General features: G+C 40.3%; 1 protein-coding gene across 5 annotated transcripts; it reads right to left on the bottom strand.

Annotated features, from left to right (window-relative positions):
• Positions 1-37733: 37733 nt before the first annotated feature.
• GPBP1 (GC-rich promoter binding protein 1) lies at positions 37734-70277 on the bottom strand. Of its 5 annotated transcripts, XM_036403532.2 has the most exons (13): positions 70095-70277; positions 68616-69661; positions 67757-67823; positions 53408-53526; positions 49310-49433; positions 48606-48829; positions 47908-47974; positions 45697-45881; positions 44601-44741; positions 43993-44157; positions 40131-40315; positions 39570-39672; positions 37734-38652 (listed from the first exon to the last, which is right to left on the bottom strand). In XM_036403532.2, the coding sequence occupies exons 4-13, from the start codon at positions 53468-53470 to the stop codon at positions 38494-38496; spliced, it is 1416 nt and encodes a 471-aa protein (XP_036259425.1). In that variant the 5' UTR covers positions 53471-53526; positions 67757-67823; positions 68616-69661; positions 70095-70277; the 3' UTR covers positions 37734-38493. The 5 variants fall into 5 exon arrangements, with proteins under 5 accessions (XP_036259425.1, XP_036259428.1, XP_036259427.1 ...); XM_036403535.2 differs by lacking the exons at positions 67757-67823; positions 68616-69661; positions 70095-70277 and adding exons at positions 49536-49662; positions 55444-55524; XM_036403534.2 differs by lacking the exons at positions 67757-67823; positions 70095-70277 and having other exon boundaries at positions 68616-69811.
• Positions 70278-72089: the final 1812 nt, after the last annotated feature.

Genomic DNA, 72089 nt, shown 5'->3' with positions numbered 1-72089 from the left:
ATCCTTAATACCCCTGCCATGGTCCTTTTTCCATCAAGCTTTCTTCCCACTGGAAGAAAGGACCTTACCTAGGTTTCAGGACTGCCTCCAAAGTGGAATGCTTGCTCTCAGGTGCCACCCTAACAGTCCAGACCAGATTACCCTCCATTTAATTTTCTGGAGAGAAACACTCTGACAAAAGACTTTTACAAGCTGCCATCATTCATGTCTCTTCATTAATGGGATGAGAGAAACAAAATAAGACATTCAGACTTCACTCAGTCCTAAATTTTGGCAGGCCTGGTGAAAATAAGGCTTAGACATGCCCTATTTTTTTTTAGTAACAAAACTCATATTTCTGTTTTAATTTTTAGAATTGTGTTCCTATCTTTATCTTTTCTCTATTCTTTTTGAAAATATGTACTATAAGCCAGATCAGATTTTAATACATTAGTGGCTGCTGTTAAAAATATACAGGGTTTCCTCCTATTACTGTTATGATTTTTGTCAGAAATAAGTAGCCCCTTTGCGAAAAAAAATGTGCCAAATGCTGGCATGAGTACTAGGTCAAAGTAACAATTCACACTTTTTACTACCATATTTTGAGCAATATTAGTGACAGATGCTTAAAATACAAAGCAACTACAGAGTGATCTCTCCTGTTTTGGTCCAACCTGAAGCCTCTAAATACAGGACAAACCCTCCAGAGCTCATAATTGCCAGAAACACTTCTGCAAATCTGAATTTGTTAAATAAATAATTTAACAGATTCTGAGAATCTTGGGCACTCTGGGCAGTCTTTTGTGGATGCATTTTCTAGGTACCCCTACTGATTGTACCAAGCTAGGAAATTCAGGCACAGTGGTGTAGTAGGAACTGACATAGCTGGAGACCACTCTTACAAGGTGATGGGAGCCACTGAAAAGACACCACTTAAAGCTGAGCTCATTTATTAAAAAAAAAAAAAGCAAACAAAAAATTGACAAAACAAACAAATTTTTTTCAAGTTTTGGTAACTTACTATAGCTGGAAAACATTTGCCTTTTTTTTTCTCTGTTCCAAAATAATGTTCAGCTGTGGGGGGTAATGATTATATGTATCTTCATTTTCCAAAATAAGAATTTTTTTTCCTCACCACTATAAATTATACGTGCAAGACAGAGCAAATTATATGTCATTAACTCTCACAGCAAAAGCAAAGGCCTTTTCCACTTAAAGTAAAAGTTCAGGTGGAACAAAATTGAATTCAATAAAGAAATAACAGCATTAGAAAGTTATCTTTTTTCTTAAAACAAATCTCATAAAAAACCTGGTATTTAAAATACAGCATTGGAAGAAAAATAAGACAAGCAGAGGCTGAAGAGACAGGAAAAGAGCTATCAGGTTTCTGCAATATGTACTCTCATACTAAGGCATTTTTTAACAACCACTTTCCATTTTTGATTTGCATGTGAAAAATCTTAGAAACATAGAAGGGTTTTGTAGATCACTTCTGAATGGAGTATTGACCAATCTATAACCATAAGACTTCTAAGTTTGTTTATAAAATCAGCATGTCTGGTTACACTGGTTTCCAGGCTAAGGTCTTCCATACTGATTAGATCACCATGCCATGATGCAGTTTTCTTCATACCTGCATTCAGTAGCCAAAAATTTGTCCTTATTTGTACTCAGTTGGTTAAAGCCTGGTGCTAATAAGCCTGAAGTCTGCGGGTTCAATCCCTGTATAGGCTAATCCCTTAAATTGGACTTGGATGGTCCTTGTGGGTCTCTTTCAATGCAGAATATTCTGTGACTTATTTAGGTTAATCCTTGATGTTTTAAGATTGCAGCTATGTAATTTCCAGTATCAATTTGCTAAACTATGTATGCTACAGGCCTTCTAAGTCCTATACTTTTCATTCACTAAAACCACAATCTCTCTGACCAGAAGAGTATGGGTTCTTAAATTCCAAAACTACAGTTTTCAGGAGATGTTGTGAGGAAAGCACAAACAATTTTTCCCCTAATATTTATTCATGGAATTTGATAGCCACATCTTCACTCACAGTATATCATTGTGATTTAACAGTATTTTGCAATTAAAACATCCAGCAAGAAAATATTTCATCTTCTGAGTTTGAAAATGTTCTGCTTTAGTGGACAGTTTGTTTGCATTTTAAAGAGAAAAAATTGCTACAGTTTTAGTTCTCTCCTCTGAACTGGCTACTGTTTTGCAGGACGTGATCTGCTAGGCCCTAATTTGTTGTCCCATTTTCTTCAGAGAAATAAGGCCTGTTACTTGAGAGAGCTACCCAGGTTTGCTTCAGGGATTACCAGCTATCTGTAACCATTTTCGTTGGTAGTTTCACTATAAAGCATGAGTAACAATAAATTTAAAATACAAAGTTATAATTCACAGCTGGTATTGAGGTGCTAGAGATTCCCCAGACACCAAAGAAGGGCAGCCTGTGTCCTCAGCTCTTGGAGTAATCTGTGAGCTGGGGGACATGCCACCAGGCACCATTTTTATTGAGGTTACCAGAGTCTTAGATTTGCTTCTAGCTGGTTTGAGAAAGCAAATCTGTTCCCTGGATGAGATTTTTGGGAATGAACATTATGGGATAAAATCAGTGATATCACCTTCATGCACCCAGGGCAGTAGACACTGCCAAGCTCAGCAAGGGTGAGAGGTGTGGAGCTTCTCTGTGATGGGGGACATTCATTCTGCCTACAGCTACCTAAAACAAAATTGTCTAATCTTAACAGGCTTTCCAAGGTTTCCTCTGCATTTAGTGAAAAGGGATGTGAATCTCCAAAGGCCTGTTCAGTCTATGGATCTTAAGAGGAACTAATTAACTGCCCGAACTGGCTTTCTGTAGTGGCAGCAAAGGGAGTGCTCAGATGATCTGCATGGCTAAAAGCTTTACCTTCACCTGGTCTTGTTTAAGTGTCTTCATCCCTGTGAGACCCTTGCCACTTGCTTCCACCAGGATTAGAGGGAATGCACACCCTGGAATTTTTAAACTCTGCCAGGCACCAGTTTACGTGGTGGCAGTACACTCAGGCATGCTGTGCACATGACATGCATGCTGTACAAACATCTCCCAGCTCTGGAATCTGCACAGAATGGATTTCAGAAGCTTTGGGTCCTGTGCCACACATGCACAATGGAGAGACACCCACTGGCTTCATCCATTGGAGAACAAGCCCAGATGAGGAGGAAATCCTGAGGGTTATCCTGCACCCTAACAAAGGGGAACATCTGGGCTATAAAAGTATGCATTGCATTTTAATAACTGCTTCATCATTTTTTTAATTATTAGGATTATAAGGATACTTTAAAAAACTTTTGCACCTGCCCATCATAATCCTTCTAAATGTATTACTGCATGTTCCAGGGATTGGAGGAATTCGTATGATTTAGGGAAGCTTGAAAGTTTGAATAACTTCAAAGAGACAGAATCCTTTTGTTTTGCAGAGAAAAACTATTGATTCCGTAAGGGAGGAAAACATAAAATGTTAACACAAACAATCATGGTTTAAAAAATAAGTTCTCTTTTTAAAAGTTCAAAATGCAAATGTGATTATTCAATGTCACTTTTAAATGAGATCTTCATGTATCCCAAAACAGATGGTTCATGTTAATGTTTCCTGTACGTAAAATGATTTATTCAGTACCACAAAAACAACAGTTTTCAACAGATGCTGAAAATAAATAGTAATCATAGCAAGAAGACATAACCACTCACTATGCCCCAAAATTATTAATAAGTCAACATGCACTTTCAGAGACAACAGCAACAATAAATGGTATCCTGTTTTCTGTGTGTGTTTTTAACTAAACGGACTTTGCCATCTGTAGTTAATTATTCTGGGATCATTGCCATTATTTTATTCAAGATTTGCTATCCAGTTTTAATAAATTAATGAGGTGTTAGAAAAATCCTTATGTGAATGGAGAGAATGCATCATGACTCTTTATGTAGCAGTCCTAAAATCCCAATATCAGCTGCTGTTCCTCTCCTTAGAAGACATCATAAATGACTACTAGCACACCATGTGCTTAATTACCTTACTAGCCCTCCTCTAGGAAACAATGCCTGCTTATGCTCCCCATTTCAGCTTTCCCAGACAGACTGTTCCAACTTAAGTCCTCAACACTGGATATCTGTTCCAGTCTTTCTGGAATTTTTCAGCAAAACCAGCCATTTTTGTTTGAGAAGAGAGGTCAGGGTAAAAGAAATCACTAGAACTTGGTGAGTCATTCTTAGAAGACACCTAGGATGGCAGCCAATTATGAGAGAGAGATAAAGAAGAGAGGATGAACCTTGGTTATTTAGAATGCTTTTGCAGTTCATGTGGAAATCTGTCCAGACTGAAGCAGCTTACAGACCAGAGGCTTGCTGGTATGCTGTGGCTGCTCACAGCTCCAGCTGCTGCCCCAGGAACAGCTGCCCTCTCTGCTGCCTTCAACGAGGCTGGGTCAGGGTGCTCCCTGGTCTGGATGGGGAACTGGACTCTTGGGCATCAGGCAGAGGTGGCAGTCACCAGTGGAACACCTTGCTGATCCTCACATAAAGTGGAAGAAGCAAGGTTTGGACCAGCCAGCTGGAGAGGCCCCATCAGATGAAGGACAGGGGAACTGACCAGGACGTGTCTGGCCTGTTAGACATCCCCTAAAGCAATGTAAATAAGGCTCATGCTAGAAAAAGGAGCCTCATCTGGTCTTCATTTTCAGTGAGGATTCAGAGCAGCTGGGTTCTCCATACTAGAGAAGGCTGAGTGCCTGGGCCAAAGCAGGATATGTCTTCTTGTAATTAAAAATTAAATTTTACTGCATGTGCTAAATAAGGCTGCTCAAAATACTGCTCAGTTTGGTGTACTTTACATTGTAAATATTTAATCTTGCAACCTAGGTATTTCTTAATATCTCTTTTTTACTTTGTTTTTGTGTCAGTGCACTGTTACACGTGGAAAATACATCTATGTACTACTATCTAAGTACGAATAACTGAGGTCAGTGGCATCACCTGGGGAATGGAATACAGATAACAGAGTTGGTGACCCAAGGAGGAGATGGGAATTACTAGCAAAGCATGAGTTACCTTAGAAATACAGTGGAATGAGGTTACCATTTCTTTAGCAGGGATTGCTGTGAATTTTAACATTGGGGGTCTGGTTGTGATCTGTACAGCATGGACAGAGAAGAATGAGCCCTGCTCATAGGCTTGGTGCTATGAGAGCACAGAGGTCTCCCACTATTAGGCAAAAGCAGCAGAAGGAATTAGACTTTCTTGTTCAAAAATTATTAGCATGTCATTCAGTCAGATCACCCTTGAGCAGAACTGAACATCCCCACTGAAGCAGCAGTTTTTCTCAGGCTGCCTCAATTTTATGTAATCCCCTGAATCTATTCAATTAATACCAGCTGTCAGACATCTTTCAATGGGTTCTGCTCTCTACGTGCTCTTTTTATGCTTGAGCCTAAACAGTGTGCCAGCTAGGGTATTTCTTACATCAAATATTTTTGCTGTGTACCTTAAATTAATCTGAGGCAAATTATGTCAAACCAATACATTATTCCATTATTCCATCATGGGGTTGAGTTGTACAATCTGATGGGGAAGCCAATAGTCCTTTTTTTCAAGTTAGCAGTGGAGAGCAATTAACCCAAACTCTTGGACTGTCACAATGAATTGTTCTAACAGGAATAAATGCAATATACATTGATGAAGCCTTTTTGCCAAAGCACCAAAAACAGAGTGTTGTGCCCAGTTCTGGTCTCCACAGTTCAAGAAAGACAAGGGAATATAGGAGAGGGCCCAGAGAAGGGTACAAAAATGATGAGGTGTCTGGAGCATCTCTCTTATGAGAAGACACTGAGGGAGATGGGTCTGTTTGCTGTCGAGAAGACTGAGAGGGGATCTTGTTAACGCTCATAAATATATCAAAGGCAGGTGCAAAGGGGATGATGCCAGATTTTTTCCTTTTTTGATGGTGTCCAGAAACAGGACAAGAAGCAATGTCCATAAACTAAAACACATGGAAGACTTTTACATTGAGGGTGGCACCAGAGGAGGCTGCCCAGAGTGGTTGTGGAGTCTCCCTCTCTCTGGAGACACTCCGCACCCACCTGGATGTGTTCCTGTGTCACCTGCTCTGGGTGACCCCTCCTTGGCACAGGGGTTGCACAGCACGATGTCCTGACGTCCCTTCCAACTCTAACTGTTCTGCAATTCTGTAATTCTTTAAATCAAGACCACAGACACTTTACTGCAAGTATGACCATACTCAAATGGAAAAAAAAAATAGAATAACTTTTAGTTCACATCACATATGACTTAGAATGAAGTGAAAAACCATGTGTTTTCCATGTAATTTCGCCATCCTCCAGAGCAACTCAGAGTTAGAGTGAAGGGAAATATTTACATACTCCAAAGCCTAAGTAAGTGTATTACTCAAGACTGAACTTCTATAAATTAGCATGAAACATGAATAAATACTGAACTCTGAGAAATTATTAGTGGAGCAAGCTAATGCATAGTAAAGCAGTTTACTGGCAGGACTCAACACACACCCAAACATGCACTCACATGTACAAAGAAATGAGTTGGGTATCAATAATTTCATAGTTAGTCAAAGAAGCTGGCAAGAAAGAGAAAAGACTGAAGAGGAAACAATATTCTAGAAGTAAATATGCATGGTAACGATGTGAGAAGTTTTGAGTTTGTGTGTGACATTTGAACAGCAATTAAACTGGCTAGGTTCAGCTATATAAGTCAGAAAAGTTCTAATACTACAAGGATGAATAGATAGGACCTAAAACACATTGAAATCAGAAATAAAATATTGATTAAGGAAGATGCTAATATAGGCAGCAAAAAAGGTATGAACATTCAAATTACCTCAAATAAAGTGAAAGCACAACTAAAAGATTTTGTGCATGCTTGATTGAAGGAAATGATTGACTGAAGGAAACTGAATCTCAAAACTTTTGAAGGCTCTCCTCTATGGAATCTTGGCTTTGATAGTAAATATTTTCTACAACTTCTTGAGTCAGTGAAGGCACAATATGAGTGGATAATATGAAAAAATAGTCCGTGTTGAAAGAAGAGGGAGGTCTATTGAACTATGAAAAACAACCCATATTAGCCAAAGCTCAATGGTATTTAAGGTTTATAGAGCAAATTAGAAAAAGCCATCTAAGGAAGACAGAGTGAAAGAGAAACTGCAAACACAAATGTATCAAAGACAAACCCAGGCTGAAGTTTTCTTTTTCCTTAGGAAGAAAACTAAAAGCTTCTTAAAAAGCAAGGAAAGGAAACAAACTTTAATAAACACCAGCTAAAAGCATGTGGAAGACTACATGCTCAGTTAGAGGAGGGATAATTGCAAGAACTCTTAAAGTGTGCAGGCAGCTTCAGGAGAGCTGACTGTAAGCTGAGCTGTAAAGAGAACTGCCCCTCTGGAGGGACTGTCCCCTCACTTGTGTCTTAGGGCATCCATGTTGTTATTTCACAGTCTCCTTAATGACCTCGGGATAAATTATGCAGGTAGGACTCCACTGGTCAAACCAACACAAACCTGAGGAATAGGAGAAAAGCAACAGGATGCACTTCAAGCAGGGGGTCTCACAGCTTGAGTAACCAAAACTGACCCTTCCAGCTCAGCATTTCCTTGACCTCACAGTGTTGAGGATGCCTTCCTGTTTTGTGAAGCATGAATATATCCAGAATCAAGGACGATGGGTGTACACTAACCCAACATGAAAAGAGAGGAGATTATTTAAAAAACATCAGAACTGATTCACAAAAGCGCACCTTCCTCTACAAACCTCTCTGAGTTGTCTGGACAGATACACAATTGTGTGGAGGTCTATGTATGATTGTCAGAGGATGCATCTCAGCAAGGTCATCCACCAAGGATTTCTAGACAGGTGACAGGCAGCATTCTCCAAGGTTCTGCAGTGGGATTTGTGGCATAGAACAAATTTAGAATGATGTGGAAACACCAATGTGGTGATATTGCTGATGTTTATTTTTCAGGGTAGTTGAAAAGGGCAATCTTCAACAATTTCAAGAGAACCTCATGAAACTGAATGACTGGAGATAATAACAGCAGAAATTCAGGACACATAATAATAAAGTCAGTCTTAAAGGAAAAAAACGATATATCCTAATTTCCAATGTAAGATGATGTTTTGCAAGCTAACCATTACCACTCAAGCAAAATTTTGAGATTATGATAAATAGTTACATAAATACAATTCAGTGCTCAGTAGAAGTTGAAAGAGCAAACTGAATAATAAGAATTCTTGGAAAAGTAACAGAGACCAAAAGCAAGACCATTATGTCCCTATATAAATCCAGGTTTATCCATAAATTGAATACTGTATGCAATTCTATTACCCTCATCTTCAGCAGCCCATAATAAAATTGGGAAGGGTTCAGAGAAGAGGCACAATGTTCAAAGGTGTGGATTATTTCCAGCTAAGAAGGAAAAGTTTGGGGTTTTATGGTTTCAGAGTCCTGAGTCTGAAAAAGAAACAACTGAGGAAGACAAAGATAGAGGTCCACACAGAGATGACATCCCACAGGGACAGAAGCACTGCATCTGGCAGGCAGCTCAGAGAGGGCATTTGGGGCTGGCTGTCCTGGAAGAGCATTGCAGCATTAATCATAAAAGAAGCAATTTGGCTAACCAAAGTCTGCAGGGAGAGATAATGCCTCATTAAATCAAACACTATACTTGAGGAAGAGATGACAAATTTCTGGGTATGCCCATCCTTCAGGTTATTTGGCATCTACCACACTACACATCTGGCAAGAAAATGTCTCTTTCAAGGCCAGTATTGAAATGTCTTACACCTTTCCCTTTTTCCAATGACTTGGTTGTTATTTTCTTCACAGAGCACAGCACATATAGGTTGTTTTACTGTCCTCACAGAGTCCAGGTACTGCTGAAGCCCACATGATTTAGCTGAGGTGGGAATGGGAGCTCACAGACAGGATTCCCCCCCCAAACACACACCCTTCTCCTGCTCATTGCGTGGGGAGCTGGGGTCTGTGGCTCAATATTATATACTTCTGCAGCACCTACATTAACATGAACACTAGCCAGTGCAGGAAAACCCTAGTCACTTCTGAGTCTTGGTTCCTTAATTTGAGACTTTTTTTAAATGAAAAATAAAACAATCCAAACAGGAAGAGCGCTTCCCATTTTAACAGGAGTGTTTAACAGGGTGAAGATAGCAGGGCAGCTGTACATTCTCTTTTTTTCTTGCCAGCAAGACAAACATGTAAGTGATATTATTCAGCAGTGTCAGTGCATCTGCTCATGCCACTGTGTCACAGGCTGATAAGGAAGAAATGCCAGAATCTAGGAAACTGCTGTGGCTGAGCTCTCATCTGGGCTGCACGTTGTGATGGTATCTTTTCTGATTTACAGTCCAGAGTATTCAATTTTTATTATACACAATCAGGAAGCAGGCTGCATCTTCTTTCCTCTGTAGTAATCCAGTGGAACAAGGGCTTTTTATCTTACAATGTCTCCTCTGGCACTCATGGAAGAGAAATCTTTAACGTAACAGAATCATAGAATATCTGTTAAATTCAAGGCTACTGAGTACAAGTCATTTGTCCTCGTGGTTATTATTCCCTTATTGGAAGTTAAACACGTTTGCCATGCACTGTTACCTCAGTGACCTAAAGAGCACGTCACTAGAGCCCTACTCACGCTGCCGTCACCTGTGACCTCCCCGGAAGTCTCCTTCAGAAGCAGCAGCAGCAGCAAGACAAGGAAACAAGAACAGTCCCATAGAATCAGTGGAACTCCTACAATGCACACTGTGGGCAGAGTCATTAAAATGCTGGAGAATTACTTTCAGTCTGGAAATTATCCATGACCTAAATGCCTTTTATAGATTACCAATCCTAATGACGTTTTGCCTAATGGCACATTAAAAGAAGTTTTCCATCATTTGTAATTAATTGTTGAAAGAAAACAAATACCCATATGTCTGAAAGCATAGCCTCAATTCTGTAAGCCAAGGTAAGAATTTAATTTTATTCACACAAGTAGCTCTTTTAACTTCGTACATACAAAATTCCAGGAAAACAACTACATTCATCTGCACTAGCAAAATCAGAGCCAAGGATCATTGCCAACCTTCTCTCCTCAAAAAGCAAAACACATACTTTCTTTTTGTTCCAGAGCAGTTGTGGTAGAGACTGGTTAATCTCTTTGTTGTGAGGTCACAGTGTGGGAGTGGGAGTTGGGAGGGAATGTGTGGAAAGAAGAAGAAAAACAATAAAGTAAACATTTCACAACAATCTCCAATAAAAGCCACCACAAGACATGCCAGCACTGCCAGATGGATTGGGTAAATATGAATTTCAACAGATTTTCCTCAGAGATGCTCTTGTAGCTTGAAAAGCTACACTGTGAGTTGATTGTTTATGGTTTGGATTGTTTGGTTTATTGCATCTCAGCAGCTTCAGCCTAGATATGTTCCATTTAACAGAAAGAACACGAAGCTAAAAAAATCCCTTTCTTAAGAAAAAATTACTTCCCAGAGGAACAGAATGACTGGACTATTTGATACAAACTTGTCATATTCTGCCTTACAACTATTCCTGAAGTTTTATTACTTTTCTTCCTTTCACATGTCCATTCAAAATTTAGTATTGCTCTACGTGTTTAATCAGCTGCTGTTTACAAGGGTGAATACAAATCAGCAAGGTGAAGTGGTTTCTGTGCATATCATGCACAAGCAGCTATACAGCACTGGCCCACGAGATATGAAACTGCAGACAAGTAAAGAATGCATCACAGTTAAGCATCACATCTATATCTGGGGATTCAGCAGCTGCATGCCTCGTCAGGGCTCTCTGGAACCACAGCCCAGCAGATGAAAGCATACACACACTGAAGTATTGCCTGAACCAAAACCAACCACAGTAAGTTTCTGAGAGCAGATATTTCAGAGCTGCTTGTGAAGAGCTGAAGTATCCTTCAGACCTGCAAGCTTTTATTCTGGGTTCTTACCACTAATTAACTATGTCAAAACTAGGTCCTTTCAGTAGAACAAATATAAACATAGGCTTATAAAAGAAGCCACAGGCCTATTGCTTTATATATTATTAGTGAAGGGGCATAGTTTGGCAGCCTGCAAAAACATTTCATTAAAACACCCAATGCAAGCTGAATGCTGGGCTCAGTCGAAACTGCTTTGCTACCAATTATTATGGCAAAGCAACTTTGGCAACAACAAAGTCTTCAGACGTCTCTGAAAGTAGTCTCCTGCCTGTTCAGCTGCAGCTGCAGGAGCACCATGGCATTCTCATGCGTCCTTCTGCCCTTTTCAGAAGGAGCTCATTAGCCAAGCATCGTGGCCAAGTCTTTATCACCTGCCATCTGCCCTGGACCAGAGGCTCCCACACAGTTTTCCACCTCCACTCTGTATTTCCATTCTGTTCCTGTCTTTCACAGACAAAAGAGATAAGCAGACCTTTGCTGTGAAAAGCTGAAGACAGCTGAGGCCCACAATTTCAGCATAACCAGAATACAGCCCCCAGACCTCCACTTGAACAGTGTCCTTCCAGATCACACTGAAATGCAGCAGAAGAGTGTTATTAAGAGTGAAAAGCCATCATGGGAAAGGTAAAGAACACCAGAATTAGAGTTGCATTCAAAATGTTGTTGGGACATAAATGTTTTTACCTAGCCAAGACAAGACTGTTGCTTTGGCATTGGTTCTCAGCTTGATTTCAGGGTAAAAGCAGGTGTTCTGAAAACTACTATTGCTTTATTATTTGGGTTTTTTTAATATTTTCAGGACATTTTGTTCTAACTTTGCCCTTTTCATTCATTAATTCTTTCTTAAAAAGTAAATGTTTAGGGTAACATTGATTTGCTCTTTAAGAAAAGAAAACAAATTAAAAAATCAGAATATCCGTTTTATCTCTAAATGAAAAGAAAAGAGGGAAAATTGTGGGCAATTTTTTAAGTTTTTACCCAGAACTATATAATTGGAAGATGCTGTAAACCAGCCCTTTCCCTACAAAAGTTTTTGCTCAATCCATATTTCTGGTTCTCCCTATGGAGGATATTATTTACTGACAAGTATTCAAACCATACTCAGACAACATAATTATGTTGTTACTCTGACACTGAACTTTGTCGTGGTGTTCCTCACCCCCACTGCCCCTTCCCAGGCTCCACAGGAGTATCCTGGACCTTTCTGCATGACCTAGTCCAGCTGTGACCTCCCCTTTTCCTACCACAGACAAAATATTCTTGTCCCGGTTATATATTTTCCTTTAACACCATTTCACAGCCACTGCTTCACTTCTTCCTGCTCATCACAAAGGCATTTTCATTTCCCAAGCCAAGCTAACCATCACTCACTGGAAGTCTGCAGAAACAGAGGCCAGGATGGAAAAACAGAAACCTGGAAAGGTGGAGCTGTCCCCAGCCACTCATACCTCTCCCCATCCAGCATTGCCTGCCTGTAACATTCAGGTAGCCGTGGGCAAAGCCTTCTACACTCTCCATCAACCCCCTTCAAAAGCACACACACAGTTCACCTGGGACAGATTCACAACACCCACTATTTCAGCCCATGCAGTCAAAGTCTACTGAAGTAACAAGAAACTTAGTTAAAAAGAAATAAAAAGTCTTCTAAGGGAACCCATTAAACAACCTTAATAAATAAAGCAAATTTTTGCTGCTGAAGGAGGAGACAGCCTTTCTACAACACGAGCCTGACTCCCCTTCTTAGGGGGTATGTTCCCACATTTTGCCTCTCTCCCTACCTGTGTTTATTGTGCTTCCTCCCACTCCTTTAATCTCTCATGTTCTCTCCCATGTTTTCAGCAAAATCTCATTGAAACAGACCAAGGCCCAACTCACTTTCTTCTTTTGGATGAGAACTCATTGTGCCATCTCAAGAGCAAGCTTGGGTATCCATGAAGTCACAGCAACTGATGTCAGCTCTTTTATTTATAGTTAGTTCATGGCTTTTAGAAATATAAACTAACTTATATTTTACTTGAGCAAGATAAAAATTTCCTTCTCCTTTAAAGTGAGGATTAGAAGGAAGCTCTGCCATTTCTGGAACACAGCAGCACACACAGCACAGCAAGACTGGTGACCTGCTGCTAGCTAGGAGACAAGGCTGCTCCAGCATCTTCAAATCTTGCTTCTGTGTTCATTAAAAAATGTCCTTAGGGGTGTTAGATTAGAAAAATACCTACTCTGGGCAATTAGCTGTTATCTGATTTAATTAAAGGGCTGTGTGCTGATAACCACACAGACAATGGTAAACATCCACAGAAGTTGCTCACTCACCTACCTTTTTTCCCACCTTAGAAAAGTATTAGAAGCCCACATGAACCAAACAGTTCATCATCTCCAAAACAGAAAAAACATACTTTGCTCCATGACCTCAATTGACAATTGCAAAATAAAAGTGATCAAAGAAATTCTGAGACCCTGATATATCTACCAAGAATCTGAAACTCAGAAATTTGGCTTGAAAATAATTTCCCATGTACAGGTGTGAACTAAAAGACATCTAATAGTGAGAGAAGTTATTGTGAATTTAAGGACTCAGATACAGTACATTAAGAAGAAAAATCTAAATAAATCAGCATAAATAGTGGATTACAAGAAAAAAACCTTTAAATGTAGAGACCCAGGGGGTGCAGACTTTAAAGCAAGATTAAAACTCCACCTTGAGCCCAGTATGTACCAGAACAAGCACAAAACAAGAGAATAGTGCAAGTAGCATTTGCAAAACAAGGTAACCTTTTTGAAAACAACATTTGCAATAATTTGTTTTCACTAAGAAGCCTGAGGGCTGGGGTTCAGTGCTCTGCTCTGTGGAGGGCCAGCCTCCAGGAGAGCAGGACTTCAATCCTGTGTTCAGAAAAGAGGATGTCACTAGCACTGACCCCTGCATGTCCTCCACCATCTGCTCCCTGTCCTGCTGAGCTCAGCACAAGGATCAGCCACAGGCACTGGGAGGCTTGAGCAGGGTCACATCACCACCTGGAGCCCCATAACAATAGACTGCACCAGGCAACTGACAGGGAAGTTATGGAAAATATGGAAAATCAAAGGAAGATTATCAAGTAGTCCTGATCCATTCCACTGTCTGAGAGCAAACTCTCACTGACCTCTATACAAACAATTATTACATTTAAGAAATTACTATCTGCTGTCCTTTTGTCCTTTGCCTTCCTACCACACACTTTTCCTAATGACCCCGATCGCACAAATTGCAAAGAGCTTTGGAAAAGTGAAGCACATAAAAAATTTTTGAACTGTCTTTGCTTTGTTTGATTTTAACTACTTCATTGCATAATATTAAAAAGCCTTTTAATCCATTAGCTTAAAACAACAGAAAAAAAAACAGTGATGAGCTTTGTCAGGATAAGATGCACAAGAAAGACCATTTCATTCCATCAACCATACCATTTCCAAACAACACACTATTTGTGAGCACTTAGTATGCTTCCTTCTGGCTCAGCTGGTTTCAGATACATTGGTGATTTATGAGATGCTACACTGACTGTTCATGCTAACGTGCATTTGGAACAGCTGCAGAGCTGTAGCAACAACCTCTTTTCTGAAGAAAAATAAAGTTCAGCAAGAACCGCATGCAAACAGATTGTGTGAAAACCAGGAAGACATTTTAAAAGAAGGTTCAAGCAAATACCTCACACTCACCAGAAGACAGCATTTCGCTTTTCTCAGAAAGAATCAAATAGACTTAGGGGGTTTTTTTTCCCCAATTCAAAGTGCTGAATCAGCTTACCAAGGGATCAACGTCATCTGAGCCAATTCATGGGGCACTGGGGCGTGGAGGACTATACAGCCAGGAGGCAAATGCTCTAGAACTAAAACCCTTCCCTGACAGCAGTGATCTGGTAGATGTCCTCTGCCAGTGCCAAAACTACACCCCCATTTGTATCATAAACTCAGAGTAGCAGAGATCATTTTGGCCAGTGAATGGATGAAAGATAAGGGGCTGTCTTCCAAACAGCAATGTCTGGCTGATCCAGGAGGATGGTTAATCATGCAGCAGCAGACGTTCCCAGGCAGTAGGATAAGCACAAAGCCAGCATTTTCCTGGGCAGTATTTTATATAGGAAACTTCAGAACCACCACTGCCGCAAAGCAGAGGCATACAGCAATAGGTAAAGTATTTGCTGCCTCTCAGCAAAGTGTCATTTTTGTGACAAAATTATGAAAAGGCGAAATTAATTAGAAAATACAGTTTTTGAAGGTGTCTGCAATGCGCATGATTAGCAGTGCTAGATTGCAAAACCTTATGGTCCTTTGTAACCCTATTTAAATCAGTGCTTTTTTCCTGTTTTCTGGAATAGAAGACCTGGACCACAGGCAAAAGGAATCACAGAGCACACATAAGCATTGATATGCACAACAGGACCTATCTGGAAAAAATTACACTATGAATTCTCAAATTAGCATAACAGAAATAAGGTCCTTTCCAAACCTCAGCAGAATTGTCTTTGCAGTTGCCTAAGGTGTCATTTCCCTTCCCTAGGTCCACTTTTGTGGAAATTAGGGCTCACAGACCAGTCCTTGAGAAGCATCCAGTAACAAATCATTAAACTTTTCAAATCCAAAATTATCCTTTAATAGGCATATGAGACTTGACCTTAGCTCTTCATAGTCCAAGTCTTATTGAAACAGAACATTTTAAGTCACAAAAAGAGTCTTTCCAGAAAGAAAGACTTCTCACAAACGGCAAGAGCCTCTTGTTCTAGCTGGAGGCTATGGCACACACCTGTTCCCTTGAACACACAAATTTTGGAAAAAAGGTAGAAAAAAAAGACCTAATTTGAGTGTGAGCTCTTCAGAGTCATTCTTCTAATCCTGAAGACAATCTTAGTATAGTTCATATTTTACAAATAATTTAATGACGTTTCTAGAATTCACTTACATAAATAAAAAAACCCAAATATACAGAATTCCCCTGCTCCCACCATCCCAGGAAGGATGACAGAGTTAAAAAAAAATAACCTGAAGTTTCCTGTGGAGATCTGATCATTTTTATAAATGCAGTGGAGAAAAGCTCCATTTCTGTGTCTCTATTCCCAGGTTTTCCATTGACTGAGCAAGTGACAACTCTACAAGCAGGATTTTCAGCTGCTTACATCCACTCTGTGATATCTTTAGAGACCAGAGAGCTCTCAGTGTGCCTGCTGTGATGACCAAACTGAAGTCCATAACTAAACAAATAGACACACAACCAGTCAGGACTAGGGGAGGACTCATCAGGATGTGTCCTTATCTCACATGAACTGGCCTAATGCTGTGCTTCAGACTTACTTACTTACTTCAGACTAATCCTGTGTCCAGCTTCTGCTATCCCTTTCAATTCTGTGCTTAATTTGGAAATTAGAGGAGCTGTCTTTTGTAGCTAAATTTATTTCAAGGAGGAAAGTAGCAGGGCAAGAAACAAACTCAAATGCAAGCATCCTAAAAGCATTATTGCCAGGATTATCTGATTTCAATTTTTAAAAGCCAAGCCAAACATGAGCTATTTTAGTTCAGAAAGATCATCAATAATCTTTGAACTCTTCGGTTGTCCTGTGGGTTGGGACCTGCAAACATATTTCAAACTCCTTTCAATCATCTTGTCTTATGAAAACAGAGGTCATATAATACAAGACTGTCCAAAAGGGAGTAAACAGCAGTAATGTAAAAGGAGAAAAAGGCACAGAGACTGCCAGGAGCTACTACAGCTGAATTTGTGAACTCAGTTGTACAGACACTGACGTATATGACGTACCCTTGCACCCTTTTACTCTATACTCCCTAAAGAATCTCTAAATAATTTTCTTCTCTCTCTTCTTTACTTGCCTCCATAATCTGCTACAATTTTGCCATGCATTCATGCTGGCTTTCATACCAAGCAAACTATTTTAAGAACCTCAGACCTTGATATAGTTGCAGGATGCCCGAAGCATAAAAATCAGTGCCCCCTTCTAAATCCCAGTAACGCTAGACAAAACATGATAAATTTCAAAAATACCATAAAGTCAACTAAGTACACAAAACTCTAGTCATTTTATTAATTTAAAACTCACCAAACCTACCCATATGAAAAACTTCATGTTTGGACTAGGTCCAGCTGGGCACCCTGCCTCCCCAGCAACCAGGAACAGAAACATGAGTGCAAGAAGAATGGCACTATTGTGATAATTTCTGTGGAAATTGTACCTACAGGCTTCCCTGAATCAGAGTTTGTGTATTCAATCTACCATTAATTTTACCAAGGACTTCTTGAACCATCTAAGCTCAGCAATTGTTTTGCTCCAATCTAGCATCAGGTTGCTTTCCTGGTGCTGTTACAGAAAACAGAGAGCAAATCTAGATTTCTGTGGCTTCACCTATAAAGCAGAAAAAAAAGCAGCATAAGTACCAAAATAGGAATACACAGCCAACCTCAATATGAACCAAACCAGCAGGGTGATTTTGGCTACTCTGTTTCATGTTTTAACTTTGGCATCTTGCTGCTTCACTTTCATGTGGGCAAGAAACCTGGCAGGAGAAAAGAGAGGCAATGACTCTCACTTCACTCTGAGATTTGGTTGAGCTTTGTCGCTCCAGGTGAAACCTGAATGAAGGGAGGGAAGTCCCAAATCAAGTTCTCCATGCACTTCAGACATCACCAAGAACTTTTACCCTAACCAGTCTCAAAACAGGACTTTTCAGACCTGGTAGTAGGGGATGGGATCTCCACTGCTTCAGTCCATGCTTGCAGTTAAGGGATGGGGAAGGGGGGTTAATACCCACTCCCACAGCTCTGACCCTTGGTTCTGTGTTGCTATAAACTGCTGTCATCACCTAATTTGATACCATTGCAGTTTGATGAGCACATGTTGGTAAACAAAGCGGCAATGGAAGGACAGCATCCTGTTTATATTTCACTGCAGGATGAGTCATTTACAGTTCTTCAGCAGGGCAGAGTCTGTAATCATGCAAAAGGTCAGCAGTTTCTGCTAGGGCTTTTGCATTTAGTCAGATACTGTTTAGGTTAAAAAAAAATCTGGTGTTGATACAATCCTGCTGAACAATCTTCATCTTTCCTGGAAATCAAGAGTTTGACGTAGATGGAGCTTCTTTAATTTAAGGTATGGAAAACTACTCCCAGTGTTTCAAAAGGAAGTTGATTGTCTCTGAGTACATTTAATGTAATCTGCCTGCAAACTGGAGGGAGCTGGCAATGTGCCACCTCCCACAGATCTCCAAAACCAGCACTGACAGACTTGCAATGTGAAGGAGCAAGAAATCACACTAAGCATTAATGTCCTCTATTAAATGGGGCTGGGGGAAACTCTGCCATTGGTTGGAAAAATAATTACAATAGCCAAATAATCTAATGCACTTACACTTCTGTTCTGGCCTTCAGGATCAGCCACTGAACTTCAGCATCAAGATATGGAACACAACATCCAGCACAGTAGGAGTTCATCCATTTCTGATGAGCTATGATTTCACACTTAGAATTTGCCTGAAATCTTATCTTCCACCTCAGTCACTGAGCTGTAGCTTTCATATGCATTATGAACATCTTTTCATGGTGGGGCCTCACTGTGAGGGCAACATATGTAGGCAGTGCTTGTCCCCATCTCTGCAGGAGCACACTTCATGAAATCCATGCACGAGCTCCCAGATAAGTTATTGATTTAGAACTTGACACCTACTCCTAAATATAGAAAACCCTCCAAAGGTGTATCCTCTTCAAACACTACCAGAATACACACAAGGAATAACCTTCCCCAGAGTCTGCTGCATTATTTATATTACAATCAAATAAACATGGCCTCTGAGAAGATTAGAGCTACTTATTGCTTTCCAAATACACCCTCACATAAGCACTTTCAAGCCAAAGATGTCCTTAAATCAGTAACTACTTCAACGAGCCCTCAAGGAACTAGGATGTAATTATTACAGCACTAGCTCCTGATTAAGGACTTGTTTGAAAGAGTTCATTAGCTTTCATGCACATCTGATTGACCGAGTTGGAAGGGAGTAGGCAGAGAGCAAGGCACTGCTTCCCCTGAACAGTGCTTGGAGCATCAAATATGTGTCTATTAGAAGAATTGTCACCTGTTCATTTTCCACCTCTGTTACACCTTAACCCCTAAAACCTCAGATCTCTCCTCCTCTCACTGACGAAATGACTATTAATAGTTCTGTGCAGGTCTGTCCATATTGTAAAGATATTCACAAAAAACAGTGTTTCAGGAAAGTCTGACCTGCTTCCAAAGAGTGCACAACAGGAGGGAGGGACTCTAGCATGGCTGTGGAAATAACCTGCTGCCTGTTTTCCCCTTCACTCCACTGCTATATAAAATACAGCCATCTTATAGTGATATGGGAAGTGACTCTGTGCAACTGCTAATACCATATTAAGGATTGCTTGGGAAAATGTGAATATAGCTCCATTTTATGAGTACATTTTAATAAACAGAAAGATTTAACTACAATCTTACCTCCGCCATGAGAAAGGTTTTAACTCTTTAAAAAGAGCATATGAACTTTATAAGCCAGATCTGTGCAACTGAATTATTACAGAGCAGTGGCCAGACTTACCCTGGTAACCAGAAGGAAGGCAGCTAAAACTACCTCACTGCTTAAGCAAGACAAAAGCCACTGAAGCAGGAACTACAGGAACAATGAGTACACGGGAGTACACTGGTCAATTTACCTGGCAATGCTGCCCAGCATCAGCTGACAATGCCACAAACCCAGGGGGAGGAGGGAGCCCCACATGCAGGGAGCCCAGGTGCCAGAAAACAGTCTCCCTCTCAGGTTCCACCCCAGCACACATGAGCAGTTACTTTGCCTCCAGTTTCACAGTACCTGACTACAACCTCACTTGGAGTACCCTGGAGCTGGCTCTATTTTGATGGAGCATTCTGTGAAAAAATGGGAAGAAATGCTGTAGAAATGTCAGGAAGGCTCATTTTCTTCATGCTCTGGAAGAGCAGAAATGCAGAGCTAACATACTTGTCCTTCCAGTTACCTATATATTTCTTCAATTTGTATGGTATTCACTATTTTAGGTCAGACACTAGTGCTGCTTTCAAGCAAGTGGCACAACTTACAGACAAAATTCTTCATGTTTTTAATTCCAGGGGATTATGCCTTGAATAAATAGTTGCAAGCTCTCTGGGAGCAATACCTGTCCCCTGCCTTCATTGAACAGTGTTTGACATTATCAGGTATTTGGCTTGTTTTAACACACAAGCTTTTCACCTGTTGCTGATTCCAGCCATTCATAAGTTTTTTTCCCCTAAATTCCAGAATTTTTTTGTTTTGTTTTCCTAAATATCTATTTGCTTGTTTGTCTTGGCAAAAACATACCTGTGTTCACAGTTAACTTTCAAGAATCTGGAGGAAACTAAGAGACAACCACCTTTTTCTCCATGCCCTCAAAGCGATCACATTGGCAGCTCTTACCACTCTGCTGGGCATGGGACACATCTTCCCAAGGCCTGCTTCTCCCTAAGGATCAATTCTCACACTCCTGACAACACAGAACTATTGGATATCTTGACTCTGGAGAGCAGCTTCATCTCTAAGAGGAGGGGGTCAAATGCCAGGTATTCAGGCCTGCTAAAACTTTTTCTCCAAGTACTGTACAGACTGCTCCTCTGCCTTCCTATCCACTGCATTTCCAATCTGCCTCCCCTGCTTTGTGTGCCTTTGTTGCCAGTGATAAACACAGAGGATGGACTGATCGCAGTGAACACAGGCAGTCCCCACTGTCAGTAGTTATTAGCACTTAGCAATCATGAAAGGCTTGGCAGGGTGGCCACGGCCATACAACCCTGTCCTGGCAATGAGCCCTCCCCCAGCACTGCCGGGGCTCCAGCAGGGCAGCAGCCAGAACTGACACACTGTGGGCAATCCCATTTGAGGAACTCAAAAGCTTTCAGACTGTCCCTACAGCAGCAATAACAGGGAAAATCTCAGAGCAGCAGGGTGGGCTGGCAGCTCTGAGCCTCCCCTGGGCAGCTCTGCAGGGCAGAACTCAGGGCAGGCAGCATTTTGGCAGAGGTCACACGGGCTGTGCCCCAGTGTGGCACAGTGGGGCCCATGGGGCCACACACAGCCCCACTGCTGCCCTGAGCCACAGGGACACACAGACCCAGCAGGGGCACCACCCAGCAGAAGGTGGGAACCACAAGTCCAGGGTTATATCACTCCCTGCTACCAGGGCAGGGAGTGCAATCTTGCTGAATTTTAACCCCCTGCCCATCCTTGGGGATATCTAACAGCCATGTGGACATGATCCTCCTGAGCAGCCAGCTTCAGAGAGCAAAGAGGTTGGGAAAGATGACCTCTAGCAGTCCCTGAAAGCCTCCACCATTCCACAATTCTGAAATTTGAAGTTCTGTCAGTTCCTTACTGAAGAAAGCTGTGTAAATCCTGTTCAGCTAGACATAATATTAATAAAAATTATGTGACCAACTCCACACAGTACTTTTGTTGAGCATTGTAGAACCAGAATAAAATAAGATTTTAAGACTCATAAAACACAAATCAGCATACTTACATGAACATTGCCAGCTGGCCTTAGATCCAAGAGAATATTGATTTTCAGTAGAAAAGAAATATGGTTTAGTCAAGCTGTCCCTACATGTCTGCAAATTAAATATTATTCTGATGCATGGGAACTTTGCCGTTTATAAAACCTGTGTATACAAATACTACAGAGATCCAGAAAGAAAAGTGAAATTTGCTTAAATCAATATGAAAATGCTCAAAATCAATAAGACATGAAGTCAATAACTTGCATTTCTGAATAAACAGAAGAAAATGAAGATTTAAGATCTGCAGGTAACAAGTTATAGAAGTATTGGTTTTAAAAAAATTGTTTTGCCCCTACCCTTTTATTTTATTCATGTGATGATTTAGAAAGAGTATAATAAATAATTTCAACACAAAGCTAATTACTACAAAAGTGTACTTGCATTCCATTTAGGAAAAATCTGATACACAAAAGCCAAGAGCTGCTGATGGTTGCTTTTGTTTCCCAAATGTAAACCCAAGCACGCGGTAAGCTCTATAAAACCAACAAACAAACATGACGAGTTCATTGGACTAAGTGTTCACTTTGACCCCAGAAAATATTAATCTGCGTGCACAAACACTGTGTGAGAAGAGTTCTCTGTTTCTCAACTACACACCATGTTTTTTAGACATATGCTAAATAACCTTTGGAAAGGTTGCCTCTGATTTCCCTGCATAGAAAGTCAATTCACTGCTCAAACATAAATATTAATCACATACTCCGGCAAGAACAAAACTGGTTTTCTTGAAAAGTCCTGAAGAGGGGAACCGTTTCTACTGTGCTTGGTGGGTGCACCAGCATCAGTGGGCCCCAGAAGGGACCCCAGCAGCAGCCTCATGCCCTGCAGTGCTCCTCACACTTGGGAAAGGACTGGCAGAGGGACAGAGCACCCTCCCTGCCCTGAGGGGAACTGCTTGCCACATTTAAAAGCCAATGTGTGGTTAACTAATACTGAAAACTGAGTGGCCAGCACAAGAACCAGACACCGAAGAGATGCTTTCAGAGACCTGCAGGCATTATGCCTGCACAGGTGCCATCTGCAGGTGATGGAATAGCTAGGTCAGGAAGGAGACAGCATGGTAATACCCAATCTTCTCTTCCAGATCCTCATTTAGATTTATTTGTTCCATACCTACCACACTTGAAAATAACCTGTGAGTGTTCAGGCCTTAGAAGAGAGTTTATATTTTGGTTCGTCAAGGCAGGATTTTTATCAGTAACAAACATAGACAGTAACTTGTTATTACTCTCAAGAAGTAGTCCCAGGCTGGAGGGAGGATAAGGACATATTCTGCTTACACAAAGCAGCACAAGCTGCAGTCAGGCACTCCTCTGAACTTTCTCAGGTTGTGGAGCCAGGCACCTTCAGCAAAAGCTGCAGGTCTTCCCACTACAACCACCTATGTACCTTTGGGTACCTGGGGCTTAGACCCTACAGCAACAGCATTAAACTTCTAAACAGCATGTAACTTCTAAACAGCATTAAACTTCTAAACACCTGTAGCAGAGAAGGCAGAAAAAAATAAACATTCCACAAAAAATGAGATTGTTCAAAACAGAACTAAGGACTGAAATACAATCTGTTCTCAGAGTCGTTATACAACTAAAGAATTCTACATATGTGCATATACACACACACTCAGATGCATTGGTTTTAAGAGTTTTCTATGGGATAAGAAAAAAAATAATTAGAAAACTCACAATGTATTTTTAATAGATTTCATATTTTTGCTACAACCTCTCCAAGAGAAGGTCATGAAAAGTTTAACAAGAAAACTTCAATACTTCTGCTGAAGAAAATTATATTTCCTACTTAAAGCTCTCACCTCCAGAGCCATCTGCATACTTACATCACATCATACAGTGACATTTGTGAGAGGGTTAGTTACCTCTCCTATATTTCACCTTGCTCTACTGTCCATCCACTGTAAGCCCAAGTGTCTTCCTTCAAGCACCTGCTGTCTCAGCAGCCTGATCCCTCATATTTTAGTGTGCTTCATGTATTCTGCCTTTATCAGTACAGCAAGATAGACTACAAAATGTTCTTTCCTATAAAAAAGAATGATTTGGGCCTGTCTTAGAGGCAATGAAAATGATTTTATGGGTCTGGAGCTGTTAGAATTCCCTCTGCTGCACAGCTCTGCCTCAAGCACTGCGGCACAGTGATGCCATCTGCTTACAGCAGCGAGATGCACCCACTGTGCACACCCCAGCCTCTGCACCACGGCTGCCACCACCAACCTGTGAAAGATGTAATCTGCTCTGCCTCTGGCATGACGGGGAGGAATCCTCAGACTTGAAACACTCGGGGTATTGCTGCTGAGTGAAGGGAGAACTGAAACGCCCAAGCTCTTCTTAGAGGGCAAAAAAAGCAACCAAAGAATTGGAAGAAGATGAGGCAGAGGATTTCTTTCAAATTACCCTTTGAAAGTGTGGTTTGGGTTGGTCTTTTTTCAAAGGTGTGAAAATCTGGGCCCTGATTTGAATGGTGAACAAAGTGGAGGTTAGCATGAGAGAGAGAGAAAAAGCTCTTGCGTGGGCAGATGGGGAATTAATTCCTCCAGTATAGAAGTAATATGAAAAAGGTCTATGGATTTACTTTCCCATTCTTGTATGGATACCTGCTGTTTTCCAAGGAGCTAGAGACAAGAGTGGGCACCTTTATTTCACTTGGGCCTATATGAATTCCCAAAGCCCTATCATAAAAGAGATTTGTGCTGTGTAAATGCTTGACTTCCATTACATATGTAATCTGTGGTTTTTATTTATAAAAATGCTTAACCAGCTCTCTAGCCCCACAGAGGAGGACATGTCCACAACTACAGAAGGGTGTGATTGAGGGACTGAAGGTCATTTAACTGAGGACACAAACACCTGCAGCATCTCCTTCTCCAATATTTTGATTAAAGAAGAAACTAGGGAGGAGTGTTGCCCATCTCCCTGAGGAAGAGAGGCAGTATCACCTCATACCTGTAAGGACAGGCTGGCACATTAACACATCGTATTGTTTAACTCCCTTAGGTATGGATAGCTAAAGGAAATCTTCTTCTAATTAAGAGTCGAAAATCAAGTAATGAAGTCTTGTTTTCAGTCATTGTATCTGTTACTCCTATTGCTGAACAGCAAGGGATTTGCTCTCCATCTCTGAATGAGGCAATTACATCTCCAATTAAAGGTGTCTCAAAATTGCTAGCCCCTCAAAATTGAAGATTTTTGTCCAAAAGCTACAAAAACATCTTATAAGCGCTCATGGCTCATTTCCAACAAGCATCTGTAGGGCATACAGAGATTAAGACTTATAAAAATCCACTGGAAAAGAAAACTCCTACAAGTGAGCTGCATGTTGCAGGCTACAGAAAGCCATATCATCCCAGCTCTGAGGAGAAGCCATCTAGCTGCAAATGCAAACATGAGAGCATGTTTCAACCACATCTTTTCTGTCCTCTAGTGTCAGCTTTTACTGATTAACAGAATCAGAATAAGCCTTATTCTGTGGTCCATTTTAACTGGCTTTTTTAAAGCAAAATAGTACCTGTCCTATTGTGAATTGGCAAGCATACATCTCAAAAGAGGCCAAGTTTTAATGGGAAAACATCAGCTTTACCCAAACCTAACTGCAAACTTTCAAACAGCATCATTTCAGTACATAAGACAGCCTGCAAACCACAGAGGATTTACTTCAGGGGAGAACCACAGCAGAACAGAGAACACAACTGATTTTATTTCCATAAACTTTTCTTTAAACAAATGCTGTTGTATGCAGAGAGTTTGTGTAGCTAAAAATATGTCAGAATGGTCTTGCCCTCCTTGATTTACAACAGACCTATCCATGCAGGCTGTTCTGCTTAAGAACATGATTAGCCAAATTCCAGCTTACAGCAGACTGCCATTTCATGCATTTTATGAGTACAGGCATGTATTGTATCAAAGTAGTTCCATGAACAAGGTAATTTTCTCTGCATTTAGGTGCTGCCACAGTAAAGTATTTTTAAAAAATCCCAGAATACTTAGGTACACTAGTTGAGAAAAACAAAGCCATATTAATAGTAGTTCCACGAAAGCTGTAAGCAGAGGAGGAGCCGAACAAGCAGAAGATCTCGAGCACCCTCTTCTGGCTTGTAGAGCCTGCAGGCGCCGCTGCAAAAACCTCCCTTCTGCTCGAATTACATCGATAGCCCTAGGTAATTAACACACCAGTAAGGGGAGTGACGGAGTGCTAGTGCCCTCTGCAGCACTGACTTATATATGTTATCCTCTTGTTTTGAAATTTTCAGGAAGAAATTTCAACAGTAGTGGGGTCTTTCCTCACACCCACCATGCATTGGCACATGATGGCAACAGCAGCCAGAACATTGCTTCTGCTGGGCACCCCTAACCTTAGAGCTGCTATGAAATACCTTTCCCGGGTCCACAGTGCTCCGTGGAGCAGGGGCTGAGCGCACTCAGCACCCAGCTCCCCCACCACCAGGTCCATCAGCTCACATCCCAGTAAAGCCAACAACACCGTGTCCCCTGCCCCTCCGCAGCTCTGCCAAGATTGCCATCGTTTCACAGGTCACCAAAAAGGTTTCAGCTTTGCTGTGGCTTGCCACATATTAGTTAATGAAATCTGTCCATCCTGGTTTGGTAAATCCTAATAGCTACCTCATATAGCAGAGAGGGGTTCTATCATCTTTTTTTAAAAAAATTAACAGTGAAATTGTGGCAGTACCAGGTTCCTTTGTTCAGCTTCCCTGCCTCCCCCATCCACATACCACTGAGCAAAATTCACTGCTCGGCTGGTGAATTTCACCGACGTTTCCTCCACATGCTTCCATGATTACTCTTTGACAGGGCTTAAACACCCTGTAAAGTACTCAGGCATCCACTTGTCCCCTTGCAGGCATTTGATGCCTGCACCAGGTACAGTCTGCCCTATACAATAGTAAGCACTCACCTTCCATCAGTCACAGAACCACAGAAAAAAGCTGAGTTTAGAAGGACCCACAAGGACAACTGAGTCCAGCTCCTGGCCCTGCACAGCACCATCTCCAAGAGTCACATCATGTGCCTGACAGAACTGTCCCAATGCCTCCTGAAATCTGTCAGGTTTGCTGCTGTGACCACTTCCCTGAGGAGCTGTTTCAGTGCCCAAACACCCTCTGGGTGAAGAACCCTTTCCTAATATCCATCCTAAACCTCCCCTGAGAAGGCCATTGCCTCGGGTCCTGTCACTGGTCATTCAGAGAGGAGATCAGTATCTGTCTTTCCTCTTTCCCTCACGAGGAAGTTGTAACTGCAGTGAGGTCTCCCCTCAGTCTCCTCCAGGCTGAACAGACCAAGTGACCTCAGCTGCTCCTCACATGCTTCTCCTCAAGGCCTGTCACCAGGCCTTGTTGCTCTTCTTTGGACTCTAATATTTTAGTATCTTTCTTATACTGTGGCACCCAGAAGTGCCCCCAGCACTGGAGGTGAGGCTGCCCCAGTGCAGAGCAGAGCAGGACAATCCCCTCCCTTGCCTGGCTGGTGGTGCTGTCCCTGATGCCCCCAGGACACGCTTGGCCCTCCTGGCTGCCAGGGCACTGCTGGCTCATGTTCAACTTGCCACGGACCAGAGCCCCAGGGCCCTTTCCATGGCACTGCTGTGCAGCCTCTCATCCCCCAGTCTGTCTGTACATCCAGGGCTGCCCCATGCCAGGTGCAGAATCTGGCACCTTCCTTTGTTGAATTTCATATGGTTGGTCCTTCTCCTTGTAGCTTCTCCTCCTCCCCCAGGCACGTTTCTGAGCTGGGGTGTCACTGTCTGTCCTCACAGCTCTACCCCTGCGTGCCCCCACAGCCCCACCAGGCAGAGCAGACCCAGCAGTGGATCCACAGCTGCAGCCCAGCTGCTGGATCCACTGCTGAAGCTCCTCTACTCAGCACAGCCAAGCTGACCATCCTTCATTTTGCCCAACTGTTTCCACCACCCAGACATGAGAGCTATGCCTCTGCAGAGTCCTCTTCACCCCTGGCTCTCACTATTTCTTCAGAAACTGCTTTCTACTGCTCATTAGAGAAGATTCTGTTCCAGCCTTATCTCTCCACCCTCACTCTGCGAAGAGAGCTCTGCCTGTAGCTGCCACCTGCCTTTGGGCATAGGGGAAAGAAGCCAATAAGTCCTAGCGCATGAAGGTGTCTTGTCTGTGTCCTGCTCCCTCAGTCCAAGCACAGCAGGTTCTTTTGCTACCAGTTGGCTGTCTCTGCATCACAAAATCTACTAAAAATTCAAAGGTGAGGCCATCTGCCTTTCAGAAATTTTAATAGCAACCAAAAATTCAAATACAAACCAAAAAAAAAGACATCCCAGGAAAAACCAAAACAGAAACAAGCAAACAAAAACCCAGTAACAAAAAGCAAAAACAAAAACATAAACAAAAACTCAAACTCAAACAAACCACAAAAAATACAACCCAAACTAAAAGGTGAAGAAAAAAAAAGGTTTAACCTATATTGTGGCTGCCCAGTGTTGACCTAGGCCAGACTGTGCATAATTTTTTTTTTTTTTTACTCCATTTCAGTCAAGTACCAGTTCCCCCTCCTCAGAGAGCTCTGGCCTCTCTCCCCACTCCCACCCTACTCTTGCAGTGATGCATCTCTTAGATAGGTGCACTCCTACACCCGGGGTCACTTAGAGGATGCCCTCTGAATGTCGGACCCCACAGAATTGTGTCTGCTCCTAAAAATACCTTAGCAATTTTACAGAAGCGCCAGCTTTTTTCTCATCTTTTCTTCAGTCTTAATTTTCCCATTCATATGACAGGAAACTAATATCAGGACCACCTTTGACAGGGCTTTAAACTAGGTTTGAAGGGGAAGGGGATGCAGCTGGGCTCTCTGGAAGCAGACCCCTGAGTTAGGGGTGAAATCAGCAGCCCAGCTGAGGTGCATGTATACCAATGTGCACAGCCTGGGCAACAAACAAGAGCTGGAAGCCCTGGTGCAAGAGCAGAGCTATGATGAAATTGCCATCACAGAAATGTGGTGGGATGACACACACAGCTCTGCACTGGATGGGTACAACCTCTTCAGAAGAGAGAGGAAAGGGGGAAGAGGTGAAGGGATGATCCTTTATACCAGGGAGGCTTTTGATGCTGTGGGTATTGAAACTAATGATGATCAGGCTGAGTGCCATTGGGTAAGAATTAGGGGGAACGCCAACAGGCTGGCATCCTACTGGGAGTCTGTTATCATCCACCCAACCAGGATGAAGAGGTGGACAACTTATACTATAAGCAGCTGGATAATGTTTCAGACTTCAACCTACCAGACCTCTGTTGGGAACTTAATACAGAGAAAAGAGGCAGTCCAGGAAGTTCTTAGAGTGTGTGGAGGAAAACTTTTTGTTGTGGCTGGTGGGTGAGCCCACCAGGAGAGGGGCTGTGTTAGACCTGTTGTTTGCAAATAGAGATGGGCTGGTGGGAGATGTGGTGGTTGGAGGCCACTTGGGGCAGAGTGATCATGAAATTATAGAGTTCTTGATATTTGATGAAATCAGAAGGAACATCAGTAGACTCTTACACTGGACTTCCAGAGGGCAGACTTTGGCCTATTTAGGTGACTTATTCAGAGAGTTCCTTGGGAAGCAGCCCTTAAAAACAAATGAGTCCAGGAAAGGTGGGCCTGCTTCAAAACAGAGATCCTGAGGGCACAAGAACAGACTGTCCCCATGTACTGAAAGATGAGACAATGAGGCAAATGTCCAGCTTGGATGGGCAAGGAGGTTTTGAAGGAGCTTAGGAATAAAAAGAGGATGCGTGATCTTTGGAAGGAGGGTCAGGTCTCTGAGGAAGAATTCAAGGGGGGTTGCTAGGGCACGTAGGAAAAAAATTAAGGAGGCCAAAGCCTTTTTACAAATATATTAACCGCAAAAGGAAGGGTAAGACCAACATTTGTTCTCTACAGCATGTGGGAGGGAACTCAGTAACTGCAGTTGAGGAGAAGGTAGAGGTGCTTAATGCCTTCTTTTCCTCAGTCTTTAGTGGGAAGATAGCTTGTCCTCAGAACAGCTGTCCTCCTGGGTTGGTAGATGGTGTCAGGGAGTAGAATGGTCCCTTTGTTATCCAGGAGGAGGCAGTCAGAGAACTGCTGAGCCCCTTGAATGTTCATAAATCCATGGGCCCAGATGGAATCCATTTCAGGAGATGAGGGGGCTGGCAGATAAGCTTGCAAAGCCACTCTCCATCATTTACCAGCACTCCTGGCTCACTGGTGAGGTTCCAGAGGACTGGAAGCTGGCCAGTGTGCCTGCCATTCATAAAAAGGGTGGGAAGGAGGATCCTGGCAATTATAGGCCAGTTAGCCAGATTGTACCAGGTAAGGTTATGGAGCAGTTTATACTGAGTGTCAGCACACAGCACTCACAGGATGGCCATGGTGTCAGACCCAGCCAGCACAGGTTTAGGGGGGCAGGTCGTGTTTGACCAACCTGAACTCCTTTTATGACCAGGTGACTGCCTGGTGGATGCAGGAAAGGCTGTGGATGTTGTGTACCTGGACTTCAGCAAGGCCTTGGCACTGTCTCCCACAGCACACTCCTGGAAAAGCTGCAGCCCACGGCTTGGACAGGAGCACTCTGTGCTGGGTTAGGAACTGGCTGGATGGCCGGGCCCAGAGGGTGGTGGTGAATGGTGCTGCATCCAGCTGGGGGCTGCTCACTGGGGTGTCCCTCAGGGGTCTGGGCTGGGGCCAGTTCTCTTCAATATCTTTATTGATGACATGGATGAGGGGATTGAGGCTTTCTTTAGTGAATTTGCAGATGACACTGAGCTGGGATCGTGTGTCGATCTGTTGGAAGGTGGGAGGGCTCTGCAGAGAGACCTGGAATGATTGAATGGATGGGCAGAATCCAACAGGATGAAGTTTTAACAAGTCCACTTGTCAAGTCCTGCATTTTGGCCACAATAACCCCCAGTAACGTTACAGGCTGGGGATGGTGTGGCTGGACAGTGCCCAGGCAGAAAGGGACCTGGGGGTACTGCTCAACAGCCGGCTGAACATGAGCCAGCAGTGTGCCCTGGTGGCCATACAGGCCAGTGGCATCCTGGCCTGTGTCAGGAACAGTGTGGCCAGCAGGAGCAGGGAGGTCACCCTTCCCTGTACTCGGCACTGGTGAGGCAGCACCCTGAGTGCTGTGTCCAGTTCTGGCCCCTCAGTTTGGGAAGCACCTTGAGACACCTGAGCAGGTCCAGAGGAGGCAACGAGGCTGGTGAGGGGCTTGGAACACAAACCCTGTGAGGAACGACTGAGGGAGCTGAGGGTGTTTAGCCTGGAGAAAAGGAGACTCAGGGGCGACCTTATCACTCTCTGCAACTCCCTGAAAGGTGGCTGTAGTCAGGTGGGGGTTGGTCTCTTTCACCAGGCAGCAAATGACAGAACAAGACAGACTTAAGCTGCAGCAAGGGAAATATAGGTTGGATGTTAGGAAAAAGTTTTTTATATAAAGAGTGATAAAGTACTGGAATGGTCTGCCCAGGGAGGTGGTGGAGTCACCATCCCTGGATGTGTTTAAAAAAAGACTTGATATGGCACTCAGTGCTGTGGTTTAGTTGAGGTGCTAGGGCATGGGTTGGACTTGATGGTCTTAAAAGTATTTTCCAACTTCATGATTCTGTGATTTGTCAAGTGGCACAAGAAAGGTATTCAAAGAAAATTAAAGTCAAGATTATAAACAGAGAACCTTGCTGAAAGCCAGGAAGCACAAGCACATGCAATCTTCAAGCCCTCCCAGGCATGTGTTACTGTTACGTTTTTAATTGCACAAGCACATACCACTCACCTGGCAGGACATCAGGACATCTGCCTAACTCAGTATTTGGTTTTGACTTACTTAACACGTCATCCCTGCCATGCACAAAACACAGAACTACTCCCCTCCTCTGGTACTTCTGTGCTGAGTCCTTCAATGTTAACTTACCTTTGTATCCTTGTGGTTAGCCAGCAGTATGGTCCATTTTCTTCAAGTCAGTAAATTACCAAGGTTAAGGTAAGAATTTGCACAAACAGCCACTAAAATCAGGATCTTGCTTCCTCATTGCTAAACCTGGCATATCACGATCTGCTTGTTCTCCCAACACTAATCAAAAAAAAGGAACAAGAAATAAGAGAACCCCATCAAACCTCTACATGAACCAGTGAAGACGTTAACTTTCTTACAATGAAACAGCATAATATGGGATCATCACATGCAACAGAAGTTGGCTGTAATCTAACACAAAACCAGCCACCAACAGGCAGGGAGAATGCTTCTCTGTCATCAGAAGACTTACTTTCCAACTACATAATCAGGACAAACTTATTGCAGACCTTTACTTTTCAAAATTATGAGACTGTTTGCTCCCATTTGCCCTCATCACTGAAAATTTTTACCCCCTTTTGTCTCTAAGTTCTCAACAAGTGTACCTGCTTTGGCACATCTGCTGGGCTCTGCCAGCCTGCAGCTGCATGCTGAGGGGCTTGGTCAGACAGGGAAATCTGGTCCCACAGTATATTCAGCAATAAATGACCAGGAACAGGTTCTTCCAGTGGAAACATAAGGTAACCATAACCACAGCCAGTGGAAACATAAGGTAGCCAGTACTACCAGTTTCATCTACAACAATGTGCTTGTTTTTCAGCAGTTTATAAAAGGAAAGACAAAAAATCAAATAATACTAAGTTATCATTTATGTGGAACACTAAGATACTTACAAATTGCATTGTCAGAATAACTAATTCTTTTATCTCAATTATGAAAATGCATTTATTCTGTACAAAGATTATTTGTGCATGCCCACTTTGGAGGTGGACAATAAAAAAAAATGAAGCAAAGAAAATAAATGTTCATGTGAGGGTTTAGGAAAATATCTGTGTAATTTACATTCATACTTGAACTTCTTTTTGAAACAGCTTTCCAATGCATAAAGTAGTGTTTCTCAGCTTCTGGTAATGAAGCTTTGCATATACAGTGGCTTGACTCAGCAGGCTGCTTATAGTGTATGTCAGTTCCTTACAGATCAGCTCATTTCAGACAGCTTTCATTTTCATTATCCTTACAAACAACATGAATTGTTACCTAAAGCAATGTTGTAGGAAAATAAAAAATTAACCCAGTCGTTGAGGAAGAGGCCCCTTCAGCCTGGCTTTAATTTAAGGCAGGAAAAAAATGTGATGCTCATGACAAGAACATCAGTAAAACCAAGCACAAATGGCAAACAGAGAAAATAAGTTACTGCTAACAATTCTACAATGTCCCCTTGTATTACACTCAAATTCTAATAGAACACATCCATGCCACACAGTGTGTGCACATGTATGCTGAACAACTCAAAACTCTCTTTTTCACCTATCCATGATGCAGTCACTTAAGCCCAGACAGGAGGCTCCTTGACTTGCTTCAGGAGTCCTCAGCAGAAAGCAAGGGGAGATGGAATACACAAGTGTCAGAACTCAGTACATCCCTCTGGGTGTCCAGAGTTGCTGAGGACCCCGCTGGGGGGCTCGGAGACCCTGGCACACAGCCCAGAACACCTGCAGGTTTGATTATGATCCCTGGAGCAAGTTACCAGCTTTGTATGAGGACCTGAAAGTCACAGAAGTTTAAATAGTATAATAATAAAATTATCACAGGGTGAAAATGTAGATTTTTGGATTTTTGGTATGAGGGTTGTGGGGACAAGATGGAGGAACTTGGGGGTGTCTAGCCTTTCTTCTTCTTCTTCTTCATTTTCTGTAGTGATGCTGGCACTTTGGGATTGGTTTAGAGTAGAAGTGCACTGTCTAACATAGGTGATAAGTATTGGGAATTAAGTGTAAATATGATATACGTAGTTTGTAGTATAAAAGAACAACACCACCTCAGGGGCAGTCAGAGTGCCTTTGGCTGCCTTGCTGAGCAGACCTTGGCTGGGCAGAAAGAAAATTTTATAGATAAGAGTTAATAAACAACTTCAAGACCGAAAACTGAAGAGCTCTGACTTGTTCTTCAGACACGTGGGCCGAAACAGAGACATCCTGCACATCTCGGGGCAGCAATTAACAACCATCTACCCGAGACATAAGAATAGCACAGAGCCCCCAGACTTTAAGCTATCACACAAAAGGAACAAGGAAGCCACAATACTAAAGCCACCATGCTAGATTAAGCTGGATCAGAGCTGCACACCATCTCCTGTACTGGCTACACCGAGTAGATGACTGGAGGAAAAGCTGTACCACCTTCCCTGACACAACTCTGGTAACACTAAGGCAACACCAGGCACCCTCTGGGTTCAGAGCCAGCCAGGAGCCCTGTGTTGGTACCTAATGCACAGGTCTGTTTCAGAACCTACAGGCTTAGAAGATCACAACCCAGGACAGCACACCACCAGCCTGTTAAACTAGTAAAACGAAATAGCTCAGGTCACCAGGCTGGTCCAAGTTCTCAAGCATGTGCAATTTCCTGCAACAGTTCTCAAATCTGACACTTCCTGACAGAATGAAAGGAGTTTGTTTCCCTTTGCTTCCCAAGCTGAAACTTAGTAGTGTCTTCTTAGTACTCACAGAAAGAGTTCTCTCCCCACATCTCCTAAGGGAACTCAAGTTCTCCCATATTGACCCAAGCTCCATCAGTCTGTTAAGCAGATGCCTGCCTGGACATCAGCAAGCATCACTTACCAAAAATACTCTTTCACTTCAAAGCTGTATCTTTCATCTGCATAGAAGACAAAACTAAATGAGCACTTGCTCTCCAGGTATGGAACCGCATTTCTCTATGAAAATCATGCCAGTGCCAGGGAAATAAATAGCTGCATACTAAGAATATCCAAGAAGAATGAAGTCTACGTAGCAAGCCTACTTGGGTATCTTTTCAGGAATTTAAGGAATGCATGCTGCTACAGGCCTGTGAGACCTCCCACATCCATCAGATGATCTGATCTGCACAAGGGACTACGGTGGAAGCAGACTGTGGTGGACACTGAAGTCAGCAGTAAACTCCACTGACCCACTGGTTGAAGGAGTGAGTTTTGCTTCAGTCTGAAGATCTCCTCCAGATGGCAATCCAGTAAGAGAGACCGACCTCAGAATTTGCTTACAAATCTCCTGAGGAAGTGCAAACCTCCTGTGAGAGAAGAGGTTTTGGCACTATCCTGTGCCCCATCCAGAGCCAGACTGCTCTGCAGATCACTTCCAGTGCTGGTTTAGCAAATGCATTGCCAGGTACCTCTAAGGACAGCTGCAGAGTGATCCAGGCTACAAAACAAACCTCATTCAGTTTGCAATAAAACTCACTGATGACCAAGAACAACAGCATAAGGAAAGATGAACAGCTAGTCAGCACATTTATTATCCTAATGAGCCAGTAACCCTTGGTGCTCAAGTGCAATAATCCTTAATCAGATCAAAAGTTCCCTGCAGCTCAGTAACTTACCTCAGCTGCTGCCTAGCAGCAAACTGAAAATGGATAAACAAAGGCATCCTTGACTAAACTCTACTTCCAGATTCTAGTAGCCAGTAGTTTAAATGCATTTACTGAAAAATAGATATTCTTTTAAAAAGAAACACTAAAGTTGAAGTCCCCCATCTCAAATCAAGCAGATGTTTATCCCTCACAGGCAACTGTAGAGGAGAATAAAAATTAATTTCCTTCACACTTGGTAACATTTCTCAAAGACTGGGATGACCATTAAAATCTTCTTCAGACTCTTGACAAGGCCCAACATGAATCAGTGGACAACTTTACTGTAGTTTTAACACTTTTCCACAAAGACAACTAGCTTCTTTTACACCTTAAGAGAGAGAAAGGCCCTGTACAAGCCAATAAGGGAGGCCTCTGGTCTTTCTGAATGAGGTGAAGGATCGCCAGCTCCCCACCATAAACTTAGGCACCCTCCATGCCAGCAGCAGGCAGAGAGAACATTCTCCATCAACAGCAGATCAGAAAAACCAGTGAGTGACTGATCACTACTGTTTGCTTTTGAAGAGGGTTGGAACAGGGAACCAGGAATACATGGTTCTCTGCCAGTAAAGCCAGGAAGATGAAGAGAAGTGTGACTTCAAATCATGTCTGCATGCAGCCACCTGTGATTAACACCACTGAAGTCAAGCTCTGTTAACCCAGCACTGACAAAGTATCTCCAAAGCTTACTAGTGCCCTCTAAGGAAATGGGCAAGTTTAGTCACCAACTTCTCAATCCTTTAACACAGACACCTGCTGAAGCAGAAAAGCAAGAGAGGACTTATTCTGGGAATGGATCATGGCTTATGTATAAGAGAACAAAAAGGCCAATGCACTACTTAAATTGCCCTGGAAAAGGAACAAAGTCAAAGATGCATAAGGTTGCATTGTTAAATACTAGAGAATCCAATTTCGTTCTTCTCTACATCATCAAGCACTGAAAAAAAGGAAGATGAACAATAAAATGCTTTCATACATTTTATGGAAGTATACTACAAAAACCAAACATTGTTTTGAGTGACATTTCCCAGGAAAAAAAAAACTAAAAGAGTTCCCACAGTAAGTGACTAAAAGTTTCTTAAGGTGACACAGTAGATGACAGATACTCTACTCAGCTTTGTCACAAGCAAATATAACATAAGGGAATCCAGTTCCTCAGTGGAAATATCAAATCTCACCCATTCCCACACTGCCATGAAGGGCCAACAGAAGTAACAGAGTAGGCAGATAACCACTTAAGCCAGGGGCCACACACACTTATGAGGAGTCTCTGAACTGGTAGAACCTACCAGAAATTAATCCACAAGTATCAGCAGACACAAGAGGAGAAACCAGACAGAGAAAAGTTATGAAGGCTATAAAAGTGTTTCATTCTACAAAGCAAAACCACTGCCCAATTCCTGTTACCTGCTTTGCCCACAGTTCATTATAATCAGCGCTTCCATTATCAGTTTCAGGATATAAAAGAAGTAGCAAGAAGTACCAAGTACTAGCAAAGAAGAAGTACCAAGTATGACTAGTACTCCTACTTCCTCTAAAGATAATTTTCTCAGTTCCAACTTGTAAATTTCCAAAGTCTATACAATTTTAACACAGCTCTTCTATAATTACATTAACTTCTCAGAGAGTTAATTCCTGAGGTGACTGAAATAAAGTAAAACTGAATAAAGAAGGGGGAGAAGCCTACACCCCACTTTGAGAAGTGCCAAGAAAAAAACATTTTCACTTCCTATTAAAACAGTGCATCCACATATCACTATATAATTAAGCTAGGCAGAAGATCCTGTTTATAGTATGTAAAAACCAAAAAGTGAACTAACTACAACCATGTGTCAAAGTCAGTAAAAAAAAAATCAGGAGAGGGAAGGAAAAAGGTGTATAAGGCAAGCAGGTAGGAAAAACATCATTACAGATATGGCAGTTTTCTTTTTAAAAAAGAAACATTTTTATCCTCTTAAACTGAGATTAGAAATTGAGTATTTAAATACACCATGCCAAAATTAACTACATCAACATTTGCAAGCAGCTTCTAATACAAAAACTGACCTCTTGAAAAGAAATATCTATTTAAATTAACAATAAATAAAAAAGAGAAACATACCAAATTTGGCCCAAAATTTATGCCACCTTATAAAAAGAGTATTTTCCTAAAGAAATATGGACAGAATCTCAACTTTATAAATATTTTTGCTTTCAAGTTCTAAACTGCAAATAATTTACTATAAGAAGTAGTAGAATTCAAAAACATCTTGACAGGGAAGTGTCTATATATACATATACATATATATATATATATATATGTGCTATATTATAAACTTATGCAACATCCCCAAAAGCAGTTGTGCTTATGAATTAATGCTACACAACTTGTACAACTGTGGACAACATTTAAAGAACTACAATAAACCAACTAAAACTATAAATAATACAATATTGGTTTTTAAATGTGAGATCAGAAAGAAAAAGTCTTATACTGAGCAAGCAAAAGAGGTGGTTATTGCACACATATACTTCTGCTGCTATAAAAGCAAGATCTAATGATGAAAGTATTTTTACTTTGCACTGAAATGCACAACTGCACTGCTGCCAGAGTACATGTAATATAAATGTTACTTTGCACTGAAATGCACAACTGCACTGCCAGAGTACACGTAATATATGCAAACAAACTTAGCTGTCTTAAAAACAATACCCGTGATGCTATGCACTGAGACAATACTCTGTAAATCAGTTTATTTCCCATGTAATTCAATCCAGTCACTGTAATGATTTTTCCACATGTCGAATAGTAAAATCAAACTGCTTATTTTCCCACAAGTCACTGTGAGAATAAGGGTCTTGCTATACCCCTTAAAGCTTTCAGTTTAAAAGTTAATTCTAGAAATTTGGAACTGTAACACCAGGGTCTTTTGCCATTAATAACAACGACAACACAACCAATGGCTGAAGAGCAGTTATTTGTAGAACAGTTCAACAACTCAGTTAAGGAAGAGTTTTAGTGCACTTTGCTCATTGTAGCCAACATGCTACATTGCCCTTTTTGCGTACAAAGTGGACTCACTGATTTCCACTGTAAGAAAAAAATGACTTGGCAAGCAAAACACTGTGTCAGGCTGCCCTTTTCTTCCTCAGACAATTTAAGACAGAAGTTTTGCAAGACATTACACAATTCTTTGCTTTTATTATTAAGTGAGAAACTCTGATTTGTAACATTGTCACACTGCTAGTCAGAAATGCTTCAGTGATGGAAGTCAACACTGGGTCAACACAAGGCCTCATTCTACAACATTCGTTTACAGAGAACTTATAATGATTTTCAACACACCCAACAGAACATTCCTTGCTTCCTTCAGAGGAAAGTCCCATTATTCTTTCTGTAGTGGGCATGTTACTACATAAATGACAATTTTTGTTCTTGGACAAAACATCCCCAATCTTCACAAGAACAAATGGACTTCTACAGATGTTACAGAAGTCTTCACACATCATCATCATCTGATGTATCACTGCTGCTTGTCTCAGAATCCTCATTCTCCAGAGCAGGTTTGAAAGTGCTGTTTTTCCAGGAGCCAAATTTAAAATTACAGATGAGGCCATTTTTCAAAATGCCATTTTTCCGAAGGCCATTTTTTTGTAACTGAAATGTGAAAACATGACACATTTAGAGAAAGAAAATGCCAAACACAACAATCTGTTGCAATTCAATACTCTTTGCATCTTCACCTCTGGGCTACACTGGATCCACAGCTTTTCATATGTACACAGAAAGGATAACTGCCCTGTGAGCCTTCACCTCTGGCCAGCCACCTGTATCCCAGTGTCTCCAGTTGTGCTGAACTCCTGCAGTCAATGAGAGCTCACCCTGTTCTCACCCATGTCCCCACACATCTCGCCCCAGAGATCCTTTCTCCCTAATGGTCTCTCCCTGCAATCCAGTCCCCTTTCCCACAGTGCTGCAAACATCTGTGCTAAGAAGGGCAAAGGACAATAGGGAAGGCGTCCAGAAGAGATGCTGCAGCAGAGCGGAATTTCCAATCTCAGCAATTGGAAATTCAAAGACACTGAAGAAAGGAAACAGCTGACTCTGCAAAAAAGAAAGGAATTACCGCATTTTCAATATCATGCAGAATGTGCGCACTAAAACAAGCACTTGAAATTTTAATATTCCAATATTAAATTATTAATATTTCAAATAATATTGGAATTACCAAATGTTCACACTATTCTCATTTCTGACTCTTTCTCACTGACCCCACCAGGTCTACTCAACACTCCTAATAAAAAAAAATTAAAAAAAGATGGGGAAGCCTGTGCACTTCTACCCCAACAATACTACACCCTACCCTTCCCTTGATGCTTAGTGAATAGGCCTGAGCTACAGTCAGCATTGGTACCCGATTTTTCTGAAGCAACTGTACTTCCAAAAGCACAGTAATGAAATGGTACCGCAACAGCAACATCCCTAATGATCAAAATTACTGCAGATCCTCCTCAAAGGAAGGCAACTAGGGTAACTAACTGCAGGTTTATAATGGAAAATTAACTTTGTTTTACCTGTTCACTAATGACTTGAAACTCCCTCATCTCATCCTCAGTTAGTGGAGCACATGTTTCATCATTTTCACTGTCTTCCTGCCAGCCCATCTCCTTTAACAACCTTTAAATTAGGAAGGACAACATTAGGAATTTACTACACACACTCAAACATTTCAAGCTCTGCCTACATACATGTCTGAAGACCTGTAACAAATTCATTGATTAATCAGCCAGAATTTTTTCTTAAACAAACTCTTACATAAGTGTGAGTTCAAAGTCTTGTAAAAGCTATGTAAAGCACAGAAGCTGAGTTTTCAGGTCCCTTAAAGATGACCCTATCCAACCACCATATGTGGTAAACTTTCTTTACTTAAAAATTGGATGTAAATCAGTACACAGGTCTAAGAAACAAAGTATATCTCATGTTAAATTAGTACATGTCTAAAAGATAAATTTTACTTTAGTCAAGAAACATTTTATGCTTTCTCAATTTTCAGATTCTGACTTCTGCACTAGCAAGAATTTATGAACATGATCAGCTACCATGAAGAAACACTTTATGTTTTATATAGTACATACCTATGCTCTGCCTCAAGTGAGCTGGAAAGAACATTTGCCTGAGGGAAAGCTGAAGACTGAATGATTTGCTGAGGTGTAATTGAAGCATTGCCATTCTCCTGCGGAATCTCATTTTCAAAGTTTCGGTTTATATCTCTCTCACAATGAGGACTGTTGTTGTTATGCAAGCTGAAGGACTCATCATCCTAAATACAAAAATAATTTTACATTACAAAATGTAAAAGTTAATTCTATCCACAAGTACATATCCAGAAGAGCTGCAATTCAGTAGTTCTGTTTAGTTTAAATTAAGTTTAAATGGAGAGACTCTGTACTTCACAGGTAATTCTGTTCTGGCATTTGCAACACTCGCATGCTACAGAATTCCTAAGATACACTACTGATCAAATAATGCAGAAAGCACCTCACAAGCTTTTCCCCAAATTTTTTTCCTGCAAAGTTTCATACTTCTTAAAATTCAAACGTACTTCAGCTGTTCTTCATACTTACAGAAATAATGGGCTGTTGAATTTTTATTGTTCCTAAGTAAATATCAGAGCTGTATGTGGCAGAAGAAGTCTGAAAGTATATGAGTTCTCAAGTTTACTTAGTCTAAGGGACAGGTCACAACACCCATACCTCAAATAGCAAAGTCTCTGCCATGAATTCAGAAAGACTGCATACTGCTCTTTAAATTCAGACAAGCTCACTTACACACACGCACTCAACCCTAGCTTCTCAGGCTGTTGTGAACACCAACTGGAAATGACTAGACATTAAATACAAATCAGGAAGAAAATTTATTTACAAAGATGACTGTTCAGGTTCACTCAAAGATTAAAAGGTCTTTAGTCTATAAATATGAGGTATTTCTTTCTACTCTACTCATTCAGCAAACTGTAATTCATATTTATGAATGAGCCAAATAGCCTCAGAAGTCTTACCAATTGTAAAAACAAAGAAGAGTACAATCATTATTAGTTAACAACTTCTCAATAACAAAATCCCTAAACTGGGCATATAACAGCACTACCCATAGGAGAAGGAAATAATGCAATCTTCTGCATCTGTAAGAAATCATACTTCAGAGCACAGGATCAACACCACCATTGTTTCCCTCCCACTCACATGTTGTCTGCTTTCAGAAATATTAGAACAGTCAGCAAGATATTGTTAAGAACACATATCCCAGTAAACATACATTCAGCTGTCACATTATATGCCTGAAGAATATGTCACATAATTCCAAGAAAAATGTATACATTTACTAAGCAGTTCTATAGGACAAAACAGCTTCTTCCAAGTGTGATTCAGCTGCTGAGTACAATTTGCCTCATTATTTCATAATTCTGAATCTCTAGATGGTTCCTAAGATCTTTCTAATCTTAAATCAAAATCTTTGTGTATTTCCTGAACACATGAACAAAACTATCCCTAATATCCATTTCAGGGTACTCAGTCACAGAACACCTAATGAAATGATGTAGGCTTTTCTTAGCTGACACATTAGTTACACAGTCCCATTACAGCAAATTGCATTTTGCCTGAAATAAGATCAGGGTCAGTAAAGTCAGTCTCACTTTTATCAGCAATGTACACTGGCACTGTTTCCTTTTTAATATCTCAGAAGCCTAATTCGCTTCCTCAAAATCACTTGTTTATCTGGCCGATTTCTAATTTATGGGATTTTTTGTTTTAATAAGACATTTTAAACCACTCATTTACAGCAAACAGGCTTGTAAGCACCTCATTCTGAATAATAAACTACTTATCTTCACCTGGACTATGATAACTGGTATGATAATTTGGTGGTTGGTAGCATTTGACACAAATATTCTCTAGTATCAATTGAACACTGCATAAATCAATTCAGACTGAAAGAAACCTGATGCATATTATACACAGCCATTATAGGCCTTCAAGCTCTCAATTAGTTAGAACCAGTGGTTTATGCATATAGTGAGCTATTGCTCCTTTGATTAGACCAAGAATAGAGAACTTCTGGCTACCTAAACACTAATAAGAAAGAAAATGGTTTGAGAATCATTGAGAAGCAGAACAAACTTTTGTGTTTTATAGGATAACTAGCAGCCAGGGTATGAAACACTGCCCTTCACAAGTCTGTTGGGACTAGGTGGGATTCACACAAAAGTACAGAGGGAGCTGGCAGTTCACTGAGCTACTTTCCATCATTTACCAGCAGCCCTGGATTACCAGAGAGGTCCCAGGCAACTGGAGGTTGGAAAATGTGATGCTCATTTGCAAAAAGTATTGGAAGGAGATTCCAGGGAACTACAGGCATGTCAGACTTGCCGTGGTACCAAGGAAGGTAGGGGCAGACCACTGTGAGTGCCATCACACAGCACATGCAGGACAATCAGGGGATCAGGTGCAGTCAGCACAGGTTTGGGAAAGACAGGTCCTGCTTGGCCAACCTGATCTCCTTCTATGACCAGGGGACTGCTTAGTGGATGAAGAAAAGGTTGTGGATGTTTTCTGCTTGAACTTCAATAAAACCTTTCTTTGACACAGTATCCCAGAGAATTCCGCAGAAGCTGGCAGCCCATGGCTTGGAGAGGGGCACCCTTCACTGGGTAAAAACTGCCTAGAGGGCTGGGCCCAGAGGGTGGTGGTGAGTGGAGCCATATTCAGCTGGTGGCCAGTCATGGGTGGGGCTCCCCAGGGCTCCCTACTAACCACTTTATCAATGATTTGACAAGTGCACCTCAGTCAGTTTACAGGTGACACCAAAATGGGTGAGAATTCTGATCTGCTGGAGGACAGGAATGCTCTGCAGAGGGGTCTGTACAGGATGGATCAACAGGCCAAGGCCAATGGTGTGAGGTTCAACAAGGCCAAGTGCCAGGTCCTGCCCTTGGGTCACAACAGCCCCAGGCAGTGCCACAGGCTGGGCCAGAGTGGCTGGAAAGGACCTGGGGGTGCTGGTGACAGCAGCTGAACATGAGCCAGGCTGTGCCCAGGTGGCCAAGAAGGCCAATGGCATCCTGGCCTGGATCAGCAATGCTGTGGCCAGCAGGGCCAGGGCAGGGATTGTCCCCCTGTGCTGGGCCCTGCTGAGGCCACACCTCCAGTGCTGGGTCCAGCTCTGGGCCCTCACTGCAGGAAAGGCACTGAGGGGCTGGAGAGAGTGCAGAGAAGGGCAATGGAGCTGGGGCAGGGGCTGGGGCACAAGTGCTGTGAGGAGCAGCTGAGGGAGCTGGGGGTGTTTATCCTGGAGAAAAGGAGGCTCAGGAGTGACCTTATCACTCTCTACAGCTGCCTGAAAGGAGACTGTGGCCATGTGTGGCCAACACTGTGACAGGACACAAGAAATGGCCTCAAGTTGTGTCAGGGGAGATTCAGGTTAGACACCAGGAAGACTTTGTTCACAGGAAGACTTTCTGCCACAGGAAGGAAGGGTAGTCAAGCACTAGAATGGGCTGTCCAGGGAAGCAGCTAAGTCACCATCCCTGGAGTTATTTAAAAGCCACTTAGATGTTACACTTGAATACACAGTTTACTTGCAGACTTGACAGTACTGTTAATGGTCCGACTCGATATCAAAGGTCTTTTCCAATATAAATTCATGTATGATTAGTTTACTAAGCCTAATTTATCCTTTTTATTGTTGCTAAAGACACACAAGTACTTAAGTCATCAACATGCACTAACACATACTGCAGAAAGACAAAAAGAAACTACAAAGCAGCACTGGAGGAAGAGTAGTACTTGGAACAATGTTTTTAAATTAATCAAAAGGTAATTCCTTTCCTTCATTTAGGGATCCAAGACCATTACTTAACAGCTATTTACAGCAAAATCAGAAGTAGTTTATTGTTTGTCTGAAACCTACTGGATCTACAGTAAGTATGAAAAAAATTACCTTCTCTTGTCCATCATGATTCTCATTTTCATGTTCCTCTTTCACTCTATCTCTTTTCAATGCTTTCAAAAATTCACTCTTCTTATCAGTCCGCATTCTTGTCAATTTTGTTAAACGAAGCTGACCAGATTTGTCAACAGGGGATGAAGAATTTGACCGATTACACTAGTGAAGGAAGTCAGAAAAAGAAAGAATGTTAGAAATGTGTTCATTCAGAAAAATTTTAATTAAAGACACAGGTATCTGTTCTTTCAGATTTTGCATATATTCACAATCAAAAGTAGAGGGAAGTTCTGTATTTTGGTATAAACAGTTTGTAGATGTAAACCCAGAGATGCAGGTTTATGTGGGCCTTCTAAAACATGTAATACCTTTAGCAGTTTTGAAGCCTAAAAGTATCAGGCTGTATTTTCTAATGTGGGTTTTTATTCTAAATCAAACTTACAAAGGAAACTGCAGTACTTTGAGGCTAGCGATGTGCATTCCACCTTTTCTGAACGTTAAGTTCCAAAAAAACATACTTAATACAATTCTGTACAAAATTTACTGACCATCCTCCCTTAAGCAAATTAAATGTTTTATAAATTTAACTACAGCCACTACTTTACCTCTTTCACTAAATTTTGTGTTACAGCAAATGCCTTGACAGTTGATTTGAAAGGACTGAAACTGCCAACACCATATGCAGATTCATGAGGAAACGCATTCCCAAGTTTATTTTCTTTTGCTTGGCTTTTCCACTGTGTGGGCTAGACAGAAGAATAAACAGAGAAGTAAAGAGTCATTAACTAAAAAGGATTCTTTTCAAGAATCTTCAGAAAAATGATTAAGCAAAAGCAAATCATAACTGCAACCTTAATGTAGTGCAAACATCTGTTTTCTTGTGGAAAAGAGGCTGTTTATGAGCAATTCATCTGCTCATAAATACTGTTCACGCTGTTTATATAAAAACTAAAATTTCAAAACAATTAAGATCCTCATACTTGAGGTATCAAAAATGAAATATGGGACTTCAACAGCTGAAAGTATTATTTTAGATTCAAAATGTTACAGAGTTAAGAACTAATCCACCATATGGCTCTCAAGAGCACAGAAAAATTCCTGAAACAAAAAAATAGAGATGAAGCCAGTGAGAATACTCAGTTAGAGCCTGGTGATAATGCCAGGGTCATGGGTTTGAGTCCATATGGAGCATTCACTTAAGAGCTGGACTTGATGATTCTTGTGGGTCCCTTCCCTAACTCAGAATATTCTGATTATGCGTATGGAAAGTCGCATTTGGAAAGAGACCAGAATGATTCTACTAGGTTATAATGTCATCTCTGTCTATAACTGGGATAAATTCTGAAGGTAATATGCTGACTATACCTCTCTAAAATGTACCTTATTTTGTTCTGTTGAAATCATATATACAAAAGGGACTGCTATTCCATAAATTAAAAAACATCATTTTTACTCTCCCTTGTACAGCTGTTGCACTTCTAAAAAGGGGTAGATGAGAAGCAAAGAGAAACTAAATTATAATTTAAAAAGAAAAATGTAAAAAAAGTTGTTTCTATTCATTTTTGGGGTGTGTTGCAGTTTGCAAGTGTTGAATACATGATAATGTAGGAACAGTATTCTCAGGGATGAAATAAACACACTGAGAATTACAGCATGATGTTTCTAGGCATGTTTTTCATAACACTGGTATCCAATACTCACCTTTGCAGGTGGAGTTACAGGTTTGGGGACTAATCCTTTATAAACACTTGTGCCAGTTCCATTCCTTACGGGCTGCGAGTGAAGGCTTCCCGCTACTGGGAATCCAGATATCCGCAGTTCTTTTGTACTGCCTTTTTTAATGACCAGCATTCTCTGAGATCTAGATTTAGGATTTAAAGGGTACTCTGGAAGAAAAAAAGAAGTGTGTGTGTATATAGATATGTGTGTGTATGTGTGTCTGTGTACACAACTCACTAGTTTTTAGTTCATAAGGTACCGGAACAGCCATCTGATCCAGAGCAAACAGGCATAAATCAGGAACATAAATCAGTATTAGCTCCACAAATAACATACTGTGTGAACCTGGAAAAACACAGATTCTGTTCCTTTTTCTACAGTCATCATTTTAAAAATATTTCACTTGGCAATGCAGGAATTGCACTTTTTAAAAGAAAATATATTCTTCAAAGAAACCTGCTACACATTTCTAGAGACTCCTGTGTAGTAATTCTACAATCAAAATAATGTTAGTTGTTGATAGTTACTCAAACTTCACAAGAGTTTATGGCTTTCATATTCCCCTTAAGATTTCCTCAAGAATAATTAGTTATATATTTATTAACAGCTCAGTTTAGAGCTCTGCACTGAGGTTCTATAAACATGAGACAAGATGTGCACTACACATTAGACCATGGCAATGACCAGTTTCTCTAGCTCCATGCTTCAGATGGACACAATAGAACAAAATTTCTGTATTCACTGGAGAACAAATTAGGAGACATACAAATTAGTCAGCTATCAAACTAGAAAAACTGCCATTTAGCAGCATTAAGGAACATCCATTAAAACGGTTCTAAAATTTTCAAAAAGAAAAAAAATATCTTTTTTTGTACATGCGTTCCAACATTAAGAGCCTTTTCAAGGATTATTTCCTCTCCCTGCAAGCAATTCTACTTCACATAGTCACTATACCCTCTGTTTAAAAAAAAAACCAACAAACCCTTACTTAAAAGAATACATGACTTTTGCTTTATTTAGCAGGTAGATGCTACAAAATAGTTATCATAACTGTAAGTTTAATTCTCATTAAATCTCATGACAAGATTTTTCATAATATTTACAGGCTCCCATCACATATGCACAAGGTAAAATGGAATCTAAAAGATGCCTATGTTTTTAACAGATATTAGAAGGGATTGTAACACTCCTCTATCCTGAATAATTTTTCCTTCTAAAGGGAATAATAACAGCCTTCAGTTTTTCAATTACAAAACAAGACTTTTTATTGAAAGATAGGTTATCACATGAAAGCTGCTAACAACACAAAACCAGAAAGCTGTCCAATTATTTATGATGCTGTAAAGGTTTACAGCAATTAGATATTTATGTTGAGGGGCTGGCCTACATCTAATATTACTTATCATGCAAAAAATACCGGTTAAGTACGAGAAAAGAATCAGCAAACTAAAATACCTTTAAAATCTCAGTATTAGCGGTAGTCTAAGTAGACAAGTAAAAGTTTTCATGTTTAATTAATTTTTTTTAAATAAAGAGAAATGTTTGTATTGTGAGTACATTTACTTTAAAACCCCTGCCATCTGATGCTACCACTTTCTTGGGGTAAACAATTTACAACATAAAGCCCATTAGAAATTGTAAAATGTTAGCCAAACACTCAGGTGAGGATGAGAAAACAATCCAGACTACAGGTCTGCCCAATGTCCCTGCCCAGGATTGTATTGTCATACAAATAATACACAAACACAACCAACATTATAAGACATTTGCTTCCAGAAAGAGACCTTAAATCTCTGCAAGCTAAACTACTCTTCCAGCTCTCCCAGGTTTCTCTCCAAATTCTTCCAACACATTTTACAAAGCCTTCAGCTAGCAATCAATACCACTTATTTAGGTGACCAGCCTTCATTGCACTTCCTCTTGAAAATAAAGGTGAAGATTTCTTGACATCTTTACAAAAAAAGAGGTATACTTGTTCTGGGAAAGAGTATTAGTTGTGGTGGCATCTACAGACTAGCTAACTGATACGCATATGGAAGTGCTACCCTTTAACAAAAAGATACCTACATTGTAATAATATTGAAGTCTTCTCAATCTATACATTTAGAATTCTAAAAAGAGGCTTGTGTTTCAAATAAAACAACTTCAGATCTCTGCTACGTTTTTGCATTTAAAAACAACAAAAATACTCACCCCACACACCTGCAGCTAGAGATTTATTCTGGTTTGATTCCCTCTCATATTCAGGGTTTAAAGACGGCTGAAAGAAAGTTTTGTCATTATTAAAAGAAGTAACCCTTAAACTGTGGGATGAATGAACTAAAGAATCACAATAACATCAGCAGCATGACCTCTGCTGACAGACTAAACACCTCCCCCAGGAACCAAACAGGACAATGCTCACTTGTTTCTCTTCTCTAACAAAATATCTCAGGCAGCAGCCAATGCCATTATATGACAGCAGCAGAGAAAGCAAAAAACCAGCCATGTATGTTTCTTCAAAGAGTAAGATCACCCTTCCCCTTACATCCTAACTCCAGGTTAAAGCATCAGAGCTCAAAGGCCACAGGCATGAAAATTACTTTGTTACTATTTCAGATTCCAATAAGGTAATTGTGTAGAATTTAATACATACACAATACCACAGCAGATAGCAATCCAACTGTAGTTTCACTTAAATATACAAATAACAATAATAAACATATAGTGAAAAATCTGGTTATAAAATGAGAAACAAGTTATTAGACAAACTACCAACACTCCCTTACCTACAGAAAATTCCTTACATGATGATCTGAAACTGGTGAAATCTCATGAAGCGCCTTGTAATGGACAAAATGGTATTTGCAGACAAAATGAAACCTTTTTAATTGTAATTACAATTTACTTACGAAGTCCTCAGCCTCAAACTGGTTGGGTACTTCTTTTTCTTCCTTTTTCCGGGTTTCATTATCAAGTACACTGTTTTCATGCAGTCCCTGGCCTTTTCCACAATGGAAGGTGCTGCTACGAGAATGGGAACCTCCACCATAGTACCCTCCCCGTCGGTTTATATTTTCTGGACCATTTCTGCCTTGTGAACGCCAACCATTCCTCTCTTTTCGCCCAAAATGCCCTTGGATTTTAAAATTTTAAATAAATGTAATTACAAACCATTTTAAAATAATATTTTACTCTGCAGAATTGTTAAAAAAGCTAAATCACAAGCTCTATACACTGGGATACAATAGCATAGGAAACAAGTTTTCAATTGCATAAGCAGCAGGGAAGGATCTCACAAAACAGTGCCAGAGATAAAATAGCCAGCCAATGCTACAACAAGTCAATCTCTTTTTCTGGCTACTCATTTTATATGTTGTTGGCTAGAGTATTAACTCAACATTCATATTCTACTCAAGAGAGAAATACACCTGCAATCGCATCACTTCAGCCAACCCTTATGCTCACATCCTCTCCCAGATATGTCTTTCCATTACCTCTCTTTCACTGCAGAAAAAGAATTTAGCACACATGAGCTGTCATCATCAGACTTGCTTTCTAGCTAGTGCTACAAAGAAATGACACAAACATATTCACAGTATTCCATAAATTATACCTCCATTTGGCCTTCCAGTGTTAGGATCAAACCCTTCCGAAGAATTGTGTCTTCTGCGATTTGCTTCATAACTATTCTCTGTCCATGAAAAATTTTCAGAATGTTTCTCAAAATTCAGCGATGACTGCAAAGGAGCATAAGTGGTAGACCTGAGATCTGATTACTAACAACTTAATCATCAGAACTGTAACATGCACATTGTTGACAGTATATAATTCATTCTTACAAGAACTTTGAATGAAAGGCAATGCAGCAGTCCTCTCATGCAGAGCTGTGTCACCATCTCCCAGGCTAACAGAGTGGAAGCTGCATCTTCTGATCCAGGACACTGAAACAGCCCTTAAGCCACATGCCTGTGACACAAGGTAAGAAGTGTCTACTCTGTTTCGGCAGCAAAACAGAGCACAAGTGACATGTGTTGCAGCAGAAGAAAATTTTTTTTTAAATATAAGAAAGGACAGAAGATCACAATTTGGAAGGCTGAGAAGAAGTCTGGGATCTTAATCTGGATTTGCAGAGACTACATACCTGCATTCCATAGAAAGCAAGGAATCCCTTCCACCCCAGGCAGCTATACTCAAACAAACCCTAATTCATTAATCTTGGAATTATTACAATTTAAAAAGGCAAATACAAGTAGTTATGAAATACTAATAAAATCTAGAATCAGAAGTGCCCAGATTCACAAAGATACCTCAAATTTTCAGCTTATAAGCACACATTAAAGAATTTTTAAAGAAATAAATCTTTAAAATATCAGTAGGAAGATAAGTAGTAAACTAAAATCGTATCTTGAGAACAGCACCAAGAAATCAAACTACATCCTGACTAGAACTCATACCTAAAGGGATTAAACTAAAAAACATTTTTCCTTACACAACCCGTATTTTCCTTATAACTTCTCTCTGGGTGTACCTTTAAAATTACTTCCTTCTTCCCACCTAACCCACAGAGGAAATCACACACACAAAAAAAGATCCCCAAAGCTCTATGGAAAACACCCCTGTAGAGCTCAAGGTGCTGTTCAATATTCACTGCTTAAAATTCAAACTCAAATAAGTATATCTTTAAAAATCAAAGCAGGTATTTTTAGACTGTTAATTTTTAGAAGTCAAATGTACAGGGACTACCCTCTCAATCTAAGACATGGGACATGAATTACTTGACAAACTCTCCTTGGAGAGAGCAAGACCAGAAGACTGCAAAAATTGTTAAAATAAAAACTTCAAAAATTACCAAATTAATCTAAATATTTAAGTGAAAGAAAATCCTTAAAAGATTTTGACTGAGCTGCCAAAAACTTCAGAAAGCACTAGATCTGCCAATCTTAGGTGAAATTTTAGAAGATACTTCATGTGTTCATTTACATACAACAACCTGTAAAGATTTTTTTTTAATTTAAATTTTTTTTAATTTAAAACTTTCTTTTTTTGTATTAACTTCAAAACAATCAACGTTTTTACAAAGTATAACTGACAGCATTTTATATGTTGTGTTTGAGTTGTACATGCTATCAGGAATCCGACACTTCTGAACAGTGTGCAAAGATCATGCAGTTTGCATTTTCCCCACATGATGGAGATACCTGCCTATGAAGCCTCTCGAGGCAGAGATGACAGTAAGCTTCGTAGTCAAAAGGAAATGTATTGATTACTTCCGTAAATTTAGAAACTATCTGACCCAATTCAGCCAATCAAGAAAAAGGGATAGAACCAACATAGATTTTAAGACATACAGGAAGTCTAACTGCCTAACAAGAAGTAAAAGAGAACTGTAAAACTGACTTTATCTATCTGCAATGTTCCCATACCTTTTTCACAGCAAAACTTTCTTAAAAGTTCTGTCCATGTCCCAAAATGGTTTCACTATTCACAACACCTTCCCATTCCAGCTGCCCATTTGTAATACTGCACTGACACAAACACATTAGCTCCAGACCTGAACAAAACCCACCGAGTGACAGGTACACACCTATTTAGGTGGATTTTGCTGTGTAGTTGACAGAGAGATGAGAAAAGCTTGCTGTTAAATGGAAATCAGCAGCAATAGATGAGATGCTACAATCTGTACGTCACATTAAAAAGTTCATTCACAATCAGAGTTTCCTGGTAGCAGGTTTCTGTAATGCCAGCCTTAAGTTATGTAAGGAAAAACATCTCAGCTACCACGGGCTCAAGGGGAAAACCAGGGTCCTACAGGTGTAATCTCTGAAAGTGATCACACTTGAGGAATATAAAAATTGACTAAGCAGAGCTCAGATTCTACTTCTCAAATGTTTAAAATGTCCAAATGTTGCTGATACCCTAGCCTCACCCCAGCTCCATTCTGCATGAAACATGAAACACCTTGCCTTCCTCGTCATTTCCATCCCTCTTAACTGCTTTTCTCTTCTGCTTTTTTGCTATACAGCAGAAAATAAGTCTATTTTAGGAAATAGAGGGGACAGGGAGCCACAACACTTGTGACCTGCCTCGTGGAGGAATCACAAGTCTTATTCTGCAAACTAAGAACTACAAACAGACTTTTCAAGCACTTAAAATCCAAATGGGCTGTGTATCACAGAACGCTCATCATTGAGGGAGCAGGTAATACAGGGAAATAAGGTGCACTCCAACAATGACACACAAATATTACAACAGAGTAATACATACAACATGGAGTTTCTGACAGAGAAGAAAATCTAACTAAACTCCATGAGGCAAATAATCATCAAAGAGGGAAGGAAAAATGCACTTGCAACAAAATTTCATACAATTCAGAAATGAGGTGACAAATATAACCCATACCTCAGATAAATTCCAGTGGTGCTAGAGCACTTCTGGAACTTTGTTTTATCCTGCTATATTGGCACATAAAGCATGCAGGTAAAGCTCTTGCAGCAGACTCTCTAAATATGTAGTGAAGATTGTTTTGCAATTGTGACACCATATCAATTAAGCTGCAAATACATTTCCAATTTAAAACATATTACATTGAAAAAATCAGATCAAAAGAGCTGAATTAATCAGAAATCACAGAGAATGAAAACAAAGACTGCTTCTTAATTTGGATTTTCAGACACTATGTATCCTGGAACAGATAGGCTTTATGTTCCCAGAAACAGACAATACTAAACAAAGAATCTAGCTAGGTCAGGGTAGAGGAGACATAAACAGAGTGATATAAATAAGGACATTCAATGACCTGACTAAAAAAATGTGTTTATGTTTGTGTAGACATACAGAATCAAAGCATTAGGAACATAATTAACACCGCCATCTCTCCGTGCATTTACTAATACCACAAGCCTATTTGCCCTAAGTTTCTCAAGGCCAAGCATTTTCCATGGAGGTGAAAGACTGCACAAAGTCTATATATTACAAAAAAAACAAAGCAATTCTCATAGCAGCAGATATAAATGTTGAATTCAAACAATTATAGTGAAGATAGGTCTACAAATAGGGAAACAGATAACAGGAGTTTTAATATCCACTGCTGACTCTGCTTCTGCATTTGCACAAATTAAGAAAGAGTAGAAAAAACATTTCTGAGATAGATATACTCAAGACTTCCAGGAATATTTACTAATTTTAACAATTAAAAGAGATTATTATTTCCCATTTCCAAGCTGTCCCATTACATAAAGTAACAGTAGTCTAAATGAACAACCAGAGTGGAGATGCCTAACAATATGAAAGTACCACACTCCACCAGTAGCAACAAGCATTCCACCATCAACTGCAGAGCCACTTCAGAAACTCTAAAAAAGCATAGTTTTAATCACTTGGATGACAGAATAATACTCCCTTAAAATTTAAAGGACACAATTAAAAATCAGAAACAAGAACATCAAGTACATGCTTTGTCTTGGTACTTCTAGCATGGAACACAGTAATTAAGTTTAAACAACTGAAGAAGGCAGTCTTAAACCAACCACAGCCAAGGCCAGATATGTGCTTCTCTCCATGAACTAAGCTGCTGAAGCAAAAAACTCTACTGCAGTCATCTGTCATCACAGTATTCATTAAGAGATTGGCATTTTTACTGTGATTGAGGTTATGACATTTAGATTTCCCTAATAATGAGAGTGCCTTTTCAAAACAACAATACAAAACATACCTTTGTTGATGATGGTGGAGTAGGAAAATTAAGCCAGGCTGGAGCAAAGTCATGCTGCGCCATTTAGGTCCAGTCTCTCCGAATCACTGAAAAAAGGCTTAGCACCTCATGGCAAGTCCCTGTAATCAGAAGAAAATACAAAGGGATTACACTTCTTGTCTTTTGTTCAGTATTTCACTTCTGTTTTCCCGTATTGTTTTCCTCACAGATCTGATGTAGAATCTATCATCATATCATTTACAGTATCAAATCTGTATTTTATTACTAAAATGTCACATAAATCAAATATATCACAGGAATTATGAAAATATAAATGTAACATTTCTTTCTTTATTTCCTCCTATAAAAGGGATGAAGCATCTTGTGTAAGGTCTGATTAAGAACACTATGCAAAACTAGCTTGCTGAAATACATTCTGGTACTATCTAGAAGGGACCTGGCAAGTTATTTTATTAGCTTCCTAGAAGCTGATATTTTTAATTAATTCCTAACAGTTAGTCTCAGCAGCCATATGAAAGTTCCTTATGAAAAACCTACATACTTGGGCTCATTACAAACCTCACAATGTCTCTATGTCTCCCCTCTTCAATGGAAACAGAGTCTGTATGTCCAGAGTACCAATATCCAGTAAAATTCTCTAGTTTGAAAATGGGCCAAAGAACTTAATGGTTTACTATTAAAACCCAGAAATACTTTTTCTACCCTACACTGTTCTCACTGGTAAGAAAATATTTCTCAATAAGCAAGAGAACACAAGGTAATGTGAACTGTATTACCTGAAGCTGAACTGTAGCAGAGACAGGAAAAAATGGATTAACCACTTCCTGAATTATACTAGGGCAACCAAACCATGCTCTGCAGCTAGTCACGGCAAATTGGTCAATGACTCAAAAAATTTCTCATATGATATACATGCTGTTAGAAATCCAGCTAGTGAAAATATAATAAACACCCATACACATTCTATAGGGAAGCCCAAATAAACGTGAATTCCACATCTCTGCACAGCAGAGTGCAAATCTGTTATTGAGCACAGATATAATTCACTTTAATCTTTGGCTGCTGTAATGTATTACTAAGAGATGTGGAATGTGAACTTGGTAACTCATAATTATGGTTGTTCTCCAGCCTGAACCAGAATATTGCATGCTACTGCAGATTTCCATCAACAGACAAGACTGTTCCAGCTTCTAAAAGGAAGTCTAATAGATTTGTAAGATTTGACTTATGTAAAACTGTACTTAGTTGAGCTGCTGTTTGTTTCTAATGACGTGAGCTCATATCTAAGTTTTTGGGAACATCCAATACCATGGATAAACTGTGGGGTAGGACATACAATTAGTACAGTTAAACAGGGACAAGGTTAAAGGTATGTCTCACCCAAATAACTAACTTAAAATTACTCTGCTGAAGTCATTCAACTCACTCCTACACCAACTTCAGCAAAAAATCCAGAGAAATTTTCTAAGTATTTCCAGTTATATCAAACTAGTAAAATATAAATTAACAAAATTCAGGAGTCAATGAACCATCACAGAAAACGCTTCTCTTCCTAAAAGGAACCACATTCACTTTTACTAATATATCCCATTCAGCAACAGTATACAAAAGGGCATATGTTTACAAATGAACCAAGAGATGTTAAATTAAGAAACAGATTCCAGCAAGAAAAAAGTTTCTTCCTCTTCACTTGGACACAGTTCTCTTCAAGCAGAAGAATCATGACATCTTCAGAAATTATCAAGACAGATTTTCAGTACTGAAAGATTGACACAGCAACAACAAAGTCCTCAGACTGAGGCACTTACAGTGTGAAAACAATGAGTAAGATTAGGTTTATACTAAGTGAAAACTTGATTCCACAAAATATCACCAAGTTATTGGTGCATCAGCTATTAATTACAGCACAGAAGATCCACTAACAATGTGACTAAACAGATTTACACTAACATTTTTAGAAAACTAGTCAAGCTTCCTAACAATATTTTTGCAACTGCCACAAGAAGAGTTTGTTATTAACTCACTATCAGACTTACCTTTTATCCTTTGCACAAAAGATTGCGTGATCACCAAGTAATCAAGGACTGGAAAAGGTATTTTGCAAAAAGACCTTTTCCCACAGCTCACTGACACTGGCAGCCTATTTCTTCATGCAAAAATTTTTCTAGAAGGAGATTCAAGTCTTCCTCATGTTCTCAGCTAAAAAGCTCTGAAAAAAATTTGATATTGCTGTTCTGTCGTATGAGTCAGTCCTTTTCTTAGAAAGAAATAAACCTAAATGGTTAAGACAGAGACCTGCACCAAAACTACACAATACTCAGAGCCAAGTCAGCAACAGAATATATATATAAGTTTCAACAAATCCATAAAAGACAAACTTTTAGGGCTAATTCTTCCAAATAGTTTTAACAAAAAAAAAAAAAAAAAAAAAAAGCAAGAAAAAAAGCACAGACGTATTTCTAGAAACTACCTGACCAAACTCAGAGGTTTGCAGTTAGGCATTAACATGAAAAACAATTCCTGTGGATAGTCCACACCTAAGTCAAGAAAAGATTTTCTTTCACCTAATTGTACATATGCCTGGTCTAGCAATTAGACGTGGGAACAGAGAGTTCTTTCATTATTAAACCTTTCTAACTTTGAATAGGCACAAACATCCCAGACAAAATTAAACTGGGAAACAAAGGGCAGGTCAGGAAAAGATATTTTAAAACTGTATTAGAGGACATAGTCTACCCAGCTTAAAGTTACTGGTTCCATATCATACCAGGTTTCATAAACATTCTTACAGCTGCTAGCTTTCTGATGTTGCCAACAAGTTTGCCCTATATGTAAAAAAAAAAAATATTATAAGCATGATCTCTGTTCAAATGATCTGACACATATTTGATAGCTCTAGGATACTCTTCATTCTCAGGAAGGTATTTTTCAAAGGCGAAAATGTGAAATCTGAAAACAGATCACGAAACATAAGAATGGGATGTCAGCAAGGCACCTCTACTGCCACAGGCAGGATTTACTAAGCTTAAACCTTTGTGATCAGCTTGGCTGCCAACACTAGTGCGTTTCTTGCTTGTTTTCCAACTTAAGCTGGACCAACAACTATCAAATTATACTGCAACACATTCTAACACTAAAAAGGTTCTTTCTACCTTCTTTCCCTGCTATTCAGGTCTGTACCTAAGCTATCCCAAAGAGTCAGATATGCATCTTCATTCTGTGTCCACGAAAGCATTTGCAACCTTTCTTTAGGTTGCATACACACGATCTACTACTTTTTAATTAAACAAAAGCAACATTTTAAGTATTTGAATAGAACAAACGTCAGTAGCATAAAATTGCTTTATATTACACTGACATGAAACTATACATCTACCAGCAAGTTTTCTCTTGCATACACACAACATAAACACTGTTCAGTAACACTAATAAAGCAGCTGATGCACTCCCAGCATTAACACAGCTATCAGAAGTAAACCTAGTGAGGTAAATACCACAGAGTCAAACAATTCCAGTGCTTTCAGAAACTCTGCTGGTAACAAAAGAGCAGGCCCAAAATTCATAATGAATGTTTAAGTCACCATTCCCTATTAGCACATATCTGCCATTCTCTAACTGTGCCATTCTCTAACCACTCGAACTGTGGCAAAAGCTAACTTGGCTCAGACTCTCAGCTACTAAAGCAGAGCTGCACAATTCTAGAAAGATAAGAAAAGGATACTGAAATACTGCTATCCTCATACTATTAACACTCCAATACATTTAAAAGTCTTTAGTCAGACTGGTCAAACTATTGTCTCATCTCAGCAATAAGCCTCTTGTGACCAATTCAAGTAAAGTGTAGTGACCTTAGTAACAAAAATCTTCCATAGCCCATAAATTTAGATAAAAGTAATGTGTTGCTGTGTTGTGGATAATAGAATAGTTTAGTGCAAAGAAAGAAATCCTGGTTTTAAGTTTTACATCTTGAGAGGAGAATCTGAAAGAAGTCTGTAAAGAATTTTGCTTTAAGTAACATGCAGTAATTAATCCAATATTCAATTAAATAAAATTTAATTCTGAAGTTTTATGAAGTATGATCTTCAATAATAAGGTACTGACTGTGAAGGAATAATGAACAGCTGGTTCCAGATAATGTACAGTGAAGAGATTTGTAATAAATATTACTCAGTCAGCTGCTTTGAGCCATATTTGCAGCTGGAATAAGACTGCACCAAATACACCCAACCAACACAACAGAAAAGGTTGGGCTGGGCTTTTTTTGATTGAGTCAACAAGGTTCTTTTGTGACAGAAACTATTTCTTACCAGTTGTAAACCAGCAGGAAACCCTATATTCTAAATGAATTTGTGTTATCTGCATAGTATCTGGGGAAAACTGATGTATAGTCTCTGTCTTACAAAAACAAGTAACATGCTATGAAAAGGGAATCAGAAAGCTACTGCATGAATCAGAGTCAAGACTTCTGGGAAAAGGCTAAGAAACACATTTAGGGTCAACACCCAAACCTGCAAAAACAACAAAAATTAAGCTAAAACAAGTACCATTGGTTTATCTTGTGCTTACCAAATTTAATTAAGAAATCAAACAGTAAAGACTATAGCAAATTTTCCTCACACTACTACATTTTTCTTTTTAAATTCACACAAAACACGTGAAATCACACTTAAGAACAACAACACAGGGATTCAACTTTACTCGATGCAATAACAAACTATTTCAGTGATCTGGAACATGAAATGTCTAAGGAATCTGGCTTACTTTGCCTCACAAAATGAAGACATAAGACTTATTTAAAAAGTGGTTATGAACATCTAAAGGAGAAAATTTCAGCAAGAAAGGAGATGTGTTAATCCAAAACACCACCAGAATCACAGGGTATCAATCACAGTAGATTGAAGGTGGACAGACACAAGGTCCTGAAAATCGTAAGAACAATATTCTGAAATAGTTTTAAGACTTAGACAAATATTTGAACCTGTTGATTTCTATTATACTTCTAAATCAGACCCCAGTCATTGTAACTAAAGAGTTTAGCATGCAGGATGATGCATTACACGAAAGTAACACTGTAAGAGCTAATCCACTTTTTTTTCACTATTTTCAGTGCTAACCACACAAGTGTGATGTCTCTCCAGCCACTTTTTCCTCTCTCCTCTGCTATTTGAAATAAATATACAGTTGAAAAAACTATTTTTTAAGCACAAAGAACACCCATTACAACTAAAACGTAAGTAAAATTCTGTTTTTTTCCTTCAATAATACAAATACAATTCAACACAATACAAAAGCAGAGAACACCCTTCTATTCATGAATTTTTATATTAGCCTGCTTTCAGATTACTTTAGCAAAGTGCTTCCTCAAACTTCATCTTAATACTAAAATTTTCACCTTATCTGCAACCATTCACTCTTACTGCTACAAGCAAACTTACTAACATATAAGTTTCATTTGCAAAGCTTGTTCATAATACACAGATCAAGGAGATGCAGATAAACAAACTAGCTGAAATACTGTCATGCAGTACATCTTGTCTCTAACAAACACAATTTGTCGCATTTTAATAAAGCTCTGTAACTTCTTGCAGTAAAAATTAATTTAACACTTGGGGTTTCTTTCTCTATTTATTTACCAGGGTGAGGGGAGTGGAGGACACAGGCAGAACAAAATGCTTGCTCACTGTCACACCATTTGTGCTAAATTTGGGACAGCTGCCACCACAGCCATGCTAGTCATGGATTTCATGCTGTTCACTCCGGGGCAATTCCACCAAGCAGGCGGACTGGAGTACCCGGCACTACTTTCCACCCCCTAGTGGAGCCCAAGAGCACCACAGGCTACGCACAGTGCAGAACCCCAGCAGGCATCTCTTACTCCAGATTGTATCTCTGTGTAGCACAAAAAAATGGGTATACACTGCAGTGACATACCAGAGTCAGTACAGGGTAACTACAGAGCCACTACAGACAGAAATCTGTGTCTATGTACCACCTCACTAATGCTGCACTACACCAGGAAGCACTGGTGCTGCCAAATGTTATAAAGAAAAAGGATAAGACATGAAGACAGAACTAGACTATTTTTCTCCCATGACAGGCATCTGTAAAACACTGAAAACAGTTATCACAGACAAAGCTTTAAAATAAATAAAATTAAAACTAAAATGAAAAATAAAATAAACTAAACTAAAAGTAAATTACAAATAAAGTAAAAATAACATTTAAAATAAAAAGAAATAAAGTTTTTAAAAATAAAATAAGAAGGTCTCCAGCTCATACTGTAGAAAATTTATTGTATATGCAGACTACTATCACATAGTAGAAACTCATATAATGTCTTCTGCACTGCTTCTAATGACACAGTAGAATAGCAAATTCCTTGACAAAAGTATTTAATCTGGCCCTAAATGTATAATGAAAACAAAGGCTACTTACACAAAAACATAATTCACCTGGTCACTTGTGGTCCCTTTTAAAGACAATTGTTTACCCAGAATTTCTTCTAGATTTAATTGTATTCATCAAACCTTTACAGCATTAAAAAACAAATCTCCCTTTAAGATTTACACAACACTGAAAATAGCCGCAGAGCATCTCTGGAATACAGGAATCAGAAAAGTGACTGTTGTGAGAATTGAGCTGGAGGCAATCTCTGCACTGTCTGTATAAGTGGACACGAGAGCCCGTAGATGGCAGGGCAAAAGAAATCACCTTCTGAAATACTGCAAGATGGCAGGGCAGAGAAAGCAGATGTAATCAAAGCATTTGGGATTTCAGTTCTCTTGTACCTAGAGCATCTAGTCCCATTAATAGTATTAACAAAACTAAAGTCTCCCTCATCATTTGCATCTTCACAGTTCTACATGAGAAGTGAGTTTAACGGCTTACTAATTTTAAATTTGGAAAGGACCTGAAAAATTAAAACATAACATCCAAAGATAACTCTGAAAGACTAATGGCGAACTTGTACTTCCCTAAACTTCAATCTAAGACTAATGGCCAACTTTTACCTCCCTAGAACTTCAAATCAATATCAGCCTCTGCCCATTGGAAAGATACTGTGGTCTCCTTATTACCTTTGTGGTCCTTCACTGAACTCTCTCTGCCAAGTCTCACCTTTTCTTGTATCAGGGAGCCCGTAAGAGTGTTACACATCCTGGAAGGGTGGCACAGTCCTACACATGTGGCCTCACCAAGTCTGTATAAAGGACAAAACTGAACTCCCTTTGACCCACCTGCAATATTCCTCCTAATGTTGCACAGAGATTTTTCACTTTACTCCTTACAAGGACACATTGCTGACTCGAGGTTGGCTTGCTGTTCAACAGGACCTCCAGGTCCTTCTCTAGCTGGCATATGCAGCTGCTGTTCCAGAAAATTCACACTTTCCCTTGGATTCATGAGGATCCTCTACCCACATTCTTCCATGCAGCAGACCAAATATCAAGTGCTCGTATCAGCCAGTTCCCCTTTCTTATATTATCTGCAAACTTGTTGAGGGTAAACTCTACTCCACCGTCCAGGACTTCAATGAAGATGTTCAATAGCAGGGACTCCAGCAGTGAACCCTGGGGTACACTGGAACAGCTTCTTCTTAATGGCCTTTGTGCCACTGATTTCATCCCTGCAGACCTGACCATTCTGATAGTTCTGGATATACCTCACTGCTCACTTCACACATACTTGTCACCTTTTCCATGACAATGTCATAGAACACAATGAGGTCAAGACAAATACCATCCATTGTTCTCTGTTCATCTACCAAGCTAGCTGCCTCATTGTAAAGGGTTATTAGCTTGCTGAAGTGTGACATCCCCTTCATAAAGCCCTTCTGACTGCTCTCACTCACCTTCCTGTCCATCACATGTTTAGAAACACGTTTCCAGGATCAGCTAGTGCACAACCTTCCCATGGACTGAAGTGAGGCTGACTGGCCTGTAGTTCCCTGGATCCTCCTTCTCATCCTTCCTGATGACAAAATTAATATTTGCTCTCTTCTCTTACACAAGAACCCCTCCCAATGACCATTAGACCTCTCAAAGATGGCTTTGCAATAATATCAGCACACACGGCAGAATGGAACACCCATCATGGAACCATCCTGGCAAGCCCCATGGACTTACAACAGTATTTAAGTGTTCCCTAACCTGATTCTTTCTTCACTGAGGGTGGAGAAAAAAGGCACAGCAGAACTTGAAGATGACATGAGACCAGAGACAGTCTCCACCCAATTTTAAGGGCGTTGTTTAACTTGTCTAACCAGTATTCAGCTGGAAGAGACAGTCCCACAGGTAGTGAACAGATCTCCAACCTCAGGGAAGTCTCTTCCAGTGAACAAAATTAAAGTATTTCTCTAGCTCAGAAACTCATCTTCAGTGCTTAAAATTGGTTTCATTACTGCAGATAAGATACATTTGGTAACACTATCTGTCTGAACTGCGAGAATAAATAAAAACAGTTTTGCTTTTTCATAATGTTCTAACATGAAGAAACAGATAAAAGAGTGACATTACTATAATAAGAAAAAAAACCTAGCCAATAATATAGTAAAATAGCCAAAACTTCTGCATTTTAAAATTTTAACCTAAAAGTTTTAACTAAAAGTTAAATTTAACTAAAAGTTTAACTAAAAGTTTAAAAATTTAGCTAAAAGATATGTACTTTTGGAATGGACTTACCATACTACAGCTACACCCTATTTAAATGGAGCTGACCAGAATTTTGTAGGAAAAACAAATTTTAAAATAAAGCCAAAATTGGAAAAAAAAAAAACCTAAACAACCCTGTCAGCTGAACACATCACCAGAAGACAAGGAAAACCACAGGAAATCAGTTCTGTATCTTCAGGTTCTATACTTAAGCTTTCTCTCTGTATAGTCTGTATCATTTCTCAGGAAATAGTTTCTGTGACACTTGGAAACTTGAGAAATTGTCAAAAGACCATTAAAACAAAAGGCAATATAAACTCAAAACAGCAAGGAATACTTGAAGGTGAATGGAATTTCAAATTTAGCAACCATAGGGGGAGGAGAGGAAAGGTTCAAGCCATGAATCACAAAAATTAGAAAAGAGATACAAATTTCTTGATGCTCCCTGAAGACCAGTTTAGAAGTTGAAACAATTGATTTGCACAGAGAAAACCTTGAACAGAATAAATGTTAAAAGCACTGACATGATATACACATTTATATTTTCCAAGGGAATCTAAAAATAGTATGTATGCATATCTAAGCAGCACATTCCTATGAGCTTTAATCCAATGCCTCATAGATTATTATCACAGTAAGTACAGCACACCAAAAATTACATAGGGGATCCTCAAATTCACTTCTCAACTATACACATTTGACAAACCACCCTCACTCTGTCAATGTAATTTTTAGCATAATATTTATAAACAGGCTAGAAGAATGTTGTAAGCTGTGAGAATTAAAGCACACTACAATGTTGTTACGAGAGCATGGAAAGAAAAGGTTATATGCAGTGTCTCAATTTGCTGCTACTGCTTTGTTTCCTTGATAACGAGCTCCAGCATACATATCAAATTCTTATTTCATCAGAAGACAAACAAGAGCATATGTATGAACTTCAGAGGGTTCAACAAAATAGTTGGAACACTGGCCCTTCAGTCCTCCCACCATGGGCCAGCTTCAAATTTTGGCTTCAACTCTTTATCATTAGCCAAAGGAAAACTACCAATATTGGTCTGAATTAGGCAAAGAAACTACGTGCGCAAGACTCAGCCATCAGCCTACACACTCCTTCTTCAAATACAGGATCATTCAGGACTTTTTTCATACTAAGCAGATCTTAAAAATAACCCACACTACCAAAAGTTTTTTCTTCTGCCATAAAACACATCTTTTTCTCTTTTCAAAAGAAAAATTTCCAGTGATAGCGGATCTCTCTGTTATCCCTCCCTGCTATCTCTAGTTAAGAGTAGCACTAATTTGAAATCAAGTTGCTAAATATAAGGTCTAAACAATACTTTTATTTAAAATCTATAAATCTCAATTTTCATTCCCCTTTTGAAGACACAGTTTACTCAATATCTTCCTTACTATTCTGTGATCCATGTAGTTCCAATAAATCAAAATAAGCTAATTTTAAGTTATTTTGCTATTCAAAATTTGTATGTCACTAAAACAGAAAATAATATTCAAACTCTTACAACACAAGCTTTATGAGTTTTTGAAACTGGAAGCATTTCTACTGATCACAAATTTCTGCAAAAGCATGACAAACACTTCAACTGAAGATTCCTTCTTTCCTTCTTTCTTTCCTCTCTGTGTAAATGAACAGCCATAACAACAGAAAAAGTTTACATCTTTACAGTCAAACTTTTAACACTCTGAAAGAAAGAGTATCATGCCACCCCTTGTGGCATTTCAATGAAAAACTATTTTTAAAAAAGAGTAGGCTTGGTTATGGTAATTCCCTCAAGTTTTTTGGTTCTTTAAAATTTATTGCCTAAGACTCATACCTTCAACAGAAAGGAAAGGGAGCTGAACTTTTGAAGGTCTCCCCCACCAATTAAACAAAAAACTCTGAAACAGTTCAACTGTAGCCTCTTATTTCTCAATCACACTACTGCAGAGCAAGCAAAACTTCTAGTTTTAGTTTTGATATCCCCACCATCCAATACAGAACTGTCCTCATATATATTCTACCACTGGACAACACAGAAGAACAAAAGATGATATCCATACAATTTATAATTAAACTTCTTGCCTCACGTTTTAAAAAGAAGTATAAAAACCAAGGTTTCCTGCAGAGCACTAAGGAAGGAGTAAGGTCCTCTGCTAGAGCACTGACACTTAGGTATGAGGAGTATGCAGAGTCAAAACATAATGTCAGTTTTTTAACCAATTAAAGCCAACACATTCTTTAGTACAGCCACAGACTTAATAGTTATCTTTACAGAGACTTAGCATAAATATAGAAAACCCAACAAAAAAAAATCCACCTTCATTTCTACTTTGTGCCTAAATTCCTTATGGGAAAATGAACCAATTAAAGCACACTGTGTTTTGCATAAGGATCTAGAATATGAGCACTGCTTGTTATCATATGGTCCCCTTTACTATATACAGTTATGGTTCACAAGCAACAGGTTTTAACATTACCTCTGTGAATCAAATATAAATGTCACAACAATCAAAACATCTTTTAAGAAATGTTTTAGATATAGATGAAGCTGCTAAATCCTTTGGATAAAATAATTATGACTTTTTAACAAAAAAAAAGTTTCTGTTTTTGCGCTGTACTGAAACATAGATTTTTTAAAAAATGCAAGTTATTTCATAACATGAAACAACTTCACATTTACAGCCAGGTTCAACTGAGTAACTTCAATTCACTACAGCCAGGTTCAACTGAGTAACTTCAATTCACTACAGCCAGATTTCTTCTCCTTGAGAGTGTAACACACTTTGGTGTGTAATGATTCCACTAAATGGTACTGACCATTCAGCAAAAACCTGATAGATGCTCATTTCTTGCCCTTTAACAAGGTACAAATTCAAAAGTTAAAGTGAGAGTTGAATTACATCACTGCCCTATGTTAGCATATGTTATGTAGGAAATCACCAGGAATGCTTCAGCACTTGGGAATTGTCACAAGAAAGAAGTAGCAGCTGATAAAGGCAGAAGTTTTGCCCTATGCTGAGCATATAAAGCAGATAACTTCTTATTTCAGCTGTTTCCCTGACTATGTCTACCTAAGACATGGGTGGAAAGGAGGAGACTGTGGAAGAGTTGATAGCACCACATAGGGCATTATCATCAGGTACCACATTCAGTTACTCAAACACATAGAGCAAGAAAAAACAAAACAAAAAATGTGACAAGTTTTGTTCACATCTGTTTATAATAAGGTCTGCAAAATGTTGTCTTTGCAGGACAGAATTTATTCCTACTACTAAAAAAAAGGAAATAAAAGCAACTTCCTCAGACATTACTGATGAACGGTCACTGTAACAGTGCTAGCCACAAAAGTTAAACAGATTAACCTCATTAGCATAAAAATAAAAGGAGCACAAAGTACATTAACTTGTACAACACTAAATATCTGCACAATTTGCCTCTATCATTTTACTGATGTAATTCTGTTTCAACTTTGCTGCAGGATTAAAGGGTACTTTTTCTCAAAAGTTTCCACCAACACTTTTTTCAAACAGTAGAGCAACCTGCACCATTCTGAAGAATTAGCCAGTACAAATGTACCCATTTTAAGAACCTGCCAGAATAAACACATCAGTAAAAGACACAACCTGCTGACAGTTATCCCTCTACAAAAGATATGTTTACATCAAGGTTTAAAGTATAAGCTCTCAGGAGCAAGGACATTATCTTCATAGTTGTCTGTAAAGCATTTAACAGACTGTAAGCACTTGAAAAAAAAAATCTAGGGAAGAAATGAAAGTGGACCAGCATGCTTGGCGTTCTCTCCTCCATAGGTATGAATTATGTTTAGGGTGCAAGGGCACAGCTGTAAAACACTCCTGAATCCTTGTCACACACATATGTTCACAAATAGGAAAAAAATATACTCCTATAGAATCCCTGAAGAAAAGGGGCTAATGTGTATATCTCAAACACCAATAGCTGGATAACCAGAGCAGAGCCAACCAGTGGTTTGTGGAAAATGGGATATGGCTGGAGAAGGGGCCATGCAGGGGTAGGACAGCACTCTTCTGGGACAAGCATCCTCATTCTAGTCCACAGAGAGACAAAAAACAAAAGATAGAACCAGCACAGAAGCAAGCATGAACTGTTGACCAAAGCCCAATGCCACAGGGGGATAATGAGATCATCAGGGATCCCCCAAAACCCTCCAAGCCATTTCCAGGAAGGCCTCAAAGAATGGACCATACAAGATAACTGATCTACATAGAAAATGAAAACCTTTGTTTCAGGACAAGCAAACTACCTCTAAAAAGCTACCCCACCACACCCTGCCTGCACATCCCAGGACATCCCATAGCCAGACCAACAGTAGGAGTCAGGGTTGGTGATCTCTTTTTCTCTCTTCTTTCCTTTTTCTCTCTCTCCTTCTCCTTAATTCATCTCTTCCCTTCTCTCTTCCTTTCTACCCCATCCCTACTATGTAAGCTGTGTGCTTATATAGTAGGCCAGGGACTGACATACCCATTTCAATGCCAAGTGTGCAATTTATGTATAAAACCCAGTGATTTTTTTGTGGACCTTCCAACTTTTGTTGTCCCTTTCAACCATAAGCATTTATGAATCTTGTGTGCTCCTTTCCCCTACTTCCCAAGTGTAAGTACTGTGAAAGGATAAAAGAATTATCCTACCAGCAAACAGAGAAGTGTAAAAACAGAAATAATGAAGCTAAAAAGCAAACTCCTCAAAACTTCCAGAAGAAGAAGAGTGTAGAAAAAGATGCCACCCAAAATAGTAAGTGGGGGATGTAGCTCCTTGATTTCAGTGAGAGCATCTTGAAAAGAAATATAAGTATGTCGGCACTGAAAATTAATAGCTTGGAAAAACAAGCAACACATCACTTTTTCTATGAATTAAGAAGTGAATATTTCTATTACTCTCATGCGCATACAATAGACAACAACCAAATTAAATGGCAACTCACACCAGAACTCTCCATCTATCAAATGCTTTCCAAAAATCATAGTCATACAAGTAAAGGAATATACAAGATCATTCTTTTTCTATTGGTTTGGTTCTTTAACAAGTGGCTCAGCTCACCAGTCAACTCCAGCCGCACCTAGACTCAATACAGAAGAGCCACAAGCCATAGCCAGAGATTACAGCAACAGACTCCTACTCCTGTTCCATAGTTCCCGTATTTTCAAAACAGCAAAACTGAAACAGAAGTTAAGATAACAAAGCAGCAAGACCATCCAAAGCACAAAACTGAAGGTAGTTCAACTTTTAGATATTGACAACATAGAGATAAGAACTTTAGTGAGACTAAGAATTTACAAAATGTATGTAGATGCAAGTCCTTCATTTGTAGTCAAAATAACAAGCCACGGGAGTTAAAATACTCTGCAGTAATTTTTAAATACAGTTTCACATGCTTAACTACACTTTTTCTATGAGGTTTTAAGACATGCAATCTTCCCAAATATCTTCGCACTGCCCTTAAAGAAAACCTTTTTTTCATTAGTTCACTACTGCCACTAGTTCACTACTTCAGTATTGGAGAAGCTCTCAAAAATATTTAAGAAGGTGACGGCTGAGGTAAAAGTGTAACCTCTACCAGACGCTCAGTTTAAAGTCTACCCAAAAATGCTTTAATTATTTAAAGCCTTATGAATCATCAGGGTGGGGTAGAGGATAGAGAACTTCAGTAAAATTACCACTGACTTTTGAATTAAGTTGCTCTGTCCATCTTAATTTTCTTTCCGGCAGTAGCACTCTGCTGAATGCAAACCTACAAAAAATTATTATAAACACATTAATGCCAAAATTAAAAAATATTTAATCCCTGTGGGTTGAAGAAAACTACAATACATCTAAAAATAACAAGGAAGATAAGCCAATTCACCACTAGATTTAATTTTGTATCATTCCAAGGAGAAGGAGCTCTTTTTGAAGTGCTACACTTGCAGACCAGTCAGTCCAATTCATTGCCATTACAGAACAGGTAAATACACTAAAATCAATCTTACAATATCAACACAGATAAAACCTAGTCTGCATAGACAGTAAAATAATTTTTGGTAAAAAACACCCTCTGGCTTTCATATGTGACAAAGAATAGTGGAAAGGAAAAAAAAGAGTGAAAACCCCTCTATATTATTACTAGCCTGATGCTGCAAACACATCTAACACAAATGGAAGGAATGGCACATGCAAGCTATCCAGAAGACTTGGTCAAAAAGATATAACATTTACTCTTGAGACTACAACATTAACATAAAGGCTAAATTCCTCATGGATCTAATCTAGATATAGCTACTTCTTAATCTCACATAAAAATCACACTCTTATCTACACATTTCTCCTTGTAGCTGTATTCTTCAAAGTCTTAAGGAATTATTCCATTACAAAAGCCAGCAAGTAAAAATTAACAAGATTCAACATTCAACATTCTCAAAAAACAAAACAAAACAAAAAACAACCACCAAAGAACCTCTAACCAGTAAAAATTACAGGTTTAACTGTTCTACCGATAAAATGTTTTTTCAAGTGAAATTTGATTTATGAACACTACAACACTTACCTAATCCAAGAGGACGACACAAGGTGCTAGTACTGCGTGATTTATATTTTTCCAGTTTGTTGTCCTTGAGATAATATCCCGAGTTCCTGTTGGTACTACATTCGTGGCACTTTGACATAGATTTGACCGCACAGAAATCAGCTACCCATCCTTCTCGCTTACAGATTCTGCAAGGCTATTTACAAAGTCTGCCAATGTCTGTCTTAAAAGCCTTTTATTTTCTCTGACAGTTTCTTCTCTTGTCTATTGCATGTAGATACCACTATATGCAGCATCAGCTCCAAGTGAAATAAATACAGTTTTTACTCCACAGACTGTGATGTCAAAAATCCAAATTTCACATATGAACTGAAGAAATTTCCTACCTTCCGGTAGCAGAGGCATTTGTAAACAGTTATCTGGATACCTCCATACTGCTTATGAGCAACAACATTTTTCAAGAAAAATATTAAATAAAATACAAAAGAAACAAGTATAAACAAACATCTATTAAATTCTTCATTTATAAAATCGGTCTCACTGCAAAATGAGAGAAGACTATGTCAGAAAATCTAAAAAATGAAATAAGGGGGGAAAAAAATCTGCCATGAAACTTTTCAGCAATATCCCCACAGTGACTCAGGCCACATTTAACCTGCAGCCAGTTAACAAAACTGGTTAAGCCTCTGACTCAGAAAGAATGTTGCCGAAAAGAAAAAGAGTACGTAAAAAGAGGAAAGCACTTTATTTTTGCAGCTGAAGTATTCAGAACTTCATAAATTTAGCTATGTATCCATGCCATGCGGACAAAAGAATCCAAGGGTGATGTGCTCGACACTGCTAGAAGAAAAAACCTCACGATTTCCTCAGTTCTCTTCCCAGATGTCTACTGCTTGTTTGAGAGGCCCTTTCTGGACAAAGCACGCGCAAATTATCCCAGAACAGTGTCCAATATTTCTTCCTTTCACAGGAAGAACTGCTGCAGGTCAGTGTCCACCTTTTCTCTTCTTTGCCAGCTGAAGCAAAAGGCTACAAACATCCAGGACTGACTCTATCGTTCAAGCAACCTAAGGTAAAAAGAACCAGAAAAATCAGTTCTCCCCTATGAAATTCGGACTGGCGTTAGACAACCACGAAGCAAGCAAAACCCAAACGCCTGAATCTTAAATACAGAAGCAAGCAGGAACCTGGATCCCAAAGAGCACACACGGACGCAGCCGCGGAGCCGAGCCCGCGAGCGGAAGCCTGGGTTACACCTCCACTCGCAGCCACAGCGGGCGGCGGCAGTGTTTGACGGGGGGCGCAGCCTATCAGCGGAAACCTCCTCCTGCCGCACGGCCCCGCTCGGCAGGAAAACAGGCTGGGGCCTGGAGCCACGGGCAGTGGGGGCTGGGAGGAGAGAGTGGGGGGAAAAACAGGCAAAGAAAGAAAGGGTCATGTCTCGTTTTATTGGCGAAGCTGAACAGATGTACAGAAGGCACGCGGGCGGGAAGCGCTGACCTGGGCCAGGGACATTTCCCGGAGGGGCAGCGGGAGCCGCAGAGGGAGCCCCAGCGCGGCCCGGGGCATGCTTCCTTTCCCGGGCTGTGGGGACAGACAGACGCCGCTGCCGGGGTGTGCGGACACAGGCCGCCCGCTCCGGAGTGTGCGGGCACAAAGAACCCCAGCTCTCGGGGTGTGCAGGCATACACAGCGCCGGCGCTCGGAGTCCACGACCTCCCGCTGCGGCTCCGCCGAGCACCCCTCCTCGGCCCTCCGGGCGACCGCCCCGCCTCCACCGCCGGGGGCGGCTCCCCGTGACGTCCCCGAGGGCGGTCCGGGCAGCACGGCTGCCCTGTGTCCGCTCCTCGCCCGTTGCCGGCGCTGTCCCGGGGTTGTCCCGGGCTGTTGCGACTGCCCCCGCCCCCTTCCCGCGCACGCGCACACCGTGCGCTCGCCTCGCTCCCTCAAAATGGCTCCGCTCCGCGCCGCAGTGCTCCCCACCCGCACACGCATGCTCCGCGAGAGCCCCCGCGCGGGAGCCTAGGGAGGAGCGGGCGGGCGGGGCTCCCCGGTACCGCCCCCGCCGTGACGTTACGGGAACCATCCCGAAGGTTCCGCGCGGGACGGGGAATCCCCAGAGCGCGCCCCGCCCTCGCGGCGGGAGTCCCCGGCGCCGCCGTCACTAACCGTGCAGGGGCGAGGCCCCGCCTGCGTGTGCGCAACGAGCACCGAGGTGGAGGCGGTGCCGGCGCCGGCCGCTGAGGCCGCTGAGGCCGAGAGCCGGGGGCCCCGGGCTTTCGGACCGAGAGCCGGGCCGGCCCCGGGCTGGAAGGCCCGTAGGCCGCGTGTGTGTGCGAGAGCGCCCGCCCAGCGCGGCCCTGGATCAGCCCAGTGTGTGCCGGTGAGATCCCCACCGGGAGGAAGCGCGGCGCCGCGGGCCCCGGGAAGCGTAGGTCCCTTCCCGTGCCCGCTGCCGCGGACAGAGCGGGGCTCCGCAGCACCGAGCGCCGCCCGCATCCGCAGCGCGGCTTAATCGCGGTGCCGGAGGGGCCCGAGGCCAGTAAAAACCAATAACCACTGATTAATAAAACAAAATATCGGAATCTTCGCTAAATCGACACTTCGGTGTTAAGTGCACGAGTGCAAATACCCTGGAGGTCCACACAGTTATTCCGAGTGTCCAGTTTTGAGAGAAAAGTGATGGCAGGATTCTTACTGCCTGGGATCTAAATGCCTAAATCACTGTTTTGCAATTTTGAAATCCTTTTACCAACGCAATCAAAATTGTTTTTTCAATTAATTAGGTAAAAAAGTAAATTTACAAAATTAATATTTCAATATCGTTAGAAAGAATGCTGGCAAGCGTTCGTAGCACTTGCATTTGATTGTGGATTTTCTTTGAAAGTTTCCTCCACAAGTTTTAAATTAGTATTAAATTATAATAATTTTTGTCTAAAGTCAGTGTATAATCTCAGTTTATGCACTGAAACTGAGATTATGTACTGACTTTTGAAAAAAATTATCTCATACTGTAGGATTCTCTTTTAAATGCATTTTACAGGCATGTATATGTGGCCAAAGTAAATTATTTTTCGTAACTTGATAGAAATCACTAGAAAGCAACAATTACCAGAAACTTGACTAAACAATTACCAGACTAACAGCAAACGAACTAAGCAACAATTACTAGAAACTAAAAATCAACAACTGAGAACATAAAGTAGAAAAAGCACATGATAATTTTATCTTTAAACTGACAGAAACTCTGAAACAATTCAGAAGCTCTGAAACATTAATCTTCAGCTCAACTCTGAGTATTTAAACCCCAGTTCCAGTTTCTAACCCCAGCAGTGTTTTTCTAGGTTCAAGAATTCAAGATTCATCACAGTCTTGAGTGCATTAAAACCTCCTTTCTCTTCATCCTTGAAGTTGTTTGTCCTATTTACCTGTGCTGCAAAAGCAAGGATTCCCAGGAAGGGTGTGGGAGCATTCCCTGTGTCCCTTCATTATTAG

Source organism: Molothrus ater, chromosome Z, assembly GCF_012460135.2.
Source record: "Molothrus ater isolate BHLD 08-10-18 breed brown headed cowbird chromosome Z, BPBGC_Mater_1.1, whole genome shotgun sequence".
Taxonomy (NCBI): domain Eukaryota; kingdom Metazoa; phylum Chordata; class Aves; order Passeriformes; family Icteridae; genus Molothrus; species Molothrus ater.
This window is presented reverse-complemented; position numbering and strand designations above follow the sequence as displayed.

Excerpts from the sequence above, each read along its gene's own strand:
- GPBP1 (XM_036403532.2), bottom strand. The coding sequence starts at position 53,470 with ATGGCGCAGCATGACTTTGCTCCAGCCTGGCTTAATTTTCCTACTCCA. Across the intron at positions 47,975-48,605 it reads AGTTTGAGGCTGAGGACTTC|CCGTCTTTAAACCCTGAATA; the intron begins GTAAGTAAATTG and ends ACTTTCTTTCAG. Across the intron at positions 39,673-40,130 it reads TCACTTGAGGCAGAGCATAG|GTTGTTAAAGGAGATGGGCT; the intron begins GTATGTACTATA and ends CCTAATTTAAAG.